This window comes from Artemia franciscana, chromosome 20 (assembly GCF_032884065.1).
Source record: "Artemia franciscana chromosome 20, ASM3288406v1, whole genome shotgun sequence".
In the NCBI taxonomy this organism is placed as follows: domain Eukaryota; kingdom Metazoa; phylum Arthropoda; class Branchiopoda; order Anostraca; family Artemiidae; genus Artemia; species Artemia franciscana.
Genome location: NC_088882.1, coordinates 34,059,857 through 34,131,945, shown reverse-complemented (window position 1 = coordinate 34,131,945; position 72,089 = coordinate 34,059,857). Strand labels below are relative to the sequence as shown.

General features: G+C 35.7%; 1 protein-coding gene and 2 long non-coding RNA genes across 3 annotated transcripts; 2 read left to right on the top strand and 1 right to left on the bottom strand.

Annotated features, from left to right (window-relative positions):
• Window positions 1-17,516: 17,516 nt before the first annotated feature.
• LOC136040166 (uncharacterized) lies at window positions 17,517-21,884 on the top strand. The gene is made up of 2 exons (XR_010620634.1): window positions 17,517-17,851; window positions 21,440-21,884. It is a non-coding gene; the product is annotated as an uncharacterized LOC136040166 (long non-coding RNA).
• Window positions 21,885-42,641: 20,757 nt separating this feature from the next.
• Window positions 42,642-67,783, bottom strand: LOC136040163 (uncharacterized). Its single transcript, XM_065724285.1, has 2 exons — window positions 67,689-67,783; window positions 42,642-44,398 (listed from the first exon to the last, which is right to left on the bottom strand). The coding sequence occupies exon 2, from the start codon at window positions 44,142-44,144 to the stop codon at window positions 43,272-43,274; it is 873 nt and encodes a 290-aa protein (XP_065580357.1). The 5' UTR covers window positions 44,145-44,398; window positions 67,689-67,783; the 3' UTR covers window positions 42,642-43,271.
• On the top strand, window positions 48,261-49,737 carry LOC136040380 (uncharacterized). Its single transcript, XR_010620697.1, has 2 exons — window positions 48,261-48,361; window positions 49,295-49,737. It is a non-coding gene; the product is annotated as an uncharacterized LOC136040380 (long non-coding RNA).
• Window positions 67,784-72,089: the final 4,306 nt, after the last annotated feature.

Below are 72,089 nucleotides of genomic sequence, written 5' to 3'. Positions count from 1 at the left end.
CTTTGCGTAACTTTACCGACGATACCACGACACACTCAGCCGTCCCATAACACAAAAACCCAACGCAAGCCTCCCTTTCCCTACAGATGAATCTTTTTTAAATCGAAAAGGGGTCTGATGCATGGATGATTAACTTCAATGCATCAAAACAATGGAACGTCTTATTAACCAATCAACGGTGCCACGTTAATGATTCACCTACTTAGGATTCATATCTCCACCGAGCTCCCTTCGAATAATAACCTTAGTAGGGTGAAAACCTCCTGCGCAAGAAAGGTAAAAGTTACTCTTCACTGCAAAAACCATCTTTCATCTAGCTCAATTATCCCTCTCTACAAGTCCTGCATCAGACCCACAGCTAAATATGGATGACGCCATATGCTGTTTAGCCGAACACTTGACTGTTGACACCAGTCAAGAAGATCCAGAATAGGGTACATAGAGCGGGCTGTGCCTCTACACATGATTTGCTCCAGCCTCTAAATGAAAGGTTTGGTGTAGCATCGATGGCTTTTTCTACAAAAACATTGATTTACCTCCGACGGACAAGCTCCCTCGCATTGTGCCCCCCTTTGTCCAGCCATCGAGGCAGCTACGACTGTACACAGCTCGGTCAAATTATTTAAGGAAGGACAAACCAAGAACCGAGTACTTGGAGAACAGCTTCATCCGGCTTTGCAATTCTAGCTGGAACAACCTTACAAGGGATATTATTCCTACAAATCCCTCTCTTGACTCCTTCAAAAGAAGGATCAGCGGACATTTAAACTTTGAGCTTTTGGAACGGGATAACTGAATAACGGCATATCAGATACCTTTATGTACTAGGTGCCGTGAATATACGAATAAAATTAAGGTATGTTGCTAGGCGTTCAACCAAGTAATAAGTTTCACCAAGTTTAGTCTTACCCATCAACAGTTACGAGCCTGAGAAAATTTACCTTATTTTAGAAAATAGGGGGAAACACCCCTAAAAGTCATAGAATCTTAAAGAAAATCACACCATCTTATTCAACGTATCAGAGAACCCAATTGCAGAAGTTTCAAGCTGCCATCTACAAAAATATGGAATTTTGTATTTTTTGCCAGAAGGCAGATCACGGATGCGTGTTTATTTTATTATTTTTTTTCTCCCCAGGAGTGATCGTATCGACCCAGTGGTCCTAGAATGTTGCGAGAGGGCTCATTCTAAGGGAAATGAGAAGTTCTAGTGCCCTTTTTAAGTGACCCAAAAATTGGTGGGCAACTAGGCCCCCTCCCACGCTAATTATTTTCACAAAGTCATTGGATCAAAATTCTGAGATAGCCATTTTGTTCAGCGTAGTCGAAAAACCTTATAACTTCGTCGTTGAGGACGACTTACTCCCCCATAGTCCCCGTGGGAGGGGCTACAAGTTACAAACTTTGACCAGTGCTTACATATAGTAATGGTTATTGGGATGAGTACAGACGTTTTCAGGGGGTTGGTTTTTGGTTGGGATGAGGGACTGAGAAGAGGGGATATGTTGGGGGAATTTTCCATCGAGGAATTTGTCATGGGGGAAGAAATTTTCCATGAAGGGAGCGCAGGATTTTCTAGCATTATTTAAAAAAAAAAGAAAAAATAAATATGAAGAGGTTTTTTCAACTGGAAGTAAGGAGCAGCATTAAAACTTAAAACGAACAGAAATTATTATGCCTATGAGGGGCTCACCTCCTCCTAATACCTCGCTCTTTACGCTAAAGTATTTTTAGTAATTTCAACTATTTATTCTACGGCTTTTGTGATTCAGGGGTCATTCTTAATGAATTGGGACAAAATTTAAGCTTTAGTGTAAAGAGCGAGGTACTGACGAGGGGGTGAACCCCCTCATATATGTAATAAAAACATGAGAATACAAAAGTTCGTTACGTAAGCTAATTTATAAGTTACGTATATCGTTTACTAATAAAAACATTCGTAAAAAATTGAAAGTTCTAATTGCCTTTTTACGTAACCCAAAAATTGGAGGGCAACTAGGCTTCCTCCCCCGCTCCTTTTTTTCTCAAAATCATTCGATCAAAACTATGAGAAAGCCATTTAGCCAAAAAAAAAAATATGCAAATTTCGTTTTAATTGTTCCTCTGCGGAGAGCCAAAATCAAAACATTTTACTGTTTTAAAAAGAAGAGTTGAGAGAAAGAGTCAAACTTTGGCGTAAAGAGCGGGGCGTTGATGAGGAAGCAGTCCCTTTCATATACGAAGTAATTTCTGTTCGTTTTAAGTTTTAATGTCGCTCCTTAATTTCCGTTAAAAAGAACTTTTCTTTTTATTTAGTTACAGTAAAGAGCCATATGGCTTCAATATATTATTTTTTCAGAGGCACTTCATATAGAAGGGGTGGTCATATAAATTTCGAAGGGGGCTTATTCAGTTGCAAATTAAAAGTTTAATGACCTTTTCAAGATTCAAAACTGATCAAGGGGGAACCATACCCCCTTCCCTCCCGCCCTTTCCCCCTAAATACATCTGATCGAAATTTGAAATAGCCATCATGTTCAGAATAGTCGAAGGGCCAAAAAACTATTCCTTCAGAGTTTACAAAGCCCCCTAGAGCCCCGGGGGCAAGGGTTGTAAGCTATGCAAGTTGCCTAATGTAAACATATAAGGTTTTAATGAATGGATAGTCTCATACAGTTTGGAGGAGGTCCATTTGATTGGAAATCAAAGGTCTAGTTCCATCTTTAAGATTCGAAAGTGATTGAAGAGAAAGTGCCCCTCTCGCCTCTTTTCCCAAATGCATCTGATCAAAATCTGAGATAGCTATTTCATTCAAAATAGTCGATAGGTCAAATAACTATGCCTCCAAAGTTGAGACCTTCCTCCCAGTCCTAGTGCAAGGTCTGTAAGTTATGCAAGCTGCTCGTTGTCAACATATAAGGTTTTTATTAAGAAGATAGGGTATATTTTTGTCCTGAATTTTCCAAAAATCTTAGATTATTAAGGAGAAACTTTAAAGAAATGTTGAGAGGGATGCCGATCGGGAGCCGGCGTTTTTCCCTCCAGAAAACGCCTCCTCCCCCTGCAGATAATTCTCTGCCGGAAAATCCCCCCTTTTCCCTTTGTGGTGAATCCCCCTGTGGAATATTATCCCAAACGCAAAACTGAGCAACTGCAAAGAAAGTACAAAATAGATACCTTAAATGTCGATCAGATGTCCTTAGGTGTAACAAAAGGACCAGATATAGAGACATAGTTTAAAGATAGAGGCTAGTTGGTCTCAAATCACTTTTGACTTGTAAAAAAGGACTAGATTTCTCAATTTCTGATCGAATGAGCATCCTCCAAAGTTTCCACGACCCCAAGGGGATGTCAGGGATGAGGATGGGGCAGCCCTCCTCCTTCCTATGGGATATATTCTGCTGATTTTAGGGTTTAATGCTACTCTTTACTTTCATAATAACAGTGTAGACCAGAAATCAAGAGGGATTAAATATCAGTTTTCTACCCCCTCCCCCCGCTCCTACCTTATAACTAATTCTGTATTTACCTGAATGGTGAATGAGGAGTTAGGATATTTTGGAATTAAAATGTACTTTTTGAGACTACTGTCTCCTCCCTAACAACAGTATAGGGTGGGCAAGGGGTTTTTCAATATGATCACTTTCGAATCTTTTAAAAGGGCACTGGAACTTTCGATTTCCATTTGAATGAGCCCTCTCCAAAGTTCTTATGACAACTCTTCTCATAAAAACCTTCTATATTAACAATGGGTAACTTACAAAGCTTACAACCCTTACCCCAGGGACTGAAATGGGAGTCGTCAAACTCAGAGGCATGGTTATTTAACCTTTGGACAATTTTCAACAAAATTGCTATCACAAAACTTGAATCGGATGTGTTTAGTGGAATAATGGTGAGGGTTGTGATTTGTTTTGTTCAAGTCACATTTGACTCCTAAAAAGGGTATTGGAAATTCAAATTTAAAATTGAATAATCCCCCTCCAAAGTTTTTGCTACCAACCCTTCCATATAAAGTGCCTGTGGAAGAAAAATAAGTGATACATTGAACCATTATGGCTCTGTAGTATAGGCAACTCTATAGCACTGCCTCTTCCTTAAATAGATGATTAGAAATTTCATTTTCCCTTCTAGTGAACATCCGAAATTGTCCACGGGACTTTTTCTGGAAACACACTTTCTTGTTGCTGGTTGTGAAAAGGGAATATCAGCAATATCTAAGGAATGGTCGATGGTGCTAAGTTGAAACTTTCTGTAATTTTGTTCGAATGAACCCTTTTCCGGTCTTCTAGAAACATTGGTGTGGCACAATTTTCCCTAGGAAAAAAAAACACAACATCCATGATTTTTAAATACTGACGCTGCCTTCCCATCATAAAAACAACAAACTTAAGACTGTTTTGATTTGTCTGTTTTTGTTTGAAAGATTCCATTTTTATTATTTTATCAAACAGTTCGTGGTAACGAACTGTAGTAAGGAGCAACCCGGCTCAATAGTAACCAAAACTCTAAAAGATTGAATTTTGATACCAATAGCTACATCAAAAGAATTGCATTTTAATGCTGATTTTAAATATATCAAGTTTAATTTTACCCATCAAAAGTTACGAGCCTGAGAAAATTTGCCTTATTTTAGAAAATAGGGGGAAAACAACCCCTAAAAGTCATAGTATCTTAACGAAAATCACACCATCAGATTCAGCGTATCATAGAACCCTAGTGAAGAAGTTTCAAGCTCCTATCTAGAAAAATGTGGAATTTTGTATTTTTTGCCAGAAGGCAGATCACGGATGCGTGTTTATTTGTTTGTTTTTTGTTGTTGTTTTTTCCCAGGGGTGATCGTATCGACCCAGTGGTCCTAGAATCTTGCGAGAGGGCTCATTCTAACGGAAATGAAAAGTTCTAGTACCCTTTTGAAGTGACCAAAAACATTGGAGGGCACCTAGGCCCCCTCTCACGCTAATTATTTTCCCAAAGTCACTGGATCAAAATTCTGAGATAGCCATTTTATTCAGTGTAGTCAAGATCCCTTATAGCTATGTCTTTGGGGACGACTTACTCCCCCAAAGTCCCCGCTGGATGGGCCACAAGTTACAAACTTTGACCAGTGCTTACATATAGTAATGGTTATTTGGAAGTGTACATAAGTTTTGTGGTGGATTTTTAGGTTAGAAGGGGGATGGGGTTGAGAAAAGGGGGATATGTTGGGGGAACTTTCCTTGGAGGAATTTGTCATGGGGGAAGAAAAGTTTCATGAAGGGAGCGTAGGATTCTCTAGCATTATTAAAAAAAAAACGAAAAATAAATATGAAAAAGTTTCTTCAACTGAAAGTAAGGAGAAGCATTAAAACTTAAAACAAAGAGATTATTACGCATATGATGGGCTCACCTCCTCCTAATACCTCGCTCATTACGCTAAAGCCTTTTTAGTAATTTGAACTATTTATTCTACGGCTTTTGTGATTCAGGGGTCATTCTTAAGAAATTAGGACAAAATTTAGCTTTAGTATAAAGAGCGAGGTAATGACAAGGGGGTGAACCCCTTCATATACGTAATAAAAAAATGAGAATACAGAAGTTCGTTACGTAAGCTAATTTGTAAGTTACGTATATCTTTTACTAATAAAAGATTCGTAAAAATTAAAAGTTCTAGTAGCCTTTCTAGGTAGCCAAAAAATCAGAGGGCAACAAGGCCTCCTCCCCTGATCCTTTTTTTCTCAAATCATTCGAACAAAGCAATGAGAAAGCCAATTAGCCAACAAAATAAATATGCAAATTTCGTTTTAATTATTCATCCGCGGAGAGCCAAAATCAAAACATGCATTGATTCAAAAACGTTCAAAAATTAAATAAAAACAAGTTTTTTTTAACAGAAAGTAAGCGGCGACATTAAAACTTAAAACGAAAAAAATTACTTCGTATATGAAAGGGACTGCTTCCTCATCAACACCCCGCTCTTTACGCTAAAAAGAGCGGGGTGTTGATGAGGAAGCAGCCCCTTTCATATAAGAAGTAATTTTTGTTCGTTTTAAGTTTTAATGTCGCTCCTTACTTTCCGTTAAAAAAACTAGTTTTTTTTTATTTAATTTAATTTAAGCACATAGTTTGTTGAGTAAAGCTCTTGGATATAGAGCCGAAATATTCTCAAAGTATAAAAAATTCACACATTTAGATTAATTCCCTTTTGGTTTTTTACCCATGATCATTCTTTTGAAAAAAATATACAATGCATAATATGTGTAGACGAGAGCTTGAAACCAAATTTACTGAAAAATGATAGAAAGAAAGTATCATGATGAATAGGAATTTTTTCTCCAATAAAAAAATAATGGTAATAAATTTCAAATTGAGTGTTTTCTGAATTTTTGTTGCGTTTCATTTTATATAGTAATGATTGAGTCAATTGTTTCTTTTCTTTATTTTTACAGTAAATCTTTTGGAGATAGTGATAACAGGTTAACATTAAAAATAAAATAAATGACGGGAATCTAACCACAGTGGGACAAAGGATTCCCACTATGGCAACGGTATTTTTTGGCAACGGTGTTGTTTGTCCTTGGACTGAGGGAACCGAAGTCCAAAGAAAGGACTGAAAAATAACAGTTTACTATTTTATTTATTTGTTTTCGTTGTATTATTATTTTATTTATTTATTTATTTTATTTATTTATTCATTTACGCCTATTATATATTATTTATTTTATTATTTAATTTATTTATTAATTATTATTTATTAGTCATTTATTTATATTCAAAAGCTTTATTTTCGAATGGCTTAAGGACTACGTTCGTAAGCACTGGAAAAAAATTATTTTGTTTCTCGACATCAAAATAATTTTGGACCGATTAAAAACTCTAGTTTTTGGATTAGCTCGAAGGTTTCAGTATGGTTTTGCAGTTCGAGTAGGCACCGAATTTTATTTGAGAGTGGAGTTAGAGGGTCCAAAAATTGGTCAGTGTAATTTTTTTCTGATTGTGTTGAAAATACACCAAGGGGGAATAAAAAGTCAATACCTGTTTCTTTGCCAAAAACATATGCACGTGCAGCCCCAAACTTAGGTTAGAAATACAAATATAAACTTATTTTGATTGGCTTTGCCTGAAGAACAGCAACCATCTTTTATTTGTACAGTCCAAACTTACATCCACAAGTTGTATCTGTAAGGGAATTATTGTCCAGACTGCACTATGTCCCATTTTCTCAATTTAAAAAAAATGGTGCTTTTGACGTCCAATTTTTTTGAAGGTTGCATTGATGCCAAATATCATTTTTCCTTGGTCAATGGCCTGCTAAAAATTCCCAAAAACTTAAAATATATATATTAAAATTTTTACACTGTTTTTTTAAATGTGTGTTGTGTGACATATCGGATTTAGTTTTACCATTGGAAAGTATGTCTAAAAAGTGTAGTGGCAACAATGAATGGACCACAAGAAACAAATGAACAAGAACATCATGCTCAAGTGTCTTGGATTTACTTTTCAAAATCTAGCTTATTCTTTTTTTTCTTTTTTTTATTCCTAAATTCACGAGGCTAGGTATATTATTTTATTTTTATATTATTTTATTTCATTATTATAAGTATCTGATTTGCCGCTAGTCTTTACTTCGCTCCATTACGAGGTTTTAGACTACTATCGAAGTGTATTTGAAGAATTCAACAGAGAGACTCTTGGGGTTAACGTCCACATACATGAATGAACGTTCACATACTCTGCTCTTGACATGTCAACCTTAAGATAATTGGAATGGACGTTTTTGCGTACCTTCATGTCTTTCTTGTCAGTTGGACAATTTGGGCACAGTACTCTGGAGAAGGAGGTGAATTTATATGCTTGTAGGAATCAGCCTCGAGATGGGGAGAATCATGAGGAGTCTAAACCTAACCTTTTCTGGATTAAACCCATACATTGGTTATTTTACCCAAACTTCAGATATTGGTCGAATTCTTTCTGTTGAAGTGAAACTGCCTTTGCTAACTAGAACTAAAAAAAAAAAAAACATTATTTGTTTATTCAAAACAGGAATTCCTTTTTATTATAGTGCGCAGCTACTGAACTCTCAAGACGAAAATAATTACATAATTATTTGTTTAGTGTCATGTTTTATCTTGTACCAGGAAAATTAGATTACAGAGGTTTTATTATAAGCTGTCTACAAAAAGTCACGTAAAAATATTATGCTTTACTAAATCCTAGTTCAAGTCAAGTCTTCTTTTCCGGGCTTGTGCATGGCACCAATCAACAAAATGTGGGGGGGGGGGTTAAGGATACAAAAATTAGAAACAACATTTAGCAAAGATAATTAAAATAGAGGGTAGTGACGATTCCGCTGCTTGGAGAAATTGTCAAAAGTCTCTTAACTTCCTCTATTTCGATGATCGTGCGATCACCGTGTCTATCATGTTCCATTATCAATCGCAGATCATGCTTCACACACCCTAATGCTGAGAAGAACCGTCTATTGCTGGCAGTGGTTACAGGCAAAGTAGCTTCATCAATTAAGCACTGCAAAGTAGGCAATTTTGATAGCTTGGAGAAGATCTAGGTTTGAAATGTCAAATTTTGAAAGAAAAACAACACGGGGGGTGATAACTGACCAGTCAGCCAGTCTCACCAGTTCATACAAAATAATTATTAAATAGAAATAGTAAGGTCTGTTTCCAAATCTGGGGGTATGTATTAGAATCACCTTGTCCGAAACCCCTATATGGATAACTTACAGTCCCTTGGCTTGAACAGCAAAGAAAATTAATTGACTTGAAAAACAAGGAAAGGGGCTGCGCCCGTGATTTAACGGAATTTAACTGGGGATATGTTGAACTGAACTGGGGACTTTTTGTAGTCCAATATAGCACATAGCTAAAATACAAAATAGTTATCAAACAGTTCGTGGTAACGAACTGTAGTAAGGAGCGACCCGGCTCAATAGTAAACGAAACTCTAAAAAACGGAATTTTGATGCTAAAAAATACATCAAAAGAATTGAATTTTCATTTGCATTTTAAATATATAAGTTTCATCAAATTTAGTCTTTGTCATCAAAAGTTACGAGCCTGAAAAAAATTGCCTTATTTCAGAAAATAGGAGGAAACGCCCCCTAAAAGTCCCAGAATCTTAATGAAAATCACACCATCACATTCAGCGTATCAGAGAGCCCTACAGCAAAAATTTCAAGCTCCTATCTACAAAAATGTGGAATTTCATATTTTTTGCCAGAAGACAGATCACGGGTGCGTGTTTATTTGTTTGTTTGTTTTTTTCTTTCTTTTCCCCAGGGGTCATCGGATCGACCAAATAGTCCTAGAATGTCGAAAGATGGCTCATTCTAACGGAATTAAAAAATCCTAGTGCCCTTTTTAAGTGACCAAAAAATTGGAGGGTACCTAGGCCCCCTCCCACGCTCATTTTTTCCCAAAGTCGACGAATCAAAATTTTGAGATAGCCATTTTGTTCCACATAGCCGAAAACCATAATACATATGTCTTTGGGAATGACTTACTCCCCAACAGTCCCTGGGGGAGGGGTTGCAAGTTACAAACTTCGACCAGTGTTTATATATAATAATGGTTATTGGGAAGTGTACAGACGTTTCCAGGGGATTTTTTTTTTGGTTTTGGGGGGTGAGGTTGAGGGGAGGGCGATATGTGGGAGGATCTTTCCTTGGAGAAATATGTCACGGGGGAACAGAAATTGAATGAAAAGGGCGCAGAATTTTCTAAAATTACTATAAAAAAACAATGAAAAAATAAGCATGAAAAAGTTTTTTCAATTGAAAGTAAGGGGTAGCATTGGAACTTAAAAAGAACAGAGATTATTACGCATATGAGGGGTTCTAAAAATACTTCAGCATAAAGTGCGAGGTATTTAGGAGGAGATAAATACCTCGCTCATTATGCTATAGTATTTTTAGTAATTTCAACTATTTATTCTACGGCCTTTCTGATTCAGGGTTCATTCTTAAAGAATTGGGACAAAACTTACGATTTAGTGTAAAGAGAGAGGTATTAACGAGGGTACAAACCCCCTCATATACATAATAAAAATTTAAGAATATAAAAGTTTGTTACGTAAGTTAATTTTTAAGTTATGTATATTTTTTACTAATAAAAACATTCGTCAAAAATTAAAATTCATAGTTGCATTTTTATGTAGCCGAAAAATTGCAGGGCAACTAGGCCTCCTTCCCCACCCCTTATTTCTCAAAATCGTCTAATCAAAACTAAGAGAAAAACATTTAGCTAAAAAAGGAATTAATAAGCAAATTTCATTTTAATAATTTATGTGTAGAGAGCCAAAATCAAACTTGCATTAATTCAAAAACGTTCAGAAACTACATAAAAAAAACTAGTTTTTTTAACTGAAAGTAAGGAGCGACATTAAAACTTAAAACGAACAGAAATTACTCCGTATATGAAATGGGTTGCCCCCTCCGCAATCCATCGCTCTTTACGCTAAAGTTTGACTCTTTGCCACAATTCTACTTTTTAAAACGATTAAAAGCTTTAGCGTAAAGAGCGAGGGTTTGCGGAGGGGGCAACCCATTTCATATACGGAGTAATTTCTTTTCGTTTTAAGTTTTAATGTCGCTCCTTACTTTCAGTTAAAAAAACTAGTTTTTTTTATGTAATTTGCCAGAAGACAGATCACGGGTGTGTGTTCATTTGTTTTTTTTCCCAGGGGTCATCGTATCGACCAAATGGTCCTAGAATGTCGCAAGGGGGCACATTCTAACGGAAATGAAAAGTTCTAGTGCCCTTTTTAAGTGACCAAAAAAATTGGAGGGCACCTTGGCCCCCTCCCACGCTCATTTTCCCCCAAAGTCAACGGATCAAAGTTTCGAGATAGTCATTTTGTTCCGCACAGTCGAAAACCATAATAACTATGTCTTTGGGGATGACTTACTCCCCCCACAGTCCGTGTAGGAGGGGCTGCAAGTTACAAACTTTGACCAGTGTTTACATACAGTAATGGTTATTGGGAAGTGTACAGACGTTTTCAGGGGGATTTTTTTGGTTTAGGGGTGGGGTTCAGGGGAGGGGGTTATGGTGGAGGATCTTTCCTTGGAGGAATATGTCATGGTAGAAAATAAATTCAATGAAAAGGGCGCGGAATTTTCTAGCATTACTATAAAAAAAAACAATGAAAAAATAAACATGAAAAAGTTTTTTTTTAATTGAAAGTAAAGAGTAGCATTAAAACTTGAAACGAACAGAGATTATTACGCATATGAGGGGCTCTAAAAATACTTTAGCATAAAGAGCGAGGTATTTAGGAGGAGATAAATACCTAGCTCTTTATGCTAAAGTATTTTTAGTAATTTCAACTATTTATTCTACGGCCTTTCTGATTCAGGGGTCATTCTTAAAGAATTGGGACAAAACTTAAGATTTAGTGTAAAGAGCGAGGTATTAACGAGGGGACAAACCCCCTCATATACATAATAAAAAAATAAAAATATACAAGTTTGTTACGTAAGTTAATTCTTAAGTTACGTATATTTTTTACTAATAAAAATGTTCGTTAAAAATTAAAAGTTCTAGTTGCCTTTTTAAGTAACCGAAAAATTAGAGGGCAACTAGGCCTCCTTCCCCACCCCTTATTTCTCAAAATTGTCTGAACAAAACTAAGAGAAAGCCATTTAGCCAAAAAAAAAGAATTAATATGCAAATTTCATTTTAATAATTTATGTGCAGAGAGCCAAAATCAAACATGCATTAATTCAAAAACGTTCAGAAATTAAATTAAAAAAAACTAGTTTTTTTAACTGAAAGTTAGGAGCGACATTAAAACTTAAAACCAACAAAAATTATTCCGTATATGAAATGGGTTGTCACCTTCGCAATCCCTCGCTCTTTACGCTAAAGTTTGACTCTTTGCCACAATTCTACTTTTAAAAACAATTAAAAACTTTTTCGTAAACTTATTGTTAATTGCATCGTTAATTGTTAATTAATTGTTAATTGTTGTTAATTATTGTTAATTATTGACTATTATTGTTAATTGTCAATTGTTATCGTAAACAATTGTTAATTTTATAAACTTTAGAGAGCAAGTCAGGATACCTTTTCAGGACTTTAAAGAGCAAGTCAAGATAGCTTTCAAATTCTTGTAGAAAGAGAGTAGAAAGAGAGTTGTTCAAATCAAGAGAGTAAAATAGATAACATGGTGGTGCATGTCTTTGTATGTTTATACAAAGGTGCATGGTTACAAAGGTGCATATACATGGTATATGGTGCATATATAAAGGTGCATATACATGGTGGTGCATGTCTTTGTATGTTCTCTGTGATGCTTAGATACTCAATGAATTAGCTCTTAGTTTTGGTGGGCTGTTAAATACTTTTTCTGCCTTTTTCTCATTTAGATCCACCACGGATTATTTATATTTGATTCATGTTACATCACAGTTTTGGCGATTGAGGGAAGGTGGGGGTTACTACAAAACATAAATTTGTTCCTTGTTAGCTGCTATTTTTATTATTGACATATTTTCTGAGCATAACTATTTTAGCAAGTATAGATCCATCCAATGGGCTACATTTTATATTTATGGAAATATTACCATGTCATAACCATTGTTTTTTTTTCTTTTCTCTCGAGGCTCTAAATTAGCAATGAGCAGTCATAATTTTAGATACCTTTAAATTTCTTGTGTACCGAAATTTACAAATTGCAGAAGAGGGGTAATTTGCTATGGGACAGTGTGCAACTGCCCCTCCCATATCCACATTTACCCCCCAAACCCCAGTTACCCCCCCCCCCCAGTTGAAATTTAGTTTCGTCCAAAATCTTGTAAAAACTAAGATAAACCTGAATAATTCAAGGATCAACAGACACAGATCATTTTTTTTTAAGTACATATTTACTTTTATAGGCTAGTACTATAAAGGTATTTTATAGTACTAAATAGTACCTTTATTGTACTAAATGGCTTATTTTTTAATTTCTACTGTCGTTTTCACTTAATTTGGGGAAATTAGCTCCGACTTGGCCCCCCCCACTAGGATTTTGACGAAATTAAATAGTTGCAGCTTCGATTTTAGATCCAAAGGGACCTGACCCTAATACCAGAAGGGTCGGCTGTAGTTTTACTGTGCTGTACCACAAACCTACTTTCTGAACGTGTCACAAATAAACAATAGATATAGGCCTAGATCAAGATTAATAGAATGCCGATTATGATACGGTGGCAGAAGCTCTGATAGACAGATAAAATCATAAGTTGTGGTACACTGAATGTATTATTTTCTGCATCCGAATATTTCTTTATTTTAAAATGACGGTCTAAATTAAAATGAAACAAAGAAAAGATTAAAACAGATTCATATAAAATGTAAAAAAATTAAAATTATATTTAAACCAGGATTTAAGCTAGACTTCTAACTAATGAGCGAATTGATTTTGCGCTTAACTCGGTGATTTTCTCCTCGATTTTGCGGCTCGGAATGACGCAATAAATTAATTTTAAGATGTTAAAGGCCCTTATAGATTTTGGTGGCTTAGCTGGAAACTGAAAACCGAGCTCGCTTGGGTTTTTATTGTAAACGCTTAGGTTTTCGATTGGGTTTAATTACATGTAAAACTCATGAATTTCCGGTAGAACAATACTAGGAGTATATGAATTAGTGTTTTATCTTTTGTAGTGTTTATTTTCTGTTATGTTAAGTTGTTTTTTTTTCAGTAGAAGTGCTAGTTTTTGACAATTTAACAAATATAAGGAAATTTTACAAGCGATTTTATTTCGAGGTATTTGTTACAAAAACTGCTAAGCAATAATTTTTGATCGTTTTAAGTTCAGTCTTTGTTCAAATTCAACTTGTAAGTTTAACTTCAGTCTTTCCTCAATTAGAAATTCTTTTGGAATAGAATATATTTCATTCAAAATTTTTTTTTAAGTCTTAGTAACTCCACAAAAGGCCTTAAAGAGCCTCAAAAAGGGTTTAATCTAACCAAGGAAAAGAAGCAATAAAAACCAATATGAGTCTTTATTCAAATAAACCATCAATTATAACTTTTAACTTTGTAGTTCTCTCAAATTTTCCCCTTTTAGCAATTCGTAGTTTTGTCACATGGCGAGTCCAATGGGCATGATATCTTTTGTGTCTGAGCAGTTCAGAAATTCAACTTTTCCTGTGTTATTGACCTTTATGAAATATACGCAGATTTAAAAAACTAAACAACATTAAAATAATTTAAGATGTGCACTTAAGAAAATATACTGAATTTTATGTTATTATGGCAACATTAACATTTTAGAAGAAATCATCATTTAAATCGTATTTAAAGAAAATAATAATGCAAGATTTAAACTTTGAATTTAAACTTTTTCTTTGAATTTAAGGGCAGTACCCTCTCCCAGCCCCAAATATTAACCCTCTGTGTGACTTCAAAATCAGGGACCATTTTATGCATGCCTTGCCAGAGTTGGGGAAGAAAAATCATAATGGGGTAAAATTTGCACTATAGTTCACTCGCGTTAGAGAAAAAGAATCGGGATTTTAAGCTCTTTTTTCAAATTTGGAGAAATGTCTTTTAAGCAGGGTACTATCTTGCGTATGTATCCCGCAATAACCCTCCCCCCCCCCGGAATGTTTGTCCGACTCACACAAAAGCAACGAAAAATTTTTGTAAACGACGTTTTGCTGCCTTTTGTGAAGGTTTAACGAGGTAGTCTCTCTCCACCCGAGAGTAGAAATTCTGGATATGGCCCTGATCTTAATACTTTCTTTTACTGTTAGAAAAAACATAAATAGTGTTTATCGCCATTTCTGAATAGATTTTAAATTTTATTGAAAAAAATTTCCGCAGGATCAATATTTTTTAAACAGTTTTTTTTTTACTTAAAAAGACACTGGGAGGGTGTGGCATTCAAGAGGAATATTCTAAGCATACGACCAAAGAGATAAAGAGATAAAAAGATAAATCTAAAGAGATAAATATTGGAGAAAAGTCCCAATATTTTGGCTTTACATCTATAAGCTTTTGCCACGGGGAAAAATGGAAAGAAAGAAAACGAAATAATAACTTAAAACACATACACACACACGCACACACACACACACATATATATATACATACATATATATATATATATATATATATATATATATATATATATATATATATACATATATATATATATATATATATATATATATATATATATATATATATATATATATATATATATATATATATATATATATATATATATATATATATATATATGGCCGAGTGGATTGGTGTGCTGGATTCAGGATCCTTAGTCCGAGAAGACGCGGGTTCGAATCCCAGTTTACCCAATTGTTCAGTTGAGACGGGGGTCAGTGGCATGACTCTGAAGTTTAGCCAGAGCCGTCCCAGCTCTAAATGGGTACGTAAAGTGCGTAATATTTGGGGAAGGTAAACAGGAAGGGTGTGTGAAAGCACAGGATAATTGGCCCCCAACCCCCCATTGCACTTCCTGGCTGAAGGGCCAAGAAACGGAGATCAGCACCGCCGGTAGAGACTGTAAAGTCTAATACCGTATCCTTTACCTTATATATATATATATATATATATATATATATATATATATATATATATATATATATATATATATATATATATATATATATATTTATTATTTTTTATTTATTTTCTTTACTTCCCTCAAAATATGATGAGTACGCTACAATATAATATAAAGAAAAAACAACTGATAACACTTACAATCAAAACCTATCAAATATTGATCGAACACCTACACCACGGACGGCATATTACTGAGACACAAGGGGGCTTGTATTCTCCAAAATTTAGGAGAGCGACTTATTAGTTTTCAATTTTTTTAAATGAAAATATTAATAAGCCCATTTTTCAATAAAACGCAAAATGAAAAATTTAAGAATGTTAGAACTGCGTAAAATATATATAAGGGAGGATAAATCCCCTCCCCCAATTGACATACCTGAACTACAATGGCTTGTCATTTACAATTAAAATAAAATTGATCATATTGTAAAACAGATAAAAAATTTGACAACAGTAAAACATTGTAAAATTAAAAAGCATTTTTGCACAAATAATAGTCAAAGTCCCAATGGTTCGGCTTCACATCCACAAGTGTCTACCAAGAGTGGTAGGTAAAAGAAAGATAGAAACCAAGAAACTAGCTTAAACAAACATATAAGAAAGATAAAAAATGAAAAAAAAACTCGTTTGAAAATGTCGGGAATGTTAAAATAATGTTGAACTAAATTAAAACACACTATACGCATAAAGGTAGTCAAAAGGTCACGGAAGCAATACTTCAGGATGGGTTTATGGTATAAAGTTGGAACTTTCGGCTTGTGTCGAGGGGCACTTCAAAAAACCAAAGGTGCTGAGTGTATATTGCTACTTATTCTACACCGGCAAATTTCAAGAAGCGCTTTGGTGGATAAACTTGGTAGAAGTGATGAAAGACTCGAAAGTAAAGTAAATTAATTAAAGTAAATTAAAGTAAATTAATAAATTAATAAATTAAAGGAAAGCCAAGACAGATAGTCTCTGTAAGAGGTAATGCTGGCTTAACTTTTTCAGAGTTGTATAAAAATATTAATTTCTCTTCTTGATCATCCATCCTTGGGCAGAACTAAGGTAGATAGGCATAGAATACGAATAATTCAAATAGCTCAAAAGCTATGCCAAACTTTTCTTTTTGTTTAAATAATCCTGTATCAAAGGGCATGTCTAGGTAGGTTAGGAGGTTTGACCCGCAACCCCTAATTACTTTTCCAATTGGTAAAAACGTCATAAAACGCATAAAAATATATTTTTGATGGGTTCTTTGAAGTTTTCTCTTGTACTCCCCATTAACAAAAACCTGGATATGGCCTTGTCTGTATTAGAGAATAGTATAAACACATATGCAGGTATAAAAAAAGGTCCAAAGCTGCCAGTGGCAGAATTTGAAAGAATTCCAATAGCTGCTGACACTTTAGCAGCAAAACTTGTGTTTTGACAGATTTTTTTTTTGAGCAAAAGAATTTTTATATGTAAAAATGGTATTTTCAGATAAAGTCTGCCAACAGATTTCACTGGGCCATGAAAACTGCCAAGCAGTCTACTAAGCTACTCCAGTTTTTGTATGGCGCCATATATGCACAATAATACATAGCCGGCATCCTATCTTGTGCCTTATATATTGTTACGTGAAACACTGTATTAGACTTTGTTTGAATTTTTCGTTTTTTCTTTAACTCCCTTTCTTTATGCATATCGTTTGTGTATTCCTTGTTTTTATCATATTTTTCCATGTTTGTTAAAGTTAGTTTTTTGGTGTATACTTTTTTTCTATCCCTTTTTTGCCGTTGATAAGGGTTTCCAGGAGTGAAGCCAAAACATTTGAACTTTCGTTATTATCTGCAAAAACTTTTCCTACGAAGTTTCATATCTTGTTTAAAGTTTTCCTAGTTTTTCAATATTTACATTTAGTTTTAATTAGAAAAAGCGTAACATTCTGTAACGTTCAGGAAAAATCTTTCTAAAAAACTTGGGCTCCGCTCCTCCCCCCTCCCCTGAAAAAGTGTCTTTAACCCATAAAAGGTCTTCTTGGGAACCCACGACACGCCAAAGATTTTGCAAATTTATTTCATAGAACCTTAATAATCGTGCTTGTTATACCTGTATACACCTCTCACCAGTAATATGCAAGTTCTATTATACCTGTATGACTTGTATTCTGGGAAATTCTGATCAATCTGAATAAATCGGTCACTGGTGCTATAGTAATCTAGCAAATAACCCAAAACTAGATTAATTAAAAGATCAATATATAAGCTTCATTGAGAATAGGAATAACATCAGTCTATTGGATTTGATTCAACAGCAACTACCTCAAATAATGGTAAACACATCAATCTTATAAGGTTTCACTAAAAAGCTGGTATTTTTAAATTCGGCTAATCTTACAGTCTTATGATCTATTATAAGTTTAGTTTTACTTTGCATATTTTGACCCTGACCAGGCGGTCATTTCTGCCAACTGATTTGGGTGATATTTAACTCATTCATGTTTCGTTTTCATATGATTGAGGCTGATGTTCTCTATATGATTGAACCACATATGTTTTGTCAGCCCGTTTAACCTAATAAGAGAGTTTGCACCCCAATTTTCCGGCTCTAAGTTCTTTACTGACTGGCTGAAAATGTTATGGGGAGGGGAAACATGGCGCCACTGCGTGAGAGTTTAAATGAGTTTGTGCACGGTTCCTAGTTTTTGAAAGCAACCTATAAACTTTCTGTAAAGGAATAAGGCTAGACACAGTTTCTACATTTCTGTCTAAATAAATGATTCGAGTCCAAGCTAAACTTGTAGGAGGCATGATGTAAGGACGGTCGTATTGCTGGTTTTAGTTACCGTTTGTTTTTTTTTTTTTTTTTTTTTTTTTGCCAGCCGAATTTTATTTCCTCTCGTGTTTATATTGCTGAAGATGGTTATTAGATGTATAGCCAAAATGGTGAAATTCTACTTTCTACAATTTTTGCCTATAAAAGTTCCTCATGGCGTGTTACTCTTTATTGTTACTAAAATATTAATATAGTATACAACATTGTTAGTACAATATCAATTTAGTATACAATATTATTAATACAATATATAATACTATTAATATAATACATTGCGCTTTATCATGATTTCTAGGATAGGAAAGGGAAATATAAGCAGATAGGACGAATGTTCTTCAACTAGACTCTTAAATTGTTCTCAAGTAAGGGGCAATTTAAAAAATATCGTCTTTATTTTAATTTAATCAGAACGCTAATTCGTGTCTCTAGCGTAGAGGTCAAGAGGTAATATCTTTTTGTCTAAAGGGGCGAAGCAGGGGTACAATGAACAGATTGGTCTTACGAGACCATTCACAAAAATGACAATTCTGTAACCTTCTGTTGTAGTTTTCATCTAGCCAACCTATTTTTCATTTTCTAAATATATCCCTGCTCAAACGTATGTCTTTTGCTGGTGCCATCTTGATCAAATATAAACTACCCAACGATACACCCTCCCTAAAGATAAACCAATTCGTGGGTGCCTCCCTCCACAAACATAAATTACCCAAAGATACAAAATTCTCGGAATATTAATCTGGAATTAACTCTAATTACACTCTATTATAACGGAATTACCTCTATTATAATGAAACTATATAAACCCTCGTAGGTGTCTGAGCTCAAGAGTTCCTTATCAAACAGTTCGTGGTAACGAACTGTAGTAAGGAGCGACCAGACTCAATAGTAACCGAAACTCTAAAAAATGGAATTTTGATACCAATTGTTATATCAAAGAATTGCATTTTAATGCTGATTTTAAATATATAAGTTTCATCAACATTTGTATTACCCATCAAAAGTTACGAGCCTGAGAAAATTTGCCTCATTTTAGAAAATAGGGGGAAACACCCCCTAAAAGTCATACGATCTTAACGAAAATCACACCATCAGATTCAGCGTATCAGAGAACCATATTGTAGAAGTTTCAAGCCCCTATCTACAAAAATGTGGAATTTCGCATTTTTTGCTAGAAGACAAATCACGGATGCGTGTTAAATTGTTTTTTTGTTTGTTTTTTTTCCCAGGGGTGATCGTATCGACTCAGTGGTCCTAGAATGCCGCGAAAGGGTTCTAATGGAAATTAAAAGTTATAGTGCCCTTTTTAAGTGACCAAAAAAATTGGAGGGAACCCTCCCACGCTCATTTTTTCCCCAAAGTCACCGGATCACAATTCTGAGATAGCCATTTTATTCACCATAGTCGAAAAACCCAATAACTTTGTCTTTGGGGACGACTTACTCCCCCGCAGTCCCCTTGGGAGGGGCTGTAAGTTACAAACTTTGACCCGTATTTACGTATAGTAATGGTTACTGGGAAATGTACAGACGTTTTCGGGGGATTTTTTTGGTTTGGGGGGGATTTTTGAAGGGGGAGGGTTACCGGGGAGGATCTTTCCATGGATGAACTTCTCATGGGGGAAGAGGCTTTCAATGGAGGGGGTGCAGGATTTTCTAGTATTATTTAAAAAACAATGAAAAAATAAGTATGAAAAGTTTTTTCTACTGAAAGTGAGAAGCAGCATTAAAACTTAAAATGAACAGAAATTATTACGCATATAAGGGGTTTACCTCCTCGTAATACCTCGCTCTTTACGCTAAAGTATTTTTAGTAATTTCAACTATTTATTCTACGGCCTTTGTGATTCAGGGGTCATTCTTAAGGAGTTGGGACAAAATTTAAGCTTTAATGTACCGAGCGAGGTATCGACGAGGGGTGAGCCCCCTCATATACGCAATAAAAACATACGAATATAGAAGTTTGCTACGTAATTTAATTCGTAAGTTACGTATATTTTTTACTTATGAAAACGTTCGTAAAAAATTATAAGCTATAGTTGCCTTTTTAAGTAATCAAAAATCGGAGGGTAACTAGCCCTCCTCCCTGGCTCCTTTTTTCTCAAAATCGTCCGATTAAAACTATGAAAAAGCCATTTAGCTCCAAATAATTAATATGCAAATTTCGTTTTAATTATTTATGTGCAAAGAGCCAAGATCAAACCATGCATTAATTCAAAAACGTCCAGAAATTAAACAAAAAAAAAACAAGTTTTTTTAAATGAAAGTAAGGAGCGACATTAAAACTTAAAACGAACAGAAATTACTCCGTACTTGAAAGGGGCTTTTCCTCCTCAACGCCCCGCTCTTTACGCTAAACTTTTTTACTGTTTTAAAATGTAGAGTTAAGAAAGAGTCAAACTTTAGCGTAAAGAGCGGGGCGTTGAGGAGGAAAAGCCCCTTTCAAATACAGAGTAATTTCTGTTCGTTTTAAGTTTTAATGTCGCTCCTTACTTTCATTTAAAAAAAATTGTTTTTTTTTTAATCATGACCAATTCATGACCATTTGTTTAATCAGTATCAATTCAAGTAATGTTCAGTGATTTGGAAAATAATGAATTTGAATTCAGCTTACAGCCAAAATAAATGTTTATCAAAAGATAGGCTACAGAAAATGACAACTCAGGTTACTTGAGAATAATTGCCTTAAATCGACCCACTGCACAAAACTATATCTTTATATTGACCTCTCTGTTTCGCTTTTTGTTTTACTTTGCCAGAAGAAATCTTATTTTTTAGAAGCCCAAATTTCCCTCCAATATAATACCAATTTGAGAGTATAGCTCATTTAAGAATTTAAAGAAAAACACAACAATTGAAAAGTGGATTGACTAGATAATCCAAATATTGCTTTAAATGGCCATTTTTCTACAATATACATCAGATTGTAATTATTCTCTTGCTGCTGATAGTATTTTTTCAATCTTAAAGAAAAGGAGAAAGAGAAAGTACATTTATGTATATACATTAAGTCAAAACAAAATAAAAAACTTCTCTACTATTTCTTACGCTTCACTAGTCACGAATTAATAGGTTTATTTTTACTTTAGATGCAACTTGCAATTGTTTTATTCTGCTTATTTGGTAATATGATGGCACAAGATTTAGACCAAGCTATTTTGCTGACTGACTCAAGTGAAGATCTTGAAGACGCAGATCTTAGTTCTGTGGCATCACGGAGCTTGCATCCGAATCTTGGCTATGGTTATAACACAGCCTCAAGTTATTACGGTACTCCTCAAATTTACCCAATGCAGAGCTATGGAATGTCACAGGGATACTATGCACCTTCTTATGGGTCACCGTATATGCATTCTGTGCAAAGTCCATACATGTCCCCATCATACGGAAGCTATGGTGCATACCGCCCATCTTACGGTCATCCAATTCACGCGCTAAAGGCGTACAAGAAGGCAATGAAAAAAGCTATTCATGGGCATTTCTAAGTTACAATTGTGATTTATTTATTATTTATTAAAAATTACGCGAATATCATTTAATGCATTTCAACTTAGCAGACGGTGTTATAGGAAATACTGTATTTTTGTACAGTGTCAAACAGACATGACCTTCAGTAGATGGAGTAGCCTCCACCTGTGATACCTGACCTTAGTGATATTCTCTGAGAAGGAGGGCATCTAGATGAAGCGGGTAATACAGCAGTTTTGCTGACAAATAAATAGCACCCGAAACGCAGCCCCACAATCAACTTTAGAAGGTTTCTCTATGGGTGACGAATTCTCAAGGGGGCGGAGCATAATCTTCCCACTCTTTCTTTGCAAATTGCATCCTTTGCCTAAAGGAAAATTGCTCAACTTGCAGCTTTTTTCCTAGGGGCTATGGGGAATCGTGCTCCCGCAAAGGCATAGTTTTTGGGATTTCCTCTGTAGCTACAAGACAAGTGTCGTTTTTTCATCTTTTAATGACAATTTTAATGATTTTGATTTTCCTGGGCTTAAAAAAAGAGGATGCTCCTCCTCTAGATTTTTATCTAGGCTAATACCTCAGTGGTTTCATAGTGCCTAATTTTGGACAACTATTTTGTTAAAAAAAAGAAAAAAAAAATCAAAACTTCACTCCTACAACAACCTATAACCGTCAAAATACTTTGTTATATTAAGTTCAATCATTTTTTTCTTTTATTGCTCTTTAACCGTGTTTTTTTTTCAGTTTCGTAGGGGCTTTTTTGGAGGGTAAAGATCATCATCTCCCCTAACTTTTACAAACTTATGGCCTAGCTCTAATTTAAGGGCTTTTTAGAGGGTCAGAGGACACCACCCTATCTCCTAACTTTTCAAATCACATTGGACCCTTTTTCCCATCTCTCGACTTACTTCTTTGATATTTTCTTTCTTTATTGCTCATTAAACATGTTCTTACATTTTTGTACACTGCTTTAAGACTCCTAACTTTAGCTTTTTAGCTCTGCCAACACTCCTACACCAAGCTATATTAGTCAGAAGACTATTTTATTAACTTCAAACATTTTTTTCTTTAATTACACATTAGCCTTGTTTTTAGCTTACGTATACTCCTATAACACTCTAAGAATTTAGACTTTCAGCCTTGACTACTCTCCTACAACAACCTATACTAGTCGAGAAACATTATTTTGGGAGATCTTAACACCAAAATTGGGAATGACTACACTTTCTGTCCGGAGGTCCTCGGAAAGCATGGTATTGAAGAGCGAAATGACAATGGGGAACTGATTGATTATGCCCTTTTACATGACCTGGTAAAAGGGGGAAGTCTTTTTCTGCATCCAAACATACCTAACTGTTTCTGGACTTCACCTGATGGTCGAATCAGAAACCAATTTGATCATTATCTCATTAAAAGGAAATGGTGCTGAAGTCTGCAAGATTTGAGAGCTTATAGAGGAGCAGATGTAGCAGAAGCATTATTTTGGGAGATGTTAACATCAAAATTGGAAATGACTACACTTTCTGTCCGGAGGTCCTCGAAAAGCATGGTATTGAAGAGCGAAATGGCAATGGGGAATTACTGATTGATTTTGCCTTTTTACATGACCTGGTAAAAGGGGGAAGTCTTTTTCTGCATCCACACATACCTAACTGTTTCTGGACTTCACCTGATGGTCGAATCAGAAACCAATTTGATCATTATCTCATTAATAGGAAATGGTGCTGAAGTCTGCAAGATTTGAGAGCTTATAGAGGAGCAGATGTAGCAGAAACATTATTTTGGGAGATGTTAACACCAAAATTGGAAATGACTACACTTTCTGTCCGGAGGTCCTCGAAAAGCATGGTATTGAAGAGCGAAATGACAATGGGGAATTGATTGATTATGCCCTTTTACATGACCTGGTAAAAGGGGGAAGTCTTTTTCTGCATCCACACATACCTAACTGTTTCTGGACTTCACCTGATGGTCGAATCAGAAACCAATTTGATCATTATCTCATTAATAGGAAATGGTGCTGAAGTCTGCAAGATTTGAGAGCTTATAGAGGAGCAGATGTAGGATCTGATCACAAATTAATGTTAGCCACCATTCTCTTGAAAATAAAGAAACATACAGAAAGTTGCCCACTACCTGCAAAACGACTTTTCGCATCAGCAAAGCTAAAAGACCAAGAAATGAATACGTTGTTCAGTATCAAATTATCCAATAAGTTTCAAACCCTTGATTTGCCCGAAGATGCAGATTGTGAGACAAAATGAGGGAATATGAAGTCATACTATCAAGAAGTGGCGGAGTCAACAATTGGGTACCGTCCGAAACTGGATTATGAGTGGCTCTCCCAAAAGACGTGGGACCTGATCGCTGAAAGGAAAAAGATAAAAAGCCAATCCCTGGATGTACTAAGTGTACAACTAAACAAGCAAAGTGATTATAGGACAACAAAGATATCAAGAAAAGTGCACGGGCAGATAAGTAAACTACATCGAGCAAAAAGTAATACAAGCTGAAGATGCAGCAAAGAGATGAGACTTTAGGACACTTTATAAACTAACAACAACAGTAAGAAACAGCAAGAGATCGATTCCAGATAGACCTGTAGGAAATTCTAACAGCGTTGTATTACAGAGCGATCAGCTATTGATGAAACAATGGGCAAACCATTTTGAAAAGCTTTTGAATAGACCACCACCTGAAGAGCTTTAAGACATATCCTCTATAGCTTTCCTCAAACTTGACATCAATACAGAACTCCAGACTCTTGACGAATTACTGACAACCACAAAGAAATTAAAATCGGCAAGGTACCAGGCTAAGACCGTATCATTGCGGAGTTGACAAAGGCATCAAACTGTTCCTGGATATCTATATGACTGTCCTTGTTCCGAAAAATTTGGATGGTACAGAAAGTATCAACAGATTGGAAGCGCAGCACACCCATAAGAGTCTTCAAAATAGGCGATAAGATACTACCTGGGAATTAGAGAGGCATTAGTCTCTCATCCATACCTGGTAAACTTCTTGGACTAATAATCCTCCACAGAATACAGAGTCCACTCGACAAGTACTTGAGAAAAGAGCAACATGGCTTTAGACCCGGACGTTCATATACTGATTTGATCTTCACCCTAAGGGTGTTAATAGATGATAGCCGAGAGTGGCAAAGCAAACTGAACATGCCATTTTTAGACTTTTAAACGGTCTTTTATTCGCCGCATTGTGAGACTTTATGGAAATGACAAACCTTTTATGGGATCCCTGAGAAGTTGGTAGCCCTCATAATGGTTCTATACGAAGGCTCTGAATATTGTGTTAAAACGACAGAAGGAAGGACAAGATACTTTCGTGTCCTTTCTGGTGTTAAATAAGACACTGTTTGGTCACCTTTCCTGTTTGCCCTAGCCATTGACCATCTGATCCGTAACAGTGGCACCCGAAGCATACAAATTAACTTAGAACACCAAATTAATGATTCAGACTTTTCCGATAATATTAAGCTCATTGATTCCTGTAAACAAAGACTAAAAAAATTACTAGAAGCTGTACGTCACAGAGGTAGAATTATGGGACTAAGAATCTATGCAGAAAAAACAAAAAGTATGGCAGTAACAGATTCATCTTTACACCTGAGATGCGGTAACCAGGACATTGAGCAGGTTCTAGAGTTTAAATACCTTGGAAGCACAATGATAAATATGGGATCAACTGGAAAACATATATCATGCCGCGTCGGGCAGGCCTCCGGTACATTCAATAGACTGAAACCGGTATGGAGGTCGCAGAATTTCACCCTCCGAATCAAGTTTCGTCTATTCAATAGCAACAACATCCCCGTCCTGTTATATTCTTCCGAAACTTGGCATCTGAATAACAAACAAGAAAGGTAAATTCTAGCTTTCGAGAATACATGTCTCCGGAGAATACTAAACATCCATTGGTCACAAAAAGTCTCTAATAAGAAGGTGAGACAGATGACCAGACAACCCATAGTGACAGATGTTACTAGGACACGTCGGTGGAAATATCTGGGGCATGTACTTCATATGGAAGAATCCTGGATCCCAAAAGTGACGTTCTAGAGGCAACCAGAAGGAAGAAGAAGAAGAAGCAGGCTGCGCAATACGCTCCGGTGCACCTATCAGACGGACCTACAAAACATAAATGCTTCCCTTCAACCGACGTGGGAGGATGTTCTTGCTGCGGCGCACATGAGGGATGACTGGTGGCTTCTCGTGCTCTGGACGTCTCTGGAGGCACAAGAGGATCTAAGGTCTAAGGAAGGTTACCTAACTTCACTTCTCGAAGGTGTTCTGAATTGTACGGGAGTATCCATTAAACTTTAGAATTGGGCCCTGCCATTACGAGTATATTAGTGACATATGCGCAAAAACTGATTCCAGGTGTCAAACAACAAGTACAAATTTATATATTACAATTTGTTTAAATTATCAAGAAAAATTTCAAGAAAAAAATTGAAAAAAATCAAATCAATCTAAATGACATGGAAATTTGAAGAAAGCTGTGAATTTCAAAAGATCAGAATTTACAGTTCACCTTTGAATTTAGTAATTTACGCCTTATCAATATTACAAATTAATGAGTGTGCTAATTTCGATATCAGAAGGAGAGACATTGCTCATTGTTGCGTGACGGTTTTCACGAAAAGCTCAGTTTAAAAAAAAAACCTGTCATCTGGCATTAGTAACTTAAAATTTAAATCTTGAAATTTAATTTTTGCAATAATGAAGGTATTTGGGGTCGTCTAAGCAGAATTTGGTTTTGGTTTGGGGCTCCCAGGCAACAAACAATATATATATATATATATATATATATATATATATATATATATATATATATATATATATATATATATATATATATATATATACTAGCTGTTGGGGTGGCGCTTCGCGCCACCCCAACACCTAGTTGGTGGGGGCGCTTCGTGCCCCCCAAGCCCCCCCGCGCGCGTAAGTCGTTACGCGCCATATTGGTTACGCGCCATTGTAGTTGTGTCCCTCTGTCCCATCTGTGAATATAGATAGATATAAATATATTTTTAACTACGTAATACTTGCGAATATACAACATTCTTGGCTGTCCCATTGTCTGTGCATATAAATAGATTGTCAGGTTTAACTACGTAAAACTTGCGAATATACAACATTCTTGGCTGTCCCATTGTCTGTGCATATAAATAGATTGTCAGGTTTACCGACTCTTGAACATGCAACATATAATTTTCCATGGGTAAAACAGTCTGTATTCAGATCTATACCTCATTATTCTAATGATTGCCCTTGAGCTTTGTTGACGGTGACTGCTAATCGAACATTCCCTGTGTCCCCGTCGTCATTTACATATCCGCCTGTGCCCCCCGGCGTCTTCGTTGTTGTTGTTTCCCTGTGTCCCGGTCGTCATTTGTGTCCCGGTGTCCCAGTCTGTAATTTCTCTTTGAGTGTCACGGTCGTCAACTATATTCCCTGTGTCCCGGTCGTGATTTGTGTTCCGGTGTCCCGGTCTGTAATTTCTCTTTGAGTGTCCTGGTCGTCATTTATATTCCCCGTGTCCCGGTCGTCATTTGTGTCCCGGTCGTCATTTATATTCCCTATGTCCCGGTGTCCCGGTCGTCATTTGTGTCCCGATGTCCCGGTCTTTAATTTCGTCAGTCGACAAACATGACGTTTGTCGACACACAAACATGACGTCACTCGACACACACACACAGACAACTATATATATATATATATATATATATATATATATATATATATATATATATATATATATATATATATATATATATATATCTATATATATAAAAATAAGTTGTCTGTCTGTGGATCTGTGGATCAGGTGACGTCATGTTTCTGTGTCGGCTGACGTCATGAAATTAACAGCCGAGGAAGCTGCTCAAAGAGTTTATGCCAAAAAACTTGCTGCTGATAGAGAAAGTAAGAAAAGAAAGCGTTCCGAGGAATCACAAGAACAGCAAGAAAACAGGCTTGCGGCTAAAGAACGCAAAACCGCGCAGTTAGATGAAAATCCACCTGGACAGCGAGAGTCAAAACATATCAAAACTGAAAATGATAGCGATGATGATTGGGTTTGGGATTTTGACTTGGATAAGGTCATCAATGCCTACCAGATTTAAGTTAAAAAAACAAAGGTTCGTCGATATGTACTTCATAGTGACACTGAAAAATAAAGAAGAAAAAGAAAACTGAAAAAAGAAAAAAGGTAAAAAACTAAAAAAAAAACTATAAAGAAAAAACACTCAAAGAGAAATTACAGTCCGGAACACAAATGACGACCGAGACAGAGGGAATATAAATGACGACCGGGAACCTCAAAGAGAAATTACAGACTGGGACACCCGGACACAAATCACGACCGGGACACAGGGAATATAAATGACGACCGGGACACAGGGACACAACTACAACGGGGACGCCGGGGGCACAGGCGGGATATATAAATGACGACCGGGACACAGGGATTGTTCGAATAGAAATTACAGACCGGGACACCGGGACACAAATGACGACCGGGACACCGGGACACAGGGAATATAAATGACGACCGGGACACTCAAAGAGAAATTACAAACTGGGACACCGGGACACAAATGACGACCGGGACACAGGGAATATAAATGACGACCGGGACACAGGGACACATCATTAGAATAATGAGGTATAGATCTGAATACGGATTGTTTTTCCCATGGACAATTATATGTTGCATGTTCAAGAGTCAGTAAACCTGACAATCTATTTATATGCACAGACAATGGGACAGCGAAGAATGTTGTATATTCGCATGTTTTACGTAGTTAAAAACATATATTTATATCTATCTCTATTCACAGGTGGGACACAGGGACACAACTACAATGGCGCGTAACTAATATGGCGCGTAACGACTTACGCGCGCGGGGGGGCTTGGGGGGCGCGAAGCGCCCCACCAACTAGGTGTTGGGGTGGCGCGAAGCGCCACCCCAACAGCTAGTATATATATATATATATATATATATATATATATATATATATATATATATATATATATATATATATATATATATATATATATATATATATATTACACGAAAATATGACAAAAAACACTAAGATTCATAATCCAAACTAGGGAGCAATAAGATAAGTGCCTCAAGACCCTCCCCTCCATTCCTATATAAATGGAGTGCTATCATTAGTTTGGAAAATATCGGGTAATACTTATCGGTAACTTTCTTAAGGAAGAAATGGTTCTGATTTAATAAAAATAAGCTTTTAAGCTTTAAAACCTTATATATATGAGATACCCCCTCTCCTTGCATGATAAAAAAATATATTTTTTGAACTGTTTGGGAGAAATGTATTACCTTTTCAGTGAAAATAGGAAAAATTTTAAGGGCCACTCCTCCCTGCCCGATAGAAAAATACATTTGGGCACCTTCTATTTATACTGCTAACTCTCGTCAAAATTTCATCTTTTAATCAATTTCATTTAAACATAGAAAAAAGGGGTAGACAATAAAGCAGTCAAAAACACCAATTTTCAATATTTTAAGCAATATACAAAGTTCTGAGTAACAAACAAATTATCTGGGCCAAAAGGGGCTAAAATGAAACGACAGCCCCTTATTATATGTAGTAATCTCTGTTCCCTTAAGTTAGATTTCTTACCCGTTCCAATTTCTGCTTTTTTTAAAATTAATTTCTTCCTTAGGGTTAACAGTCCCAAGAGAAAGATAATGATAATGACTACTTTCCTATAGTTCTATGGCACAAGTATGCTTTATTTTCATTAGCTTATCCGTAATATATTTTCGTAAGTGAAATACTTTATTCTATAGGGAAATATAATTTCTGGAGAGATAAATAGTGCTTCTCTTTTAAACTTGAGCGGTTGGCCAATATCGAACGTTAAACCACAAGACTGTGTAACGAGTGGAAAGTGAAATTTAACCTGATTGGCTATACTTCATTAACTTTTCAATTCTGTGGAAAGAACAAAATGTTTCAGAGCCACAAAATATTTTACAGGTAGTTTCTCTCGTTCTCTGTACTGAAGCATTACGTTTTCCAAGCAGTTTTTGTTCTTTGGACTAAAAACTTATTGTAGCCAGGGCAGATCGACAAGAATCTATTTCTAAAGAGACCAAAACTTTGGAAGGGGATGCGCCCAAAAATTTGAAAATGCAAAAAGGGAAGATTTGAAAAATAACTAACAGCTGAAGATAAATCGTCAGGATATAAGGAGAACAGACCCAAAAGCCACAATTCTGTTTAAATGCTTATTACAATCAGAGCTGTTCCTAGGGCCGTTGGTGCTTGGGGAAAAATAATACAGGGTACATCTCCCGACTCAAATATAACCAAAAAAATTTCAGATCAAAAAGAAAAATTTGATCTAAGTGCACAATGCCTAATCCGTGGTGCCTCCTCCCTTTGGCTGCAGCACCTGGGGCAGCTGGCACGAGTGCCCCCCTAGGAGCAGCTCTGGTTACAATCACGTTTTACCCTCATTTATTTTTTTTTCGTCAGCAATGACACCAATATTATGTTCTAAATGCTTAAAATAAAGACGAGCTAAATATAATTGTCAATAATGTGACACATACATGTTATTCGACATATCAAATTAAAGGTAAATAAAGAACACATTTTGATAGGCTGAAGCAAATACATTCAAAATCCCAAATCTGATTTATAGCAGGTCTTTATTTTGCAAATAAAAACTGAAAGTGACTATTTGAAGTTAAAGTGAACCTGAAAGTTGACCCAACTTAGGAGACAGGGGTCTGAGATCCCCCCTACTTCCAAAATCTCATGATTTGTGATTTCCGGTCCCAAAATATTGAAGGTTAACTTAGATTAAAAGCATCAAAACGTGAAAACGTACGAAGGAAACAAAAAAGGATAGTCACTGCCACTGAAAAAGCCAAATATCAAACAGTTCGTGGTAACGAACTGTAGTAAGGAGCGACCCGGCTCAACAGTAAACGAAACTCTAAAAAACGGAAATTTTATGCTAAAATATACATCAATCATGCTGATTTTAAATATATAAGTTTCATCAAATTTGGTTTTTGTCATCAAAAGTTACGAGCCTGAGAAAATTTGCCGCATTTTGGAAAATAGGGGGAAACACCCCCTAAAACTCATAGAATTTTAACGAAAATCACACCATCACATTCAGCGTATCAGAGAACTCTATAGCAAAATTTTCAAGCTCTTATCTACAAAAATGTGGAATTTCGTATTTTTTGCCAGAAGACAAATCACGGGTGCGTGCTTATTTGTTTGTTTTTTGTTTTTTTTCTTTTCCCAAGGGGTCATCGTGTCGACCAAGTGGTCATAGAATGTTGCAATAAGGCTCATTCTAACGGAAATGAAAAGTTCTAGTGCCCTTTTTAAGTGACCAAAAAAATTGGAGGGCACCTAGGCCCCCTCCCACGCTCATTTTTCTCCAATGTCAACAGATCAAAATTTTGAGATAGACATTTTGTTCCGCATAGTTAAAACCTTAATAACTGTGTCTTTGGGAATGACTTACTCCCCCACAGTCCCTGGGGGAGGGGCTGCAAGTTACAAACTTCGACCAGTGTTTACATATAATAATGGTTATTGGGAAGTGTACAGTCGTTTTCAGGGGATTTTTTTTGGTTTTGGGGGTGGGGTTGAGGGGAGGGGGCTATGTGGGAGGATCTTTCCCTGGTGAAAAATGTCATGGGGGAACATAAATTCAATGAAAAGGGCGCAGGATTTTCTAAAATTACTATAAAAAAAAACAATGAAAAAATAAACATGGAAAAGTTTTTTCAATTGAAAGCAAGGAGTAGCATTGAAACTTAAAACGAACAGAGATTATTAAGCATATGAGGGGCTCTAAAAATACTTTAGCATAAAGAGCGAGGTATTTAGGAGGAGATAAATACCTCGCTCTTTATGCTATAGTATTTTTAGTAATTTCAACTATTTATTCTACGGCCTTTCTGATTCAGGGGTCATTCTTAAAGAATCGGCACAAAACTTACGATTTAGTGTAAAGAGCGAGGTATTAACAAGGGTACAAACCCCCTCATATACATAATAAAAATTTAAGAATATAAAAGTTTGTTACGTAAGTTAATTCTTAAGTTACGTATATTTTTTACTAATAAAAATATTCGTTAAAAATTAAAATTTATAGTTGCCTTTTTGAGTAACCGAAAAATTGCATGGCAACTAGGCCTCCTTTCCCATCCCTTATTTCTCAAAATCGTCTGATCAGAACTAAGAGAAAGCCATTTAGCCAAAAAAGGAATTAAAATGTAAATTTCATTTAATAATTTATGTGTGGAGAGCCAAAATCAAACAGGCATTAATTCAAAAACGTTCAGAAATTACATAAAAAAAACTAGTTTTTCTAACTGAAAGTAAGGAGCGACATTAAAACTTAAAACGAACAGAAATTAATCCGTATATGAAATGGGTTGTCCCCTCCGCAATCCTTCGCTCTTTACGCTAAAGTTTGACTCTTTACCACAATTCTGCTTTTTAAAACAATTAAAAGCTTTAGCATAAAGAGCGAGGGATTGCGGAGGGGACAACCCATTTCATATACGGAGTAATTTCTGTTCGTTTTAAGTTTTAATGTCGCTCCTTACTTTCAGTTAGAAAAACTAGTTTTTTTTATGTAATTTCTATCAAGACCACCACTCATCCATCCTAAAAAAATACAAATTAAGAATAAAAAACAAAAACATATAGAAAAGCCAGCAGGAACAAAAAAAAAGGAATCATATTGAACCGCATTCCATAGTAAGCAAAAGTTGAAGAAATACATTCTTAAAATAACTGCCTTAAGAAAATATCTGTATTTTTAGCTGATTCAAGAACGATAACTCTTATTTTCGGTTAATAATAGCAGTAAAATGTAATTTAAAAAAAAAATCCCAGGAATTTTTAAAAAGAGCCTGAAACACGAGAGCTTGAGGAAATGCTGGGAAGAAGACTGGAAGGCTCAGGCAAGGCATAGGTTACAGAGATCATAACTGATGACAGTTGTATCCTTTGCTCTCAAATAATTTAATTTGTATTTTTTTTTATTTCGCTAGAAATTTTTCATCATCATTCCGTAAAACAGTAATATTAGCTTAAAAATTGGCAAAAAACAGTGATTTTCCTATCCTTCAAGTGAAAGAGTGCAATGAAAAATATTGAGTGGAAAAACACAAGTTGGCAACTCTGACTGTAATATTGTAAAGAGATGTTAAGTGGCTCACTTTAAATCTTTTTATCATATGTATGCGTTCTTTATAAAATCATCTCGATAACTCAATCACGAAGCAACCCATGGCACCAAAACGGGCCTTATAAAGATCAAACAATAGCCCGTAGGAACCATCACTACATTTTTAAGAAAACTGCCAAGTGATAAAAAATTGTGCTTTTCAGTTAATTTAGGAGAATTTTATTTCGATAGTTATTTAATTTTTTATTATTACGATTAGTTTTAATAATAAAATAATATTTTGAAAACAAATTCACGGGAATTTTGACAGACAGCCTGAAACTCCACAAAAATCGAGATGGATCGTATTGAAAAGTACAACATTGGAATGGCCAATGTTGAACTGGAACATCATAGAGAGCTCTTCAAGGACTTATGCAAAGGATAATATTTATGTCTAATTGATTTTTATAAATTCAACTTGTAAGCACCATTATCAAGCGCAATCATGGTTGCAGCAGCAGCTGCAGCCTAGTAAAGAGCAAACCACAACCCATAGTAACCAAAAATTGAAAACACGTTTTTAAGAAAACAGCCTAGTGAAAAAATTGCCATCTTGCGCTGAATCAGGAATGGTAACTATTGTTTCGGTTAATCTTAAAAGTGAAAGTTTACTGAGGAAAGAAATTTATGGTGATTTCAAAAAAGAGCCTGAAACCTATTGAAGATGGCTTAGGATCAAAATAAAAAGTGCACCATTGGAATCAGAATAGTTAGAAACCTTGCTAATAGTAGGACTATTACAGTCCTCCAGCTTGAACTCCAAGGAAAATTACTTTTTTGCATGGGTAGCACTGATGTCTCTTTTTTTCGTTTTTTTTTTTACTAGGGCTAGCGAATGACCAGAACATCATAGAGAGATGTTTAAGGCCGTGATTAAGTGAACTGATGGAACTCGGAAATCCCATGACAATTTATATTTAAAAAGTACTCAGGTATTCATTGGCGGAAGATACCGCTTTTAATATTAGGCCGTAGTTTCTTGAAGATGCTACAAAATGTTTGCTAGGATTTGGCTCTATTTCCTCTAATTGCTTAGAAATCTTAGAAAATGTCTAGCTCTTTTTCACAAGTGTACTCTATGAAGGATATTGCTTTTAGAACAAAATCGGTACTATCATGAGCAGAAGACATAACCTGCAAGATGATTGCAACCATTTTTCGATGTATTTTCCTGTTTTCGAACAGTCCCATAGAATATTTTCAGCTACCTGAAATTTTTACAAGTTTTTTGCAGGAAAGAATCGTTTCAGATCGCCCTAGGGACCAGATTGACAAGCTGGTATAATTAACCTGCTATTTCCGCCAATGAATAAGTGCAATTTGAAGGGTTTTTGACAATCGACGGTCTCTAGAGAATTGAGAGAAGGAAGGCTACCCTAGCGTCAATTTTGAACCTCGATGTTTTCAAGTTCACTTAATCACGGCCTTAATGGCTCATTTGAACAAAAATTAAATTTGCTAGTGCCTCTTTAAGTGACCGAAAGATTGGACAGCAACTATTTGTCAATTCTACCGTCCGTAAGTTTGATATAGTACTAAAAACAACACGTTTGGTGTCACTTCTTAAGTAGAAAAGTTTGGAAGCATAAAATGATATCATCATTGTAATAATTATGGTCCAAAACCCTTAAATGGATGGTTGAAAGAACACCTCTCGTATGTTCCACCTCCAAGCCCACTTAATAAGCTACACAACTAAGGTAAAAATATCAAAATAGATTATTAGAGGCGTGGTTCTGTTAGCACAACGTCACAACGTTGGACTTCCAATTAGTGTCTTGCTTTCGATTCCTGCTGGTTTTCTTTTTTTTAATCACGGTTTTTTCCCCTGTATATGATCATTTTCGGATAATTTCAATGTTTTTCTAAATGTGATGTACTCATTTTTTAAAGCATGACCCGGGAAGGTATTTTGTCATGTATTTTAATTTAAAAGGCAATATAGGTCACCCAGGTCAGGGTTTGCAACAACATTCTTAGTAGATCACAAAATCCATATCAAAAACAAATTGCGTAATTTTGTCAAAATCCGGTGGGAGTCGGGGAGGGTCAAAGTTGGAGTCAATTTTCTCAAAATAGGTAAACATGACAGAGAAAACTGAAAACAAGCCAAATAGTAATAAAAAGGGAAAGATATACTAAAGTAAGCTGACATGTTTCAGTGGATACTTGAATTATGTGTGCTTATCTTAGTTTTGACAACATTTTTAGAGAAACTAAATTTTCATCAGGGGCGGGTAAATTGGAGTCTAGAGGAAAACCAAGGTCTGCAAGGGACAGTTGCCTCCTCTTTCCCATAGTAAATTACACTCCTGACCCTAATCCCTTGCCACTTAGTGGTTAGAGAACTGTACGCATGTGGTTCCGGAACTACTCAAAGTTGTATATTAAAATAAGTATTACTTATTAATATGCTTACTTATTCAAATTATTTACTTGAAATTTCTATCGTAATATTCTCTCCATACGTAAGATTGTGCATCCAGAGAAAAAGAAAGACAAATGAAAACTGTTCTGTAGTATAATTCAGGTAATTCTTCCCAAAATTTTTCAAATGAAAACAGACATAATTTATAATACTGTTTACCGTACCTACACAAGAAACGTTTTTTTTTTTTATTTCAATTCATTTCTAACTAATGAGTGTCTTTTCCGTATAGGGACAGGTCAAACAACTCCCTAAGCCTAAAGGCATATTTCTGTTGACCTAGCAAAATTTTTCACATGCATATCGATATGCAAAACTGTCCGCTTAGTTAACCTTTTTTGTCGAAGCTACTCGCCTAGAAATACTTTCTTAATTGTTTCTAAATTTAATTTTTATTAAACAAAGAAATAAATATCTATTTCTTCTTTTATTAAAAGGAAAATACAAAATGAAACGACACCATATTTTTATTTTTCTTTGCGCTCAAAGCTTACTTTCCTTCAATTCTTCCACAGGTTCTTCGTTCCACTCCTTAATAAGGGTTGAGGTGTCTTACCTCCCCTAGGTTGGAGGTGATTAGAAATTAAAAAAAAAGTTTTCAACTGAAAATAGGGAGCAATATTAAACTTAAAACGAACAAAATTTATTCCGTATAAATAAAAAAGATCATGGCAGTGTTGTTTCTAAATTAAATGAATTAAAAAGCTTTTTTCCACAAAATAAGTTTTTCACAGAAAAGTAAAAAACTCCATTAAACCAAAAATGAGCAAAGATAAAATCAAATAATTTACCAAGCGTAAAACTACCACAAGTCAGCATCGATAAATAAATGAAACTCAAAACGAATTGATGTGACAATAAATAGCCAAGTCAAACTCAAAACGAAAAGAAATTAACATGAGTAGGGCTCAAAACCCCTATGCCTTCCCAAGGCCAAAACATAATTTGCACTTTACTTGAAAAAGTACCAATGATTGTCCATTGTCAGTTTAATATACGTATACTGATATTTATTGATCAAAATATTAATGATGTTTGATCTATTAAAACTATAAAAGTAAAAACATTAAAATTCTTCTCAGTAAAGTGCAGTCAATTATCTTTTATCACTGGAATACAAGGTCACTGAAAATTATCACAGTAGTAGTTTTAGTGAAAGTAATAGTAGTTACATTGTTAGTGTTGTATTAGCAGTAGTAGTAGCAATAGTAGCAGCTCTACTAATAGTGGTAGTAACATGGGCATATTGCCTTTTGGTCAGTTGAACATCGCTTCCATTATGCCCCAGAAGCTTTACCTTGACGCGTTAATGCGTTTCAAAAACGTTGTTGATGTGCGCTTTTGACACCCTTTTTACGCCCTTTCCCACTTAATACTCTAAAGTTTACAAGTTGTTGCAATCGAAGTAGTAGTCGAATAGTTCAGTAGCAGTAGTAGCATAAGGAAAAATAGCAGTAGTATTAGTATTAGTAGTGACATGCATATACTGCCTCTTTGTCACTTGATCTCCCCCTTTGAATATTCTCCGAAAGATTCAACTTAATACCCAAATCGATATTTAGATACGCCCTTTGGACAATCTACATGCGCATAGAACGTTTTAATTTAGTTTAAATTCACCCTAAATACTCTGTCAAATTTTCGCCTTCATACGTTTAGCCTTCATTTTACTAGTATCATAGTAGTAGAGGTAGTAGTAGGACCAGTAGTAGCATTAAAAGTCTATAATTATTAGTAGTAACAGTAGTAGCAGCAGTATTAATAACAGTAGTAACAGTTACATTTTTCCTTTTGGTCAGCTGAACATCTCAATCATGATACCCCTGAAGTTTCCTCTTGGTGTGATAAGTCGTTCCAAAACTATTGCTGATACGCCCGTATAAGGAATCTGTAGGCACATAGCATGTTCCAATTTAGTTCAAATTTCCCCTCAATGTTTCCTCAGATATTGTTTCCAATATCCTCAGCCTTAGTAGTACTCGCTACAGAAGTATTAATTTTAGTGATAGTAGTGGTAGTAGTAATAGTACTTTTGGTAGCAATCAAAGCAGCAGTAGTTTTAGTAGTGGTAGCGTCCAAATATTGCCTTTTTATCTCTCTTTTCATTTCCTGAAAATTCCAAATTAATATACTCAGTCATTCCTGGTGGAAACCCTTTTGACAATCCATTCACACATAACATTTTAGGATGTAGTTCATAACTGCCCTCAACATTCCCTCACAGATTCATCTTAATGACCTTCTGGAAAAGTAGAAGTCAAACATGCATACCTCTTCTCAATAATATATACTATATGTAAACAATGAACAAATTGCATAACTTGCAGCCCTAGCCCTGAGGCCTCCGGAAGGGGGGGGGGTTCTATCAAACTTCGTTTTGATAGAACCTCAAATGTCCCAGGGGCATAACTTACAACCCTCGCCCTTAGGCTCTGGTGACTTGTATCAACCTCAAAAGCCTTGTTATATGATCTATGGACTACCTTGAATAAAATGCCAGTCTCAAAATATTTATTGGATGAAAACACGACGTGCTTGTGTTGGTATGTGGGGGGGGGGAGGGTAACTGTTTTCTGATCACTTTGAATCAAACAGTTCGTGGTAACGAACTGTAGTAAGGAGCGACTCGGCTCAATAGTAACCAAAACTGTAAAAAATTGAATTTTGATATCAATAGCTACATCAAAAGAATCGCATTTTAATGCTGATTTTGAATATATAGATACCATCAAGTTTAGTCTTACCCATCAAAAGTTACGAGCCTGAGAAAATTTGCCTTATTTAAGAAAATAGGGGGAAACACCCCCTAAAAATCATAGAGTCTTAACGAAAATCACACCATCGGATTCAGCGTATCAGAGAACCCTACTGTAGAAGTTTCAAGCTCCTATCTACAAAAATGTGGAATTTTGTATTTTTTGCCAGAAGACAAATCCGGGTGCGTGTTTATTTGTTTGTTTTTTCTTTTTCCCAGGGGTCATCGTATCGACCAACTGGTCCTAGAATGTCGCAAGAGGGCTCATTCTAACGGAAATGAAAAGTTCTAGTGCCTTTTTTAAGTGACCAAAAAAATGGAGGGCATCTAGGCCCCCTCCTACGCTCATTTTTTTCCCAAAGTCAACGGATCAAATTTTTGAGATAGCCATTTTGTTTAGCATAGTCGAAAACCATAATAACTATGTATTTGGGGATGATTTACTCCCCCACGATCCCTGGGGGAGGGGCTGCAAGTTACAAACTTTGACCAGTGTTTACATATAGTAATGGTTATTGGGAAGTGTACAGACGTTTCCAGGAGGATTTTATTTTGTTTGGGGCGTGGGGCTGAGGGGAGGGGGCTATGTTTTAGGATCTTTCCTTGGAGGAATCTGTCATGGGAGAAGAAAAATTCAAGGAAAAGGGCGCATGATTTTCTAGCATTACTATAAGAAAACAATGAAAAATAAACATGAAAACGTTTTTTCAGATGAAAGGAAGGAGTAGCATTGAAACTTAAAACGAACAGAGATTATTACGCATTTGAGGAGTTCTAAAAATACTTTAGCATAAAGAGCGAGGTATTTAGGAGGAGATAAATACCTCGCTCTTTATGCTAAAGTATTTTTAGTAATTTCAACTATTTATTCTACGGCCTTTCTGAATCAGGGGTCATTCTTAAAGAATTGGGACAAAACTTAAGATTTAGTGTAAAGAGCGAGGTATTGACGAGGATACAAACCCCCTTGTATACATAATAAAAATATAAGATTATGAAAGTTTGTTACGTAAGTTGCTAATTTATAAGTTACGTATATTTTTTACTAATAAAAACGTTCGTTAAAAATTAAAAGTTCTAGTTGCCTTTTTAAGCAACCGAAAAATTGGAGGGCAACTAGGCCTCCTTCTCCACCCCTTATTTCTCAAAATCGTCTGATCAAAACTAAGAGAAAGCCATTTAGGCGAAAAAAAGAATTAATATACAGATTTCATTTTAATAATTTATGTGCGGAGAGCCAAAACCAAACATGCATTAATTCAAAAACGTTCAGAAATTAAATAAAAAAAAACGAGTTTTTTTAGCTGAAAATAAGGAGCGACATTAAAACTTAAAACGAACAGAAATTAGTCCGTATATAAAATGGGTTGTCCCCTCCGCAATCCCTCGCTCTTTACGCTAAAGTTTGACTCTTTGCCACAATTCTACTTTTCAAGACAATTAAAAGCTTTAGCGTAAAGAGCGAGGGATTGCGGAGGGGACAACCCATTTTATATACGGAGTAATTTCTGTTCGTTTTAAGTTTTAATGTCGCTCCTTACTTTCAGCTAAAAAAATTAGTTTTTTTATTTAATCTTAAAAAGAACGTTATAACTTTTCCAGATTAAATTAGAAATAGTCGTTTTCCCGATTTGACTATCTGGGGTGGGGAGTGGGAGGGGGGGGACGTTAATTCGTAAAAATAGAAAAATAGAAGTATTTTTAACTTACGAACGGTTGATCATATCTTAATGAAATTTGATGTTTGGAAGGATATCATGTCTCAAAGCTGTTATTTTAAATCCCGACTGGATCTGGTGACATTGGGGGGAGTTGGGAGGGGGAAACCTAAAATCTTGGAAAACACTTAGAGTGGATGGATCGGGATGAAACTTGGTGGGAAAAATAAGCACAAGTCCTAGATACATGATTGACATAACCGGGACGGATCCGACTCTTTGGGGTAGTTGGGGGGGGATAATTCTGAAAAATTAGAAAAAATGAGGTATTTTTAACTTACGAAAGATGAAGCATTTCTTATCAGAAATGTTTCATCTTATCAAGATGAAACTTGGTGGGAAAATTAAGCACAAGTCCTAGATAAATGATTGACATAACCGAAACTTTAGAAAGTCTTAGATACGTGATTTACATAATTGGAACGGATCCGCTCTATTGGGAGGGGGTTAATTCTGAAAAATTTGAAAAAATGACGTATTTTCAACTTACGAAGGAGTGATTGGATCTTAATGAAATTTCATATTTAGAAGGACCTCGTAACTCAGATCTCTTATTTTAAATCTCAACCGGATCCAGCATAATTGGGGGGGGGGCAGTTGGGGGGTACCGGAAATCTTTGAAAATACTTAAAGCGGTGAGATCAGGATGAAACTAGATGGCAAGAATAAAAACCTTTCTAAGATACGTGACTGACATAACCGGACCATATCTGCTCTCTTTGGTGGAATTGGGAGGGGGGGTAATTTTGAAAATTGAGGTATTTGTAACTTAGGAAAGGGTGACCAGATCTTAAGGAAATTTGATATTTAGAAGGATCTTGTGCTTCAAAGCTCGAACTTTAAATTCTGACCAGATACTATGACATTGGAGGGATTGGAGGGGGAAACCGGAATTCTTGTAAAACGTGAAAATTGGGGTATTTTTATCTTACGAATAGGTGATCGGATCTTAATGAAACTCAATATTTAGAAGGAATTCATGTCTCAGAGCTCTTATTTCAAATCCCGACCAGATCTTTTGACATTGGGGGGAGTTGGAGAGGAAATTCTTGGAAAACACTTTGAGTGGAGGAATCGGGATGAAGCTTGGTGGATAGAATATGCAAATGTCCTTGATACGTGATTGACGGAATGTTACTGGATTCGCTCTCTTTGGGGGAGTTGGGGAAGGGGATCAGTGATTTGGCGAGTTTGGTGCTAGGGCGATGAAAATTGGTAGGCGTGTCAGGGAGCTGCACAAATTGACTTGATAAAGTCGTTCTCCCAGATTCGACCATCTGGGGGGCTAAGGGAGAGGAAATATTAGAAAAAATTAGGTATTTATAACATACGAGTGGGTGATCGGATCTTAATGAATTTTGATATTTAGAAGGACATCGTGACTCAGAGCTCTTATTTTAAATCCTGACCGGCATTAAGCCTCTTATTTTCCTTTTAAATCAATCTATTGATTCATAGAATTTTGTTAGAGCTCATACCATATGATCTCTTGGCTATTAGCTCTTCATGCCTCGTCACAAGTGCCATATGAGCTCTTAGCTCTTGTTTTAACTGAAAGTAAGAAGCGACATAAAAACTTAAAACGAACAGAAATTACTCCGTATATGAAAGGGGTTGTTCCCTCCTCAACGCCCCGCTCTTTACGCTGAAGTCTGACTCTTTCAGCTCTACTTTTAAATCAATAAAGAACTGTTTTAAATTCCACATTTTTGTTTTCCATGATTTGCTATATGTTTTCCAGGGAAATTGCCTAAGGATTGTTTTGGGTACCCGGCTTACTGACCGTATTTCAAAAAGTAGACTGTACAAAAAATGCGGTTCTATCCCGCTTTCTAGAGCTATAATGAGAGAAAGGATGAGATGGCTTGGGTACGTTCTTCGGATGAAGCATGACAAGCTGCCGAAGATTGTCCTTTAAGGCCAACCGTCAAAGGTCTAAACGGAAAGCAGATCGTCCACGGTTGGGGTGGAAGGATGTCACAAAGAAAGATTTAAGGGACATGGGGACATCCTGGGAGGGTGTAAAGAGGGAGTCTTTGAATAGACTGGGATGGAGGCGAAGCGTGTCTAGCTATGTTGGCTTCAGGTGGCTTGATGCTGCGGTGAGTTGTTAGCAGTAGTAGTATATGAGCATACAGACTCAATGGGTTCTCGGCGGCCTGCTTTCCATAATTCTCTGTTGTAGTTTCCATAATTTTTCTACTTAAGTATTATTATTTTCATCCTATTTTGGAGCATTTTGTCATGATGAACCAACTTCAATTTTCGAGCGTGGTCGGTATAATACACAAGTACCCTTATTTAAACAAGGGCTCTCTGAAAATGTCAGGAACCTTAATTTATTAGGAACACATACAGCATCAAGACCATACACATAGTGGATTGGTCCAAGTTGGATCCTCTTTCTATCCTCCGTCTTCCAAAAATAAAAAACTAAAAGGAAACAACAACAAAAACAGACATATTTGACAATAAGCAGAAATTCTATCAACAATTCTGATTTGATGAAATTAGCGCCAGTTAAATCTCGGTATTACTATAATCTTATTATAAAAGGACCTTAACCGAGTTTTGGGTTAAGAAAGCTCTTTCGGGAATTGCACCCAAATTTCGATTATATGTCATACCCAACAAGCACATTTAAAAGTAAAATTTGTAGGATTTATTGCATACAAAAGTGGTAGAACAAAACAGTCAGGCAGTTTCTCAATCCAGATTAAGTAAATAAAGAGATAAATGACTGAAATTTCCGTTATAAGCACTAAATAATTCAGAAATAAGTTAACTGAGGACTAATTTCTTTTCATACGACACGCTGTCATGGTGGCTGATTTTAACAAAGGAGAATATTTAAACAAAAAGATCTTTAAATAAAACTTAACAAATCAGTCCAAAAACAAAGTAGGCTCGTTATATTTATTAAGTAGCTTAAAACATGTACAGCAATATGGGAGAGGTGGGGGAGATCAAAACATATATCCGTTTTACTTAATGCAAAAATAAAACATGGCAAAATTATAACATGGAGAAAAAATGAAACTTTCCTGGAAAATTAGACGTTTCTAAGCCCTTACAAACTCCATACCATATCTATCCCCTTTCATTGGTGTAATTTCGCTGAATGGCACTCACAACCCAGGAAGCGGGAAATCCATAGCAATGTTGTGCTTAACCCAGAATTAACCCGAATTAAATAATAAGGAACTTCTTTACCACAATTGAGCATCACTCACAAAAAGGGTGAAAATCCCTTTTATGTAAAATCCACTTTATTCACATGAGAAGGGTTTATAGTACGGGCACATTTTGGGTGGCATACTTTTTGGCACAAAAAACATTATGGTATTTTTTAGATAGCCCAAATCAGCAATATCACGAAGGTACTCCTCCGCTGAGTCACAGGTCTTCCATCCTTTTGTCTCCATCCGCTCCCTTACGTATGAATTATTGTGGTTATTCACATGAAAGTGTCCTCCTTGGCCTTCCACAGCCCACGTAAGGATAATACCCTTACACGCGTGTTTTATCATATTGCTAATGTATATTGATTCGTATTCCATTGGAATATGCTCACCAACCTCAACACTCATGACCCAATCAAATTTACGATTTAAATTCTGTGGTGCAGCAAGGTCAATATGTTTGATAAAACCTGAAGTCACTTTCTCTATGTTTAAAGCTCCATCATAACCTTCGTAATGCAAAATTCTTTTAGGTGTGTTAATAATATCTTCTATTCTATCAAAAAATATAGATTTTTCAATATCTCTAAATTTATCTTCAAAAATATATTCTCTTTTACGTAAAAAATATCGACCATAGTGTCCTAGGCCAGCTCCGAGGTCTAAAACCGAGCTGTTCTTAAAAATATTCTCCATTCCTTTAGCAAATTCTGGTCCCCAAAGTTTATTACCACCAACTAAGATGTTATCTTCGTCTAGACAAAATCCACCTGTTTTTCCAATACCTTTCTCTTTGCAAGACATTTCGTCTTCGGTTATTCCTAAATTCCTTTCGATTTCATTGATATCACTATGAACAATCACATTCAGTTTAGCTCCAAACTGATAGATGTAAAAAACTGTAAGGCACAGAAAAATCAGCAAAGGTTTAAAAATACTAAAGAGTCGCTGTTTAGTCATCTTCAGTACCACTGCACATGTGAGACACACTTTTGGCTGAAATCATGGCATGCTCAAGTAAAGTTTAACGACCTCTAAAAACGACTTTTTTTTCTCTAGTCAAATTTCAGCTTGCATTAATTTTCACCAGGAGTAAAGTCTGAAGGGCTATCCACTTCTAATACTTCGTACACCCAGTGGCGGATACAATGTGTGATGGAGGTCTGCCACAAGTAACGTGAAAAATTGGAGAGTGAAATCCGAGGGATCGTCAACTGTAAGAAAAGAATATACGCTTAATTTTGAAAAAAAGTGGATAATGTGAACTCTCAGGCACCCGCCACCCTTGGAGAAGTTTGCTATGTGTGACGTAAAGACCTCGAGGATTAAAACCTGAGTAATACGAAAAATCAAAAATCACATGTAGCAGATATCATATGCCAAACACTATATACGTTGATAACTTCGAAGCCCACACTGCCTTTCCATGACGAAAATATAATAACAGTTTAAAATAGGGTTGAAACCTTTTAATCGACAGTGAAACAAACATAAAATTTTAACTGAATATTTCGGACACATATACAGTATCCTGATTATGGACACTGTATATGTGATCGAAATATTCAGTTAAAATTTATATTTGTTTAACTGTTATATTTTCGCTATATACGTTGCCATGTACGCCATGCATGAAACGTGGTATGGTGACAGTTTATGACGCCCGACGGATCAAGTGAGACTAGAATTTTTATACCTTACAGCGGGAGTGAGTGGAAACTCGTCCATAGTAAAGGTGAAGCTTGTACTTCTACTCTTCTGTTCTTGCCATTGATTATATTTATCATTCATAGGGGAAATTATGCGCAAAACCTCTAACTCACTATCATTTAATCAAAGACAGAAAAATACTGAAAAAGCTTAATTTGTTATTTCATGGTTAGTTTTAACAAAATCTAATAGCCTACTTATTTACCTTACTTTTAAATGATACAATTCACACGCACCCTTACCCCTAATTATTCACACTGCCATTATTGTTTCTACATTTGCAATCTTCTGTTTCAATGGATTTGCATGGTACTTTCCTATCTAGTTCATGTTCACATCTATACTGACTAACATATTTAACTACTACTACTACTACTACTAATAACTCACTGCAGCACCAAGCCGCCTGAGGCCAACACAGGTTTAATTAAATTATTGGTTTGTAGCCATCAGGCAGTATAATAGAGTTAAATTATATTTAATCCTGAAACAAATGAATCTTAGACAATGTTTTTCCTTTGCAGGAAGCATTTACGGACGATGGTCACTTCAGGTAGGCCTACATCCGCAGAATAAACTTTGTGACACCTCAAGGTTATTTAATCTCGTCTTATATATTCTCATATTTGGCCTGTTTTGGTATTTTTTTAACTTGCTTGAATTTACTTCACTATACTTGTATTAAACTACATTTTAGACATTGTATAATAATACAAACTATATTTATAATCATGCAGTTCACGATAACGAACTGCAAGTAAGGAGCGATGTGGATCAACAGTAACCAAAACTCTAAAAAACAGAATTTTGATATGAATAGATATATCAAAAGAATCGGCTTATTATCGGCTATCATCATAATGTTACTCGTCAGGAGTTACGAGCCTGAGAAAACTTGTTTACTTTTCACAAGGGAGGGGGGTACGCCCTAAAAGTGAAGGAATCTTAATGAAAATCACGCCATCAGATTCAGCGCATTAGGAATGCGTGTTTTTTTTGTTGCTTTTTGTTTTTTTTTCCCGGGGTGATCGCATCGAACCAATAGTCCTAGAATATCAAGAAAGGGCTCGTACGAACGGAGTTCTAGTGCCCTTTTTAAGTAACCAAAAAGAATGGAGGGCAATGGGTCCTCCTCCCACATTTCTTTTCCAAAGGTTATTCGATCAAAATTCTGAGATAGACATTTTTTTCAGCATAATTGAAAAGCCCTGTAACTATGTCTTTGAGGACAACGTAACCCCCACAGCCCCTGGTTTTTACGTCATGAAATTCTCCCATTGTTTACATATAGTATTTCTTATTGGGAAGTGTACCGACATTATTCGAATAGGGGGGGGATTTTCTGCAAGGAGGATTTTCTACGGGGGTAATTTTCCGCTGGGAGGGAAAAACTTTCCAAAGGAAGTTTGTACTGGGGGAATTTGCCAGGATTCCTATATCAAATTCTTTCTATTTGTCTTACTTTCTTTTTGCTGACTCAATTTTAAATGTGAATGTATTAGGGGGAATTTTCTGGGGGAAATATTTAACCGGGTTGAAGTTGTCTAGATTATTTTTCCGCAGTTGGGGGATTTTCATGGGATAAATCCTCCATGGGGGTGTTTTCCACAAGATAAATTCTCCAGAGTGAATTTTCTGCAGGAGCACCATTTCAATAGGGGAGGGGATATTTGTGGGGAGAATTTTCAACGGATGGGAATTTTTGGCATGATTTTAAAAACAATCAGAAATAAAAGTTTTTTGTCAAATGAGAGTGGGCTAAGAAAAGTTTTTCAGCCATAATCGTCCGTATTAAATTTTCTAAATTTTAAATTTTTCATGCATGGTGAGCCAAATTTGAACCTCCATTAGTTACAAAAAGTTCAGAACTTAAAGAATAAAAACAAGTTTTTTTCAATAGAAAGTAACTAACGACATTAAAACTTGAAACGAACAGAAATTATTCCGTGTTTGAAAGGGGCTACCCCTCCTCAACGCTCTGCTCTTTACGCTAAGTTTGACTCTTTGTAAAAACTCTATTTTTTAAAGCAATAAAAAACTTCAGCGTAAAGAGCAGGGCGTTGACGAGGGGACAACCTCTTTCATAAACGAAATAATTTATGTTCGTTTTTAGTTTTAATGTCGTTCCTTACTTTCAGTTAAAAAAACTTGTTATTTTGTTTATTTAATCTACGTTTCAAACTTATCACACTTCCCAGGCATCTCTCCCTCGAATTCGTGGACACTCAACTCAAAGTTGCTTAACTGATTCAAGTCCTCCCAATACTCCCGTCACCACTTAAAACTTGAGATTGTACTTTATCAACCCCCCTCCTATGTGCGCGCATGTATTACCTAAATAACAACACTGAATATGCGTTTTTATGCCACCCTTTCTTCTCTGGCATGTATTGGCACCCACAAGCTCCTCCCCCTCCTGAAAAAAAACAAATTAAGAAATAGAATGTCCGGCAGATCAGAGTATAAGAGTGAAACCTTTCTTCTGCGATTGATATTTGGCAGGATCATCCCCTCCCCTCCATATACTGAAAAATCTCTGCGGGAACCCTTATTAGCAGACCAGAACAGCTTTAACATTGGAATTGTAATAATGACAGTGCTACAACGTTTTAACGTTTACCGTTGAAGGTATAAGGCCGTGATTAAGTGAACTTGAAAACATCGAGCTTCAAAATTGGAGTTAGGGTAGCCTTTTGTCTCTCAATTCTCTAGAGACCGTCGATTGTCCGAAACCCTTCAAATAGCACTTATTCATTGGCAGAAATAGCAGGTTAATCTGGCAAAAAACTTGTAAAAATTTTAGGTAGCTGGAAATGTTCTATGGGAATGTTCGAAAACAGGAAAGTACATCGAAAAATGGTTCCAATCATCTTACAGGTCATTGTCTTCTGCTCATGATAGTACCAATTTTGTTCTAAAAACAATATCCTTCATAGAGTACACTTGAAAAAAAGAGCTAGACATTTTGTAAGTTTTCTAAGCAATTAGGGGAAATAGAGCAAAATCCTAACAAAAATTTTGTAGCATCTTCAAGAAGCTACAGCCTGATATTAAAAGCGGTATGTTCCGCCAATGAATACTTGAGTACTTTTTAAATATAAATTTTCAATTTTAACATGAGATTTGCGAGTTCCATCAGTTCACTTAATCACGGCCTTAACGTTCGTCCTGAAAGTGAATTTCAAAAGAATCAACCCTCTTTTTAACTTTCACTACTTTCATGCAAGCGGGTTACACAATCTGGGTAAAACCCTAATATTAGACAAGAGGGTAGTTATTTAGCACAGGGAAATGCGGACAATTTACAGCTTCTTGATTTAGGTAAGTCGGACAGTTGTTTAGCCGCTTATTAATTGAACCAGAAATATTATTATAAGGAATATATCAGGGTTGTATATATAGGCTGCTCGTTAATTTAGAATTGTCAGTTGTACTAAAGAATTTGAACAAGAATAGCTAAAATCAAGGTACTTTTCTATTTTCTACGTAAATGCACTTCTCCTAAGCTATTTTCTATTGACTTTTAGTGAAGTCATCACCCCTACAAATTAGTTTGGAGGGGGGAATTAGTTTTCAAGTCCACGTCGTTTTAGTTTTTTCTTTTCCTTCTACTGGCTGTAATCACGTTTATTTTCTACTTCTTGAGATTTTTCTCTCTCTTTGTTTTTGATCATCATAATCGGAAAATTTTTGAATAAAATTTCACATTGTATAACAAACATCAAAAGATAGTTGTTTTTGATAAAGTCAAATTGTTTTTCATGTTTCTATACATAAAACAATACCAATTCTCATAAAATAATACCGAAAGTTCTGTATTTAATCATAAATGTGAAGAAAAAGAAGACTACTAGCCACTTACCAGGAGCACCGAACTAGAATAAGGTAAAATAATTTATAAATCAAATGGAGCATTAGTTTCAAAATTGAGGCTTGAACCTACAAATTATTTGTCCAGCAGATGCGGAGTGAGTAAAGCCTCATGGAGGTTCAACGGTAACTAAATAAAAATGATGGAGACACAGGCTCTTTAAGCATAAGAATCTAGAAAATAAAGGCCAGATGTTTGACGGGAAAAAAATCAAAGAAGTGAATCTAAAAATTGAAATGTGAAATTGTAAGTAAAAAGTAAGATTGAAAAAAGAATAGTAAAGTAAAATTGAAAAAAAAGAATTAAGAAAATCAGGCTGCATAACCTATATAGTTAATAATATAGTTGATAATATAATCTTCCTATGACTATGCAAAGAATGATTAACATGATTAAGGACCTCCTTATTTATACCCCATTATTTATACTATGATAATCTAATATTCAACTGGCGTTGGGACGAATCGAAAGACCTTGGAGTGCTCTTTACTTTTTCCATCACTATTAATTACAAAACCCTTTCTTACAGATGAAAGTCACCATTGTTCTATTCTGTCTTTTCGCCACCCTCATGACACAAGAGCTACAAGATAAAGGAGAAGCCAGAACCGAATTCCCACCAGAAGATATTGATGACTCTGATCTGACAGCTGATTCCACAAAACATCACAAAATGCACCATTATAAGGGATACAACCAATATACTCCAACTAACTATGGCCTTCACAGTGCCTCTTATTACTCCATGCCCATGCAGCACGTAATGCCAGTTTATGGACCTTCAGTTTACAGTCAAAGAGTGTATCAACCTTCTTACCACAATGTCCATCAAAGAGTATATCAGCCGTCTTACCACAATGTTCATCCAATCCATGCTATGAAGATGTACAAGAAAGCCATGCACAAGGGAATCCATGGATAGACTAGATTTTATATGTATTTATTTGTTATTTATTAAAATTTGATTCTTAATTTTTTTTTTCTCTCTCGCTAAGGTTGATAGTCTCGGTGGCTAATACAGTCATGTTTTTCGATGCTAAAACTCAACAGGAATCAACCGTCTTACTACAATGGCTATCCAGCCCATGAAATTAAAATTTGCCATTAAACCAAGCATAATAAAATCCCTGGACAGAGTAGTTTTCCTATATGTTTATTTTTATTTGTTTTTTAGATTTAGCTATTCATTTTTTTATGTTGGCTAATTTTGATAATCAAAAAGTTCGTGATCACAAACTGTAAATAAGGACCGATTTGGTTCAATACTAACCGAACCCTAAAAAAAAATTTATAACAATTGCTGCATCTAATGAATTGTTTTTTTACGCTTATTGTCAAAATCTATCTATATATATAAAAATAAGTTGTCTGTGTGTGTGTGTGTCGAGTGACGTCATGTTTGTGTGTCGACTGACGTCATGTTTTCGACTGACGAAATTACAGACCGGGACATCGGGACACAAATGACGACCAGGAAACCGGCACATCTCCTATCAAACAGTTCGTGATAAGGAACTGTAGTAAGGAGCGACCCGGCTCAATAGTAACCAAAACTCTAAAAAGCGGAATTATGATGCTAAAATATACATCAAAAGAATCGCATTTTAATGCTGATTTTAAATATATAAGTTTCATCAAGTTTAGTCTTACCCATCAAAAGTTACGAGCCTGAGAAAATTTGCCTTATTTAAGAAAATAGGGAGAAACACCCCCTAAAAGTCGTAGGATCTTAACGAAAATGACACCATCAGATTCAGCGTATCAGAGAACACTACTATAGAAGTTTCAAGCTTCTATCTACAAAAATGTGGAATTTTGTATTTTTTGGCAGAAGACAAATAACGGGTGCGTGTTTATTCGTTTGTTTTTGTTTTTTTTTTCTTTTCCCCAGGGGTCATCGTATCGACCAAGTGGTCCTAGAATGTCGCAAGAGGGCTCATTCTAACGGAAATGAAAAGTTCTAGTGCCCTTTTTAAGTGACCAAAAAATTGGAGGGCATCTAGGCCCCCTCCCACGCTCATTTTTTTCCCAAAGTCAACGGATCAAAATTTTGAGATAGTCATTTTGTTCAGCATAGTCGAAAACCATAATAACTATGTCTTTGGGGATGACTTACTCCCCTACAATCCCTGGGGGAAGGGCTGCAAGTTACAAACTTTGACCAGTGTTTACATATAGTAATGGTTATTGGGGAGAGTACAGACGTTTTCAGGGGGATTTTATTTTGTTTGGGGGTTGGTCTGAGGAGAGGGGGCTATGTTGGAGGATCTTTCCTTTGAGGAATCTGTCATGGGGGAAGAAAAATTCAATGAAAAGGGCGCAGGATTCTCTAGCATTACTATAAGAAAACAATGAAAAATAAACATGAAAACGTTTTTCAAATGAAAGGAAGAAGTACCATTGAAACTTAAAACGAACAGAGATAATTACGCATATGAGGGGTTCTAAAAATACTTTAGCATAAAGAGCGAGGTATTTAGAAGGAGATAAATACCTTGCTCTTTATGCTAAAGTATTTTTAGTAATTTCAACTATTTATTCTACGGCCTTTCTGATTCAGGGGTCATTCTTAAAGAATTGGGACAAAACTTACGATTTAGTGTAAAGAGCGAGATATTAACGAGGGTACAGACCCCCTCGGATACATAATAAAAATATAAGGTTATGAAAGTTTGTTACGTAAGTTAATTCTTAAGTTACGTGTATTTTCTAGTTGCCTTTTTAAGTAACCGAAAAATTGGAGGGCAACTAGGCCTCCTTCTCCACCCCTTATTTCTCAAAATCGTCTGATCAAAACTAAGAGAAAGCCGCTTAGCCAAAAAAAGAATTAATATACAAGTTTCATTTTAATAATTTATGTGCGGAGAGCCAAGACCAAACATGCATTAATTCAAAAACGTTCAGAAATTAAATAAAAAAAAAACTAATTTTTTTAGCTGAAAGTAAGGAGCGACATTAAAACTTAAAACGAACAGAAATTACTCCGTATATGAAATGGGTTGTTCCCTCCGCAATCCCTCGCTCTTTACGCTGAAGTTTGACTCTTTGCCACAATTTTACTTTTTAAAACAATTAAAAGCTTTAGCGTAAAGAGCGAGGGATTGTGGAGGGGACAACCCATTTCATATACGGAGTAATTTCTGTTCGTTTTAAGTTTTAATGTCGCTCCTTACTTTCAGCTAAAAAAATTAGTTTTTTTTATTTAATATATATAAAAATAAGTTGTCTGTGTGTGTGTGGGTCTGTCGGTTGACGTCATGTTTGTGTGTTGACTGACGTCATGTTTTCGACTGACGAAATTACAGACTGGGACATCGGGACACAAATGACGACCGGGACACCGGCACATAGGGAATATAAATGACGACCAAGACACTCAAAGAGAAAGCGACTGGGACACAAGGAATGTTCGATTAGCAATCACCATCAACAAAGGACCGGGACACAAATGACGACCGGGACACAAGGAGTATAAATGACGACCAGGACATAAGTAAAAAAACTAAAAAAACTAAAAAAAAGGTAAAAACTACAAAAAACCTAAAAAAAAACTAATAGAAAAACTAAAAAAGCTAAAAAACTAAAAAAACTAAAAAAGAAAAAAAATAAAAAAGGAAAAAAATGAAAAATAAAGGAGAAAAACAAAACTAAAAAAATAAAAATAAACAAAAACTAAAAAGAAAAAAAGGGGAAAAATACAAAAATTTATTTCATCATATACCACTTCAAAACGAATGTATATACAGACCAGGACACCGGGATACAAATGACGACCGGGACACAGGGAATATAAATGACGACCGGGACACAGGGACACAACTGCAACGGGGACGCAGGGAGGCACAGGGGGATATATAAATGACGACGGGGACACAGGGAATGTTCGATTAGCAATCACCATCAACAAAGCTCAAGGGCAATCATTAGAATCATGAGGTATAACTAAAAAAAACTAAAAAAAGGTACAAAACTAAAAACTAAAAAAAGACCAATTCAAAAACTAATGTATATACAGACCGGGACACCGGGACACAAATGACGACCGGGATACCGGGACGCAAGGAATATAAATGACGCCCGGGACACTCAAAGAGAAATCACAGACTGGGACACCGGGACACAAATGACGACCGGGACACAGGGAATATAAATGACGACCGGGACACAGGGACACAACTACAACGGGGACGCCGGGGGGCACAGGGGGATATATAAATGACGACGGCGACACAGGGAATGGTCGATTAGCAATCACCATCAACAAAGCTCAAGGGCAATCATTAGAATCATGAGGTATAGATCTGAATACGGATCGTTTTCCCATGGACCATTATATGTTGCATGTTCAAGAGTCGGTAAACCTGACAATCTATTTATATGCACAGACAATGGGACAGCAAAGAATGTTGTATATTCGCAAGTTTTACGTAGTTAAAAACATATAGAAATATATATATATATATATATATATATATATATATATATATATATATATATACATATATATATATATATATATATATATATATATATATATATATATATATATATATATATATATATATATATATATATATATATATCTATATTCACAGGTGGGACATAGGGACACAACTACAATGGCGCGTAACTAGTATGGCACGTAACGACTTACGCGCGCGGGGGGGCTTGGGGGGGGCGAAGCGCCCCCACCAACTAGGTGTTGGGGTGGCGCGAAGCGCCACCCCAACAGCTAGTAGGGAATATAAATGATGACCGGGACACTCAAAGAGAAAGCGACCGGGACACAAGGAATGTTACGATTAGCAATCATCATCAACAAAGCACCGGGACACAAATGACGACCGGGACACAGGGAGTATAAATGACGACCAGGACATAAGTAAAAAAAACTAAAAAAAACTAAAAAAAGGTAAAAACTACAAAAAAACTAAAAAGAAAAAAACAACTAAAAACAAAATAAAAAAAACTAAAAAAGCTAAAAAACTAAAAAAGAAAAAAAAGAAAAAAGGAAAAAAATGGAAAATAAAGGAGAAAAACAAAACTTAAAAAAATAAAAATAAAAAAAAAACTAAAAAGAAAAAAGAAAAAAACTAAAAAAACTAAAAAAAAGTAAAAACCAAAAAAAAAAAACTAAAAAGAAAAAAAGGGGAAAAATACAAAAATTTATTCATCATATACCATTTCAAAAACGAATGTGTATACATACCGGGATACAAATGACGACCGGGACACAGGGAATATAAATGACGACCGGGGCACAGGGACACAGCTAAAACGGGGACGCCGGGGCACAGGGGGATATATAAATGACAACGGGGACACAAGGAATGTTCGATTAGCAATCACCATCAACAAAGCTCAAGGGCAATCATTAGTATCATGAGTTATAACTAAAAAAAACTAAAAAAAAGGTAACAAACTAAAAACTAAAAAAAAAGACCAATTCAAAAACGAATGTATAGACAGACCGGGACACCGGGACACAAATGACGACCGGGAAACCGGAACACAAGGAATATAAATGACGCCAAGGACACTCAAAGAGAAATCACAGACTGGGACACCGGGACACAAATGACGACCGGGACACAGGGAATATTAATGACGACCGGGACACAGGGACACAACTACAACGGGGACGCCATGGGGCACAGGGGGATATATAAATGACGACGGCGGCACAGGGAATGATCGATTAGCAATCACCGTCAACAAAGCTCAAGGGCAATCATTAGAATCATGAGGTATAGATCTGAACACGGACTGTTTTCCCATGGACCATTATATGTTGCAGGTTCAAGAGTCGGTAAACCTTACAATCTATTTATATGCACAGACAATGGGACAGCAAAGAATGTTGTATATTCGCAAGTTTTACGTAGTTAAAAACACACACACACATATATATATATATATATATATATATATATATATATATATATATCTATATTCACAGGTGGGACATAGGGACACAACTACAATGGCGTGTAACTAATATGGCGCGTAACGACTTAAGCGCGCGGGGGGGCTTGGGGGGGACGCGAAGCGCCACCCCAACAGCTAGTATAAAATAAATATTAAAGTTGATATTACTCGTCAAATGCAACGAGCCTGAGAAAATTTGCCTAATTTTCGAAAAAGGGAGGAAACATCCACAAAAATTTAAGCGATCTTAATGAAAAACGAACCAACAGATTCAGCATATCTGAAAACCCAAGTGTAGAGGTTCCAAATACCTATCCATAAAAATGGGGAATTCGGTAAAAAAAAAAAGAAAAAAAAATGCAGAGGAAAGATCACGGATGCATGGTTATTTTTTTCTTTGTTTTTCCCAGGCGCAATCGTATCAAACCAATGGTCCTAGGAGATTATAGGAGGGCTCATTCGAACAGAAATCGAATGTTCTAGTGACCGTTTAGGTGATCAAAAAGATTGGAGGGTATTTCCTGTTTCCCAAACCCATTTTTCAGTAAAGAGATCAGATGAAATTTTTTTAGAAGGCATTTCAATTGAATGTAGTTGAAATTCCCAGTAGCTATGCCCTTAGAGATGACAAAGCCATACGCAGCCCCTGAACAAAGGGCACATGCTATTGGAAAATCTGAGGATTTTTTTAGGGCGATTTTCCGGGGGGATAATTATTGGGGATGTTTTTCATCGAAAAAACATTTTAGGGTATATTTCACAATGGGGGGATTTCTTGGCATGATTTGAAAAAAATCAAATAAAAATGCTTTTTCGAATGAAAGTAAAGAGTAACATTAAAACTTAAAACGAACTGAAATTATTTTTTAGATGAGGGGGACTATCTATTCCTCAGCCTTCATTTTTTAGGCTAAAGTTGACTTTTGCTCACAATTCTTTAACAAAAACTGTTCAAACACAAGTTTGAGTGAAAAGTGTTTTTAAATAGCTTTAATACTTTTACGTAAACACCGAGGGTTGAGGAAGTGGTAGTCTCCTTCGTATATGGAATAATCTCTGTTCGTTTTACGTTTTAATGTTGCTTCTTACTTTCCGTCGAAAAAAATTGTCTTTTTATTTAATTTTGATAAAAAGTCATGTTTATTGATGCAAGACGAGAATGCAATTATGAATGAAGCTGTATCTAAGAATACGGGTAGAAATGAAGCTGCTACCCTTTTAGAATTGACATACAAACGGATGAGGTCTAAAGGAACTGGATCCCTTCCTTTTATAGAAAGGGTATAGTCCCCTTCAAGTTCCCTTAATTTTATTACATTGTAAGCTTTTGATTAGTAACATGGAACTGAGTAAATGTATCATATTGTAGTTAAAGGCAACGCTGTAGTATTGCCTATTATAGACAGCCACAAGGCTTCAATGTTTGTTTGTTTTTCCAGAGTTACTTCATATTGAAGAAGTGGTCGCATAAGCTTTTAGATGGCTCATCAGATTAGAAATAGTTAGTTCTAGTGCCCTTTTTAAGAGTCAAAAGTGATCAGAGGGCAAATAGCCCCCTTGCACCCACTTTTCTCCAAAAATATTAGTTCAAATTTTTAGACAGCCATTTTGATCAAAATAGTCCAAAAATCAAATAACTATGCTTCCATGTTGACAAAACCTCCAGCACCCCAGGGGCAAGGGTTGTAAAAAATGCAAGTTGCCCAATGTTAACAAATGAAGTTTTTATGGAATAGGTAGTCGTATAAATTTTGGAAGAGGCTTACTTGATCGGAAATCGAAATTTCTAGTTCACTTGCTAAGAAGCAAAGGGATCGGAGGGCAACCAGACCACCCATCCCTCCAAACAAATTATTTCCCCTAGATGCATCTGAACAAAATTTTTAGACAGCCATTTTGTACAAGAAAAGTCAAAAAGCAAAATATCAATGCCTACTGGATTGATAACCCCACCCATCAGCTCCCGGGATAAGGGCTGTAAGCTATGCTAGTTGCCTATTGTGAATATATAAGGTGCTTTTATGAAAAGCTTAGTTTTATAAACGTTGGAGGATGCTAATTCGGTTTGAAAGTAAAAATTATAGTGCCCTGAAAAAGAAAAAGTGGTCGCAGAACAGGCAGCCCCCCCAGCCTTTCTCTCCCGAGTGAATCTGATCAAAAGTTTGAGCAAGCCATTTTATTAAAAAGAGTCAAAAAGTCAAACAAACATACCTCAGGGGTTGAAAAAAACCCAACATCCCCAGGGGCATTTGCACTTTACTGATAACAAAACATACTACGAATATTTTCTTTGTATCCTGTTTATAACATTGAACAGCAAATAAAGAAACTAAAGCAAAATACAATTTTGGACTGTTGAGTTTCGTTGCAAGACTCGTGTTCTTAGACAAAAATTTTTTTAAGAATATACCATCAGATTTTATAGCAAATTTTTGGGCAATGGAAAATTTCTGTTTGGCAATCAATACTAAGATTGTCTTGTAAAATAACATTTTGGGCTTTGAATTTGTACTGATTTGCAGAAATTGGTCTGACTAGGCTGACGTTCAAACGACACAGCACAGCTTTGTCACTGAAACATTACTGGTACAGAAATACGTAGTTGAAACGTCACTGATACGCTGAAACGTCACTGGCGCGTGATAGTTATAGTGAACGTTACTGATACAATGATTGACACGTCAATGAAATGTCACTGACAGGTAACTGACAAGTCACTTATGCAGCGACACGTTACTGATGCAATAACACATCACTAATACAATGACACGTTGTTGATACAAAGACAGGGAACAGGTACGCTGTATATCTGATGTTTATATACAGTTCCAGAAATTCCCTGTCAGACTTACTTTCATCAGTCTTCGTTGTAGCATTCAATTTCATGGAGAAGTAAAATTGTAATAGTCTTTCATTATATTTTATAGAAATTAATTAAAAAAAAACGAAGTTTTTCCGAGGGAAGTAAAGAGCGAAGTTTAAACTTAAAATGAACAAAATTATTACTTCACAGCCTATCTAATATATATATATCAATAAAACTAATGCAAACAAATCAACTGTGATATTTCCCTATGCTTGTAGGGTTACAGAAAACTAGCGCTTTACTGAAAACACAAAAGTCAAGTATAAAAAACAAGAATATTGATTTAGAAGTCAAAAGTAAATACGTAGCCTCACAACAGCAAACTAATCTATAACGCTTTTCACAGTCCTACAGGGGCTGTGATATCAGTAACTTTCAGTATAAAATTAAAATTATCTTGAAAACTTAGGTATAAAAATAATAAGTTTAAATTCATCACACAGCATACAAAATAATGGATTGATTTATCAGGTAACATCTTGGTCTCACCTAGTATTACTGGAAATGAAAAACATATCAACCGTAATATGAACTCTGGGAATCCAGTTATTTCTCTCTATAAAACGGAGAATTTTAAGTTGTGATACAATTTCTAAAGCGAGTTTGTAGGGACACTTCGGACTTGTCTACAAAATAATCATGAAACGTCCTATTCAGATCCAAAATAACAGTCAATCATTTAACTGAGCTCAAAGTGCAGAAATGATGCCAAATGTAATGAAAAAAATAGTAACAATCGAAAAACACTTTACTTTTATACTGTTAAAGTGTCCTTCAAAGGTTTACTTTTACCGTACCAAAACTCATATATTGTTTAGTGTTTTCAGTAAAGCGCTAGTTTTCTGTAATCCCACAATCATAGGGAAATATCACCAGCTGATTTATTTGTATTATTCTTATTGACATATGTTAAATAGGCTGTGAATTAATAATTTTGTTCCTTTTAAGTTTCAGCTTTGCTCTTTACTTCCCTATTTTGTTTTTCCGGAATTTTTTTCCTATTATTTTTCGCTTATTTATAGGAAAAAATAATTTCCTATAATTACTATTAAAATAATAGTAATTACTCTATGGTAAAATAATAGTAATTAATTATTTAATTGCGATTAAAATAATTTCCTATATACTACTTTCCTTTATTTATAGAAAAAAACATTTTCCTATTATTTTTTTTCCGGATTTTTTATTAAAGTAATTTTTGCTTGTTCCTGATAAGATTTAATTCAGGAACAACACTGCTATGACCTCTTATGTATACGGAATAATTTCTGTTCGTTCTAAGTTTTAATGTTGGTCCTTAGTTTCAGTTGAAACCTTTTGTTTTTATATAATTTCTAGTCACATCCAATCTAGGGGAGATAAGACACCTCAACCCTTATTAAGGAGCCGAACAAAGAAGCGGTGCAAGAGTGGAAGGATGGAAAAATGAATGAAGGAAAAAAATGAAAAGAAGGAAAAAAGGAATGAAGGGAAAAAAACATATTGTCGTTTCTTTATTTGTACAAGAAAATTAAAAGAAGAAATAGATCTTTAATTCTTTGTTTTAAAACATCAAATTTAGTAGCACTTACGAAAGTAGCTCCAAGCGAGTAGCTACGACACAAAAGGTTAACTGAGCGGATAGGTTTGTGCATCGACATACTTGCGAAAAATTTTGCTAGCTCAAGAGAAATGTGGCTTTAGGCTTAGAGACTTATTTGACCTGTACCTAGATAAAAAGCCACTCATTACTCAGAAATGAATAGAAATTTCTGCCACCTCCAGACCCAAGTCTGCACCCCGAACTTATTTTGCCCCCCCCCCAGCTAAAATCTAGTTTCTGCAAAAAAAAACTTGTCAAAACTAAAATAAGACTGCATAATTCAATTATCCAGCGAAAAAGATCAGTTTTCTTTAGTACATCTTTGCTTCTATGGTAATACATGGCTCATTTTTCAGTTTTCACTATCATTTTCATTTGATTTAGAAAAATTGGCTCCAACTCCCCCCCCCCTAGGAATTTGACGAAATTACACCACTGAATGCAGGTATGAGCAACATCTTTTATATGAGCTATTAAAAATCTATCTAGATACCTTCAATACCAATACGCCCAATAACAATATGCTCATACGGATAAGCGTGATGCCGACACAGTGTGTAGCCCTTTCCTGAGGGACTATGGAGGGTCATATCATCACCAAAACCAAAGATATTTGACCATTGAATTATGTTGAACAAAATGGCCATCTCAAAATTGTGATTGGATGAATTACGGGGGAGGAGGCCTTTAGGGAGGGGGCTAGTTGCCCTCCAATATTTTTGGGCACTTAAAAATGCTACTAACAAATTTAATTTCTGTTCGAATGAGCTATTAAAAATTTGTTTATGATGTTCTTGTCACCCCATAGCCCTTCTAGAAAAAAAGGAGACAGATCGGCCTTACCCATGCAAAAATGCCATTTTCCTTGTTGTTCAAGGGGGAGGGGGTGTGGAATTTCTCATAGCCTGGTTTTCGACCGTGCTGATTCCAATGGTACGTAAGTTCATTTGTAAGTTACGTGTATTTATAAATCATAAAAGCGCGTATAAATAAAATTAAAATTTCCAGTTTCCTTTTTAAGTGACCAAAAATTGGAGGGAAACTAGGCCCCCGCCCCTTTTTTCTCCAAAATTGCCCGATCAAATTTTGAGATATCCATTAAGCAAAAAAAAGATTAAATACGCAAATCTTGTTTCAATTATTCATGTACGGTGAGTGAAATTCAAAATCTGCATTAATTCAAAAACATTCAGAAATTAAAGAAAAAAAAGTTTTTTTAACTGAATGTAAAGAGTGACACTAAATCTTAAAACGGATAGAAATTATTTCGTATATGAAAGGGGCTGTCCCCTCCTCAGTGCCTCGCTCTTTAAGCTAAATTTTTTTATTGTTTTAAAAAGTAGAGTTGTGAGAAAGAGTCAAACTTAAGCGTAAGGAGCGAGGCGCTGAGGAGGGGACTGACAGTCACAATGAAACGTCTGACTAGGCTGATGTCACAATGAAATGTCACTGATACGTCACTAACACGTCACCGATGCGATGCCACAGCATTGATAGGTGACTGGCATTTCACTGATACAATCTGCTACAATCAGACACTGATCCAATGACAGGGCAGTAAAATGTCACTGACATGCACAGACATGTGACTAATACAGTTACACGTCACTGACACTACTTGATACCTAAATCACAATCATTATACAGATGAAACCAAAAACAAACAGAAATTACAATAAATAACCGAGTAAACTCAAAATTACTAATAAACTAAGACGAATAAGGCTGACACCCTCCGTACCTTCTAAAGACCAGAACATAATTTGCACTTAACTAAAAACAAAATATATTTAAAGCGATTTTTTAAGTATCATAGATTCGATGTGATTAAAACTTTCAGTAAAATATATATATATATATATATATATATATATATATATATATATATATATATATATATATATATATAAATAAGTTGTTGGTCTGTCTGTCGACTGACTTCATTATAAGGATTGAGCTGTATGTCGTCATGAAGTTAGTTGTCGTCATGTTTTTTATGACGATGCTAAGTATATGACGTCATTATAAGTATTTAAGAAAATCGTTCAAAGACAAATTTTTAAGTGTAAGAAGATCGTTGAAAGAGAAATTTTTAATTGTAAAATGACTGGAGAACCTACAATGGCAACAGCCGAGGAGGCTGCTCAAAGAGTCTATGCCAAAAGACTTGCGGCTGATAGAGAAAGTAAGAAAAGAAAGCGTGCCGAGGAATCACAAGAACAGCATAAAAATAGGCTTGCGGCTGATAGAGAAAGTAAGAAAAGAAAGCGAGCCGAGGAATCACAAGAACAGCAAGAAAACAGGCTTGCGGCTGATAGAGAAAGTAAGAAAGGAAAGCGTGCCGAGGAATCACAACAACAGAGTGAAATTAGGCTTGCGTCTAAAAGAGAAATCACCAAAAAAAAGCGTGTCGAGGAATCACAAGAGCAACCTGAAAATTTTCGCCTGGCATTCAGGTACAGCCCAGTCGATGATTATAGCTTGAGTAGATGTGTTCAAATCGGAACTATGTCCAAAATTTGTCCCTATTGATAGGCCTTGAAATTCAATGGTGAAACAATGGGAATGTGTTGCACCTCAGGAAAAGTTAAACCTCCTCTACTGGCTGCACCACCAGAGCCATTGAAGACTTTGCTTACTGGAACTACTAGAACTTGAGCAAGTAAGAAAAGTAAGCTACTAGAGCTTACTGGAACTACTCAGAAAATATAACTCATGTTTCCAAATGACGTCGTTTGGTGCCCAAATCGAAAAGCCAGATCAATTTATGCCAACTTTCAAAGTAAAAGGGCAAATTTATCATAGAGCAGGGTCCCTTCTACCATTCTCAGGCGAGAATCATAAATTTTTACAACTGTACTTCATCAGTGATAGAAATTCTGAATTGAATGCACGTTGCGAAATTTCTCCCGGCGTTGAAAGGACAATCGTTTCCCAATTGCAACATCTTTTCCACGAAAATAATAATTTAGTGCGTCTGTTCAAAACAGCCATCGATTTGATGCCTACTGATATGCAAAAAATTGTTATTTCTGCTGACAAAACGCCTCCTGGCCAACATGTGCGTAGATACAATGTTCCAACTATCGACGAAGTGGCAATCGTTATGGTCCTTGATCAGTTTTTACCTCGAGATATTACTCTTCATAAGCGAAACGCTCAGTTGGTAAGAATTGCTGAAACTCGTCGATGCTACGATGCCCTACAATATCCTATCATTTTTTGGGATGGAGCCGACGGCTATCACTTTAATATTAAATTGATAAATCCAGCCACTAACAAAGAAATGAATAAGAAATGCAGTGCAATGCATTATTATTCCTATAGACTAATGATTCGGCAGCATGAAGACAATTATATTTTAAAATGCCGTCAGTTGTTTCACCAATACATCGTTGATATGCATGCAAAACTTGATTCAGAACGTTTGCTATTTATACGTCTGAATCAGACCAAGCTCCGCTCTGAACAATACATTCATTTGCGAGATGCAGTTATAAATGACGGTAATACCACAAACGTTGGAAGATTAAAGATTTTACCTTCGTCATATGCTGGCAGTCCCCGTCATATGCATGAATATGCTCAAGATGCTATTGCGTATGTTCGTCTCTATGGTCGTCCAGATTTATTTATTACATTTACATGTAATCAATCTTGGGACGAGATACAGCAGCTTTTACTTCAAGGACAATCGGCGTTTCATAGACATGACATTGCGGCCTGTATCTTACGGCAAAAGTTGAAATCACTGACAAACTACATAGTTGTTTGTTTGTGTGTCTGTCTGTCTGTCCGCATATGACGTCTGAATTATTTCATCATATACCAATTCAAAAACGAATGTATTCAAGCCGAAGTAGCTGAGTTGGTAAAGCGTTATGTTCCAGGTTCTAGGTCCGAGAGGTTTCAGGTTCGAACCTTGGCTTTAGCATTAATACAAAAGAAGAAAAAAAACTAAAAAAGGTAAAAACTACAAAAAAAACTAAAAAGAAAATACTAAAAACTGAAAAATCTAAAAAACTAAAAAAAAACTAAAAAAAGGTAAAAAACTAAAAAAGAAAAAAACTAAAAAAACTAAAAAAAGAGGTAAAAACTACAAAAAATTAAAAAGATAAAAAAACTAATAAAAAACTAAAAAACTGAAAAAACTAAAAACTGAAAAAGAAAAACAAACTAAAAAAGGAAAAAAACTGAAAAATAAAGGAGAAAAAGAAAACTAAAAAAATAAAAATAAAAAAAAAACTAAAAAAGGTAAATTTATTCAAGCCGAAGTAGCTGAGTTGGTAAAGCGTGATGTTCCAGGTTCTAGGTCCGAGAGGTTCCAGGTTCGAACCTTGGCTTTAGCAGTAATACAAAAGAAGAAAAAAAAAAGTAAAAACTACAAAAAAAACTAAAAAGAAAATACTAAAAAAAACTAAAAACGCTAAAAAACTAAAAAAAACTTAAAAAAAGGTAAAAAACTAAAAAATAAAAAAAAATAAAAAAGGTAGAAAATACAAAAAAATACAAAGAAAAAAACAACTAAAAACTAATAAAAAAACTAAAAAAAGAGGTAAAAACTACAAAAAAACTAAAAAGAAAAAAAAACTAATAAAAAACTAAAAAACTAAAGAAACTAAAAACTGAAAAAGAAAAAAAAACTAAAAAAAGGAAAAAAACTGAAAAATAAGGGAGAAAAAGAAAACTAAAAAAATAAAAATAAAAAAAAAACTAAAAAAGGTAAATTTATTCAAGCCAAAGTAGCTGAGTTGGTGAAGCGTGATGTTCCAGGTTCTAGGTCCGAGAGGTTCCAGGTTCGACCCTTGGCTTTAGCATTAATACAAAAGAAGAAAAAAAACTAAAAAAGGTAAAAACTACAAAAAAAACTAAAAAGAAAATACTAAAAAACTAAAAACGCTAAAAAACTAAAAAAAACTTAAAAAAAGGTAAAAAACTAAAAAATAAAAAACATAAAAAAGGTAGAAACTACAAAAAAAACTACAAAGAAAAAACAACTAAAAACTAATAAAAAAGCTAAAAAAAACTAAAAAACCAAAAACTGAAAAAGAAAAAACTAAAAAAGGAAAAAAACTGAAAAATAAGGGAGAAAAATAAAATTAAAAAAAAATAAAAATAAAAACTGGGACACCGGGACACAAATGACGACTGGGACGTGGTTGTCGACTGACGTCATATATGTCGACTATAAATGACGACTGGGACACAGGGACACAACTACAACGGGGACGCCGGGGGGCACAGGGGGGATATATAAATGACGATGGGGACACAGGGAATGTTTGATTAGCAATCACCATCAACAAAGCTCAAGGACAATCATTAGAATACTGAGGCATAGATCTGAATACGGATTGTTTTTCCCATGGACAATTATATGTTGCATGTTCAAGAGTCAGTAAACCTGACAATCTATTTATATGTACAGACAATGGGACAGCGAATAATGTTGTATATTCGCAAGTTTTACGTAGTTAAAAACATATATATATATATATATATATATATATATATATATATATATATATATATATATATATATATATATATATATATATATATATATATATCTATATTCACAGGTGGGACACAGGGACACAACTACAATGGCGCGTAACTAATATGGCACGTAACGACTAACGCGCGCGGGGGGGCTTGGGGGGGCGAAGCACCCCCACCAGCTAGGTGTTGGGGTGGTGCGAAGCGCCACCCCAATAGCTTATATATATATATATATATATATATATATATATATATATATATATATGTGATTTTTTTTGTTCAGATATTACGAGAAATAGAAACACACAACTTGAAATTGGGATTGCTTTCAGTTAAGTATAAATTACGTTCTGTTCTCTAGAAAGCACAAGGGGCGTCAACCCTACTCTTTTTACTTTCTGCTTGAACTGAGTTAGACTCAATCAGGTATTATATTGACCTAAAAAATAAATGCTTTTCGCACAAATATTGCTTTTAAAATTCTTTTTCTTAGAGTTTTACATAAAGACTAAATGCCCACATGTATCGTGCATTGCTATCACTTCAAAAGTCATCAATTATGGCTATTGACTGTATGGGTTATATCAGAGAAAAGGGAGAGTTTACTTTCTTATAATTCTTGATTAAAAGCATGCTTTAATTTCATTGGTTTACATTTCTGATTTAAATTAATCACTTTATTCCTTAAAAAAGAATAATTTATGGAGTGATAAATAGTCAAAGCTTTTCAAATGTTTCGCTCGCTTGTGCGAAACTCTTTCTCTCAACTCTACTTTTTAAAACAGTAAAAAACTTTAGCGTAAAGAGCGGGGCGTTGAAGAAGGAACAGTCTCCTTCTTATACGGAGTAATTTTTGCTGGTTTTAAGTTTTAATGTCGCTCCTTACTTTCAGTTAAAAAAAACTTGTTTTTCAACTGATTTTGAGTCGTGTAAACACGGCCCTCCGTGTGGAACAAGTAGTCTCTCTGTTTCTCTGTTTTTGCATGCTTAAATTTTGAAGAATCTGCGGAAATTTTTGAAAAACCCCAAGTTTCAACTGAACGAGAAATCAAAACCTGAATTTCAACCAAAATGGACAATCAAAAGAATCATCCCTTCTTTGAACTTTCATTGCCTTCATCCAGATAACACAATCTGAATTTCAACTGACCCAGAAATCAAAAACTGAATTTCAACTGAAAGGGAAAATATAAAGAATCATCCCTTCTTTCAGCTGATTGTTTTCGTCCAGATAACACAAGCTTGATGAGACCAAGATGACAATTGGCTTGGCAAAAGGGTTAAAATAGGAACAGTTTACAGCTTCAGAATTGAGGTAAATAGGACAGTTGCATAACGACTTTTTGGTGACCCACAAATAAAGTTATAGGGAACGCACCAGGGCTGTATATATAGACTAAAGCTGTAAATTATGGAGTGTATCTTTTTAACTTAAGGTCAACAAGCGCAGCTAAAATCAAGGTAATTTTCTACTTTCTGTGAAAAACACGAATGGGTGTACGCAGGATGTTGTCAAGGTGGTAGGGGGAAGTTGTCTATGGTGGAAGGGGGGGGGGGGCTATAGCTATATCGACAGTTAACAAAACTTCACACAACCTTTATCTTATCTTTGGAAATCTTTCTTCATCAATAATCATCAAAAATCCTAATACAGTACGTAGGATGTTGTCAAGGTGGTAATCTATGGTGGAAGGGGGGGGGGGGCTATAGCTATATCGACAGTTAACAAAACTTCACACAACCTTTATCTTATCTTTGGAAATCTTTGTTCATCAATAATCATCAAAAATCCTAATACAGTACGTAGGATGTTGTCAAGGTGGTAGTCTATGGTGGAAGGGGGGAGCTGTAGCTATATCGACAGTTAACAAAACTTCACACAACCTTTATCTTATCTTTGGAAATCTTTGTTCATCAATAATCATCAAAAATCAAAAATCCTAATACAGACAATTCGTGGTAACGAACTGTAAGTAAGGAGCGATGCGGCTCAATATTAACTGAAATTCTAAAAAACAGAGTCTTGACAACAAAAGGTACATCAAAAGAATTGAATTTTGATGCTTATTCAAAATATGTAAGATTCATCCAATTTACTGTTACCAATCACAAGTTACGAGCCTGAAAAATTACCTCAATTTTTTGCAAAAGGAGGGAAAACCCCTAAAAAGTCAAGTGATCGTAATCAAAATCAAATCATCAAATTCAGCAAACCAGAGAACCCTACTATAGAGGTTTTGAGTTCCTACATAAAAATGTTGAATTTTGCACTTTTTATCACAAAAAGTCACAGATATGTGTTAATTTTTTCTATTTGTTTTTCCCAAGTTGTGACGTGTGTCAGTTCACTTGATCGGAAATCCAAAGTTCATGTGCCTTTTTTAAGTGACCGAAAATATTGTAGGGCAGCTAGCCCTCTTATGTATAGTAAAAAATTACTAATACTAATGTCTTTGAGGATGATTTCACCCCCCACAACCCCAGTGGAAGGATGACAAGCTATGAATTTTGTTCATTGTTTACATATAGATCATTGGGAAATATACAGACGTTTTTCAGGGAAGATTTTATGGTAGAGGGGGGAAGTTACGTGGAAGGATCTTTCCATGGGATAATTTTTCGTGGGAGACGGGAATTTTCCATAGAGGGGAGCTGGATTTTTCAGCATTATTTAAAAAACGATGAGAAATTAATATAAAAAAAATAAGATTTGCAACTGAAGGTAAGGAGCAACATTAAATTTAAATGAACAGAAATTATTACGTATATGAGGGGATCGCCCCTCCTCAATACCTCGTTCTTTACGCTAAAGTTTTCTTAGACATTTTAAAAGAACTTATTATCCTGATTAAACGGACTCTGTGGTCAAGCAGTCACTCTTGAATAATTCAAACAAAAAGTCAAATTTTAGTTTAAATAAGGAGGTATCGAGGAAGAGACAACCTCCTTACATATGTAATAATTTCTGCTCATTTTAAGTTTTCGGGTTGTTCCTTACTTTCAGTAAAAAAAAAAACTTGTTTTTTATATTTAACAATCAGTTACCTTCAGCATTAATCTTCTTGGATTACTATGCTCTTATTATCTTCTTAAATAACATAATATAATAAATCCATTATCCTACCATTTTCCAGAAAACCTAAACACCATAAAAGCGATTTGACACAAATCACATTACGGTTAGATAACAGTTTCTTGTTCTAAGAATTCAGTCCAAAAGTTTAAAGCTGGGCGACATTAAATATAAAAATTGATGTATCTATGTATCGAACCAAAAATTTATATTAAATATTGAAACATAAATATCGATATTGGAAACGATATTTGGAAATTTCTGTTTATATCCACTTTTTCAACCATCACACAGAAAAATTTCAACATACGAGAAGTTCTCGTTAATGCTTAGTGTAAACTTGAAGTTCTAAGGGGGGCATCTTCCCTCCTGCTCTACGCTAATGAGGACACACCTCTCCAATTTTGTATTGGTTCACTCTAGCCCAACACCCATTTTAGATTATTTTGCCTCTGTTTCATTACTGTCATCAGCAATCTCAAAGTTCTAAATTTAATTTTACAATTTATAGTAAAAAGAAAATGGAAAGAGTATTTAGCTTTCGTTATGCAAAACCACTTTTCATATTTCTATAAACAGAAGTCTAACATCTTAAGAATTAACACTTGCAACCTTGCAACCCTTGTAACACTGCCTTGTAACAACCAGTGATGATAGTGAGGAAAAGGGAACCGCTGTAAGCTAACCGATTGATGTAGTTATTATGTAGGTGGCACTAAACTGAAATATTATCAAACAGATGATAATTAAACGCAGATAAGATACTTAGATATTAGTTCAAAATTTACAAAGGTTACATATACTTAACATGAGCTAAGAGCTCATATGGCACTTGTGACGAGGTCGGAAGAGCCAAGAGCTTATATGGTATGAGCTCTAGCAAAATTCCAAGAATCAATAGATTGCTTTAAAAGGAAAATCAGAGACTTAACGCGGGTGAGGATTTAAAATAAGAGCTCTGAGTCACGAGGTCCCTCTAAATATCAAAATTCATTAAGATCCGATCACCCACTCGTAAGTTAAAAATACCTCAATTTTTCTATTTTTTCCTCTCCCTTCAGCCCCCCAGATGGTCGAATCGGAGAAAACGACTTTATCAAGTCAATTTGTGCAGCTCCCTGACACGCCTACCAATTTTCATCGTCCTAGCACGTCCAGAAGCACCAAACTCGCCAAAGCACTGAACCCCACCTCCTAATTCTCCCAAAGAGAGTGGATCCAGTCCGGTTACGTCAATCACGTATCTACAACATTCATAAGTGTTTTTCAAGATTTCCTGTTTCCCCCTCAAACTCCTCCTAATGTCAGCAGATCTGGTAGGGATCTGAAATAACGGCTCCGAGACATGAGTTCCTTCTACATATAAAATTTCATTAAGATCTGGTCACCCGTTCTTAAGTTAAAATACCTCAATTTTTCTATTTTTTCCAAATTATCAACCCCCAGTTCCCCCCAAAAATAACGGATCCGTACCAATTATGTCAATCTCGTATCTACAACAAGCCCATTAATTTTCATCCCGATCTCTCCACTCTGAGCGTTTTCCAAGATTTCCGGTTTCCAAGATTTCCGGTTTCCAAGATTTCTGTTTCCCCCCTCCAACCCTCTATGTTTCAGGATCAGATTCGAATTGAAAATGGAGTATCTGAAACATAAGATTCTTCTATCAAGTTTCATTAAGATCCAATAACCCATTCGTAAGATACCTCGATTTCACGTTTTCCAAGAATTCCGGTTTCCCCCTCCAACTCCATTCAATGTCACCGGATCTGGTCGGGATTTAAAATGACAGTTTTAAAGCACAAGATCCTTCTAGATATCAAATTTCATTAAGATCTGATCACCCGTTCGTAACACCTCATTTTTTCTATTTTTTCCAAAACACCCCCCCCCCCCCAACTCCACCAAAGAGAGCGGATCCTGTCCGGTTATGTCAGTCACCTATCTTGGACTTGTGCTTATTCTTTCTACCAACTTTCATCCTGATCTCTCTGCTTTAAGCTTTTTCCAAGATTTCCGGTCCCCCCCCCTTAATGACACTTGATCCGGTCGGGATTCAAAATAAGAGATCTGAGTTTCAAGGTCCTTCTAAATATGAAATTTCATTCAGATATGATCACTCTTTCGTAAGTTAAAAATACCCAATATTTCTAATCTTTTAGAATTAACCACCCTATTTTTCAGAATTAACCCTCGTCCACCCAACTCCCCCGAAGAGAGTGGATCCGTTCCGGTTATGTCAATCACGTATCTAGGACTTATGATTATTTTTACCACCAAGTTTCATCCCAATCCCTCCACTCTAAGCGTTTTCCAAGATTTTAGGTTCCCCCCCCCCAATGTCACCAGATCCAGTCGGGATTTGAAATAAGAGCTCTGAGACACGATATCCATCCAAACATTACATTTCATTAAGATCCGATCACTCCTTCGTAAGTTAAAGATACCTCATTTTTTCTATTTTTTCAGAATTAACCCTCCCCCCCCAACTCCCCCAAACAGAGCAAATCTGTTCCGGTTATGTCAATAGCGTATCTAGGACTTCTGCTTGTTTTTCCCTCCATGTTTCATCCCGATCCCCCCACTCTAAGCGTTTTCCAAGACTTTAGGTTGCCCCTTCCAACTCCCCAATGTCATTGGATCTGGTCGGGATTTAAAATAAGAGCTCTGAGACACGATATCCTTCCAAACATCAAATTTCATTAAGATCTGGTCACCCGTTCTTAAGTTAAAATACCTCAATTTTTCTATTTTTTCCAAATTATCAACCCCCAGTTCCCCCCAAAAATAACGGATCCGTACCAATTATGTCAATCTCGTATCTACAACAAGCCCATTAATTTTCATCCCGATCTCTCCACTCTGAGCGTTTTCCAAGATTTCCGGTTTCCAAGATTTCCGGCTTCCAAGATTTCTGTTTCCCCCCTCCAACCCTCTATGTTTCAGGATCAGATTCGAATTGAAAATGGAGTATCTGAAACATAAGATTCTTCTATATATCAAGTTTCATTAAGATCCAATCACCCATTCGTAAGATACCTCGATTTTCACGTTTTCCAAGAATTCCGGTTTCCCCCTCCAACTCCATTCAATGTCACCGGATCTGGTCGGGATTTGAAATGAGAGTTTTAAAGCACAAGATCCTTCTAGATATCAAATTTCATTAAGATCTGATCACCCGTTCGTAACACCTCATTTTTTCTATTTTTTTCCAAAACACTCCCCCCAACTCCACCAAAGAGAGCGGATCCAGTCCGGTTGTGTCAGTCACCTATCTTGGACTTGTGCTTATTCTTTCTACCAAGTTTCATCCTGATCTCTCTGCTTTAAGCGTTTTCCAAGATTTCCGGTCTCCTCCCCCCTTAATGACACTGGATCCGGTCGGGATTCAAAATAAGAGATCTGAGTTTCAAGGTCCTTCTAAATATGAAATTTCATTCAGATATGATCACTCTTTCGTAAGTTAAAAATACCTAATATTTCTAATCTTTTAGAATTAACCACCCTATTTTTCAGAATTAACCCTCGTCCACCCAACTCCCCCGAAGAGAGTGGATCCGTTCCGGTTATGTCAATCACGTATCTAGGACTTATGATTATTTTTACCACCAAGTTTCATCCCAATCCCTCCACTCTAAGCGTTTTCCAAGATTTTAGGTTCCCTCCCCCCAATGTCACCAGATCCAGTCGGGATTTGAAATAAGAGCTCTGAGACACGATATCCATCCAAACATTACATTTCATTAAGATCCGATCACTCCTTCGTAAGTTAAAGATACCTCATTTTTTCTATTTTTTTCAGAATTAACCCTCCCCCCCAACTCCCCCAAACAGAGCAGATACGTTCCAGTTATGTCAATCACGTATATAGGACTTCTGCTTATTTTTCCCACCAAGTTTCATCCCGATCCCTCCACTCTAAGCGCTTTCCAAGACTTTAGGTTCCCCCTTCCAACTCCCCAATGTCATTGGATCTGGTCGGGATTTAAAATAAGAGCTCTGAGACACGATATCCTTCCAAACATCAAATTTCATTAAGATCCCGTAGCCCATTCGTAAGTTAAAAATGCTTCATTTTTTCTTTTTTTTTCCGAACTAACGGGCCCTCCACTCTCCCCAGATGGTCAAATCGGAAAAACGACTATTTTCAATTTAATTTGGTCCGGTCCCTGATACGCCTGCCAAATTTCATCGTCCTGGCTTATCTGGAAGAGCCTAAAGTAGCAAAACCGGGACAGACCGACAGACAGACCGACAGAATTTGCGATCGCTATATGTCACTTGGTTAATACCAAGTGCCATAAAAACTATTTGATAAGCCAAAGTAGGCAGAGCAAAATCAGGTGATTGTCGAAGGGTGAAACTTCAATAGA

Bases quoted from the DNA above. Each gene is read 5' to 3' on its own strand.
- LOC136040163 (XM_065724285.1), bottom strand. From the start codon at position 44,144: ATGACTAAACAGCGACTCTTTAGTATTTTTAAACCTTTGCTGATTTTT.